This window comes from Rutidosis leptorrhynchoides, chromosome 2 (genome assembly GCF_046630445.1).
Source record: "Rutidosis leptorrhynchoides isolate AG116_Rl617_1_P2 chromosome 2, CSIRO_AGI_Rlap_v1, whole genome shotgun sequence".
Lineage (NCBI taxonomy): Eukaryota > Viridiplantae > Streptophyta > Magnoliopsida > Asterales > Asteraceae > Rutidosis > Rutidosis leptorrhynchoides.
The window spans coordinates 668,667,958-668,740,046 of NC_092334.1; the positions used below are offsets into that span (position 1 = coordinate 668,667,958).

General features: G+C 34.3%; 1 non-coding gene across 1 annotated transcript; it reads left to right on the top strand.

Moving 5' to 3' along the window:
• The first annotated feature begins 46,950 nt into the window (after positions 1 to 46,950).
• LOC139894893 (small nucleolar RNA R71) lies at positions 46,951 to 47,057 on the top strand. Its single transcript, XR_011775371.1, has one exon. It is a non-coding gene; the product is annotated as a small nucleolar RNA R71 (small nucleolar RNA).
• Positions 47,058 to 72,089: the final 25,032 nt, after the last annotated feature.

Sequence of the window (72,089 nt, forward strand, 5' to 3'; positions counted from 1 at the left end):
AAGAATCGGAACCGAAAGAAGAATCGGAACCGGAAGAAGAATCGGAACCGGTGGGGGAAATAATAAAACGGTTAAGTAAAAGAGATTCCTCAACCAACCGACCAAGGTTAATTATGGTCAATGGTGTTTCCGCCAAGGAAGCAAAATATTGGGAGGATTACCAATTCTCCGATGAATCGGATTCCGACGAGAATTCCAATGATGTTATAGAAATTACCCCAACTGAATTTAAAAAGGCAAAAGAAAATAATAAGGGAAAGGGCATAAAAATAGAGAAATCTAATTCCAACCCCGATGAACTTTATATGTATCATCAACCCCCGAAGTCCTTAAGTTGTAACAATGACCCGGGAACCTCTAAACCACCAGGTTTTTCTAAACCAATGTGGACAACGACGGCTCGTATTAGGGGAACATCATATATCCCTAGAAACTTGGCAAAACGAACCAAAACCGAAGAAGAAGAAACGAGCGAGTCGGAATAAGATAGTTGTATTCGTGTGGTGTAATATATGTAATATAGTGTTCTTATGCTTTATGATATATGTAAAAATTGCTTGTATTAATAAGTATTTTTTTTATGAATCTAACTCTTGTCTATTTTACAGTTTAAAAACACAAAATGGATAGACAACCCAATATTTTAAGAGACCTACCCGGAGACATGATTGATGAAATCTTGTCTAGAGTCGGCCAGAATTCCTCGGCACAACTATTTAAGGCGAGATCAGTTTGTAAGACATTCGAAGAACGTTCCAAGAATGTCTTGGTTTATAAGAGACTTTAATTTGAAAGATGGGGGATATCACATTGGGAAACCCATAAGTTACGATGTGTTTACTTTGACGCATATATTGCGGGGAACCCAAATGCTATTTTATGCAACGGGTTAAGAAATTATTTTGACTCAATATATCCAAATATTAGACTTCGTGATTTAGAAAAAGCGGCTAACATGCAACATAAAGAAGCATGTTATGCTTACGGATTAGTAATGTTCGCTTCTCACCAAAGTGAGAACAAGAACATCGGGCTACAACTATTAAACAAAACGTTTCCACAAGTGACGGAGTCGGTAATTGGGGTAAGAAATGAGGTTTTTAGATTATTACGGGACTGTTGGACATTACGTAACCCTCGTCCCTTTGACGACGTTACAACACGCTGTCTTATCAACGGCCATAACGGTTATGTTCCACAAGACCAAGGATGGGAAGTAGTCCTAGTAAAACCAGAATGCATGACTTGTTTCTGGACGTATGAATTACGTGTCTTTATTACCTTTGCTGAACGACTTGTGTACTAGCTAGAATTATCTTCACAACTATCTTGTATCAAAGTTATTGTGTGCTATATTTCATGCTTTATGTAAAATAAGCGGTATTGTAAGTTTGTAAAATATTGTATAAAAGTTTGAACGAGAAATATTATTATAATCAGTTTTTCATACAGAATTGTAGTAGTTGAATTGTATATTAGCTACTAAGTATGAACTTAACGGGTAGGTACTACCCGAATTTAAACTTATAAAATGCTAATATGAAGAAAAAGCTTTTATAAATGAGTTCATATTATGCTACGAAATACTATTAACTACTCTTAATATTCTGTATGATTAACTTGTTCCATTTGATTATTTTGAAGGAAATGGCACCGACTACTCGACACACCGTGAATATGAATGAAGAGGAATTCCGTACTTTTCTAGCTTCAAACATAGCCGCAGTACAGGCTGCACTACATACCAACAATAACCTTGGATCTAGCAGTACAGGAAATCGTGTAGGATGCACCTACAAAGAATTCACTGCCTGCAAACCTTTAGAATTTGATGGAACCGAAGGACCGATCGGATTGAAACGGTGGACCGAGAAGGTCGAATCGGTGTTTGCCATAAGTAAGTGTACTGAAGAGGACAAAGTGAAGTACGCTACGCATACCTTCACAGGTTCTGCGTTAACATGGTGGAATACCTATCTAGAGCAAGTGGGACAAGACGATGCGTACGCACTACCGTGGTCAGTATTCAAGCACTTGATGAACGAGAAGTACCGTCCCAGAACCGAGGTCAATAAGCTCAAGACAGAACTTAGAGGGTTACGAACCCAAGGATTTGATATTACCACGTACGAAAGACGATTCACAGAATTGTGCCTATTGTGTCCGGGAGCATTCGAAGATGAGGAAGAGAAGATCGACGCGTTTGTGAAAGGATTACCGGAAAGAATCCAAGAAGATATAAGTTCACACGAGCCCGCCTCCATGCAACAGGCATGTAGAATGGCTCACAAACTAGTGAACCAAATTGAAGAAAGAATTAAAGAACAGACTGCTGAAGAGGCCAATGTGAAGCAAGTCAAAAGAAAGTGGGAGGAAAATGGTGATAAGAATCACCAATACAACAACAACAGCAATTACAACAATAATCGCAACAATTATCCCAACAATCGCAACATCAATCGCAACTACAACAAACGGCCCAACAACAACAACAACAACAACAACAACAGCAACTACAACAATCATCCCAACAACAATAATAACCGCAACAACAACAACAATCAGAAGCAGCTATGCCAAAGGTGTGAAAAGTATCACTCGGGGTTCTGCACCAAATTTTGCAACAAGTGTAAAAGAAATGGTCATAGCGCGGCGAAGTGTGAGGTCTACGGACCAGGGGTTAATAGAACGAAAGGAACAAATAGTGTCGGAACGAGTAATGGCGGAGCAAGTAGTGTCGGAGCAAGTTATGCCAATGTAGTTTGTTATAAATGTGGAAAACCGGGCCACATTATTAGAAATTGCTCGAACCAGGAGAACACGAATGGACAAGGCCGCGGAAGAGTTTTCAATATTAATGCGGCAGAGGCACAGGAAGACCCGGAGCTTGTTACGGGTACGTTTCTTATTGACAATAAATCTGCTTACGTTTTATTTGATTCGGGTGCGGATAGAAGCTATATGAGTAGAGATTTTTGTGCTAAATTAAGTTGTCCATTGACGCCTTTGGATAGTAAATTTTTACTCGAATTAGCAAATGGTAAATTAATTTCAGCAGATAATATATGTCGGAATCGAGAAATTAAACTGGTTAGCGAAACATTTAAGATTGATTTGATACAAGTAGAGTTAGGGAGTTTTGATGTGATAATCGGTACGGACTGGTTGAAAGAAGTGAAAGCAGAGATCGTTTGTTACAAAAATGCAATTCGCATTATACGAGAAAAAGGAAAACCCTTAATGGTGTACGGAGAAAAGGGCAACACGAAGCTACATCTTATTAGTAATTTGAAGGCACAAAAACTAATAAGAAAAGGTTGCTATGCTGTTCTAGCACACGTCGAGAAAGTACAAACTGAAGAAAAGAGCATCAATGATGTTCCCATTGCAAAAGAATTTCCCGATGTATTTCCCAAAGAATTACCGGGATTACCCCCACATCGATCTGTTGAATTTCAAATAGATCTTGTACCAGGAGCTGCACCAATAGCTCGTGCTCCTTACAGACTCGCACCCAGCGAGATGAAAGAACTGCAAAGCCAATTACAAGAACTTTTAGAGCGTGGTTTCATTCGACCAAGCACATCACCGTGGGGAGCTCCTGTTTTGTTTGTCAAGAAGAAAGATGGTACATTCAGGTTGTGTATCGACTACCGAGAGTTGAACAAACTTACCATCAAGAACCGCTACCCACTACCGAGAATCGATGACTTATTTGATCAACTACAAGGCTCGTCTGTTTATTCAAAGATTGACTTACGTTCCGGGTATCATCAAATGCGGGTGAAAGAAGATGATATTCCAAAGACTGCTTTCAGAACACGTTACGGTCATTACGAGTTTATGGTCATGCCGTTTGGTTTAACTAATGCACTAGCTGTGTTCATGGACCTTATGAACCGAGTGTGTGGACCATACCTTGACAAGTTTGTCATTGTTTTCATTGATGACATACTTATTTACTCAAAGAATGACCAAGAACACGGTGAACATTTGAGAAAGGTGTTAGAAGTATTGAGGAAGGAAGAATTGTACGCTAAGTTTTCAAAGTGTGCATTTTGGTTGGAAGAAGTTTAATTCCTCGGTCACATAGTGAACAAAGAAGGTATTAAGGTGGATCCGGCAAAGATAGAAACTGTTGAAAAGTGGGAAACCCCAAAAACTCCGAAACACATACGCCAGTTTTTAGGACTAGCTGGTTACTACAGAAGGTTCATCCAAGACTTTTACAAAATAGCAAAACCCTTGACTGTATTAACGCATAAAGGGAAGAAATTTGAATGGAATGATGAACAAGAGAAAGCGTTTCAGTTATTGAAGAAAAAGCTAACCACGGCACTTATATTGTCATTGCCTGAAGGGAATGATGATTTTGTGATTTATTGTGACGCATCAAAGCAAGGTCTCGGTTGTGTATTAATGCAACGAACGAAGGTGATTGCTTATGCGTCTAGACAATTGAAGATTCACGAACAAAATTATACGACGCATGATTTGGAATTAGTCGCGGTTGTTTTTGCATTAAAGACTTGGAGGCACTACTTATATGGGGTCAAAAGTATTATATATACCGACCACAAAAGTCTTCAACACATATTTAATCAGAAACAACTGAATATGAGGCAGCGTAGGTGGATTGAATTATTGAATGATTACGACTTTGAGATTCGTTACCACCCGGGGAAGGCAAATGTGGTAGCCGATGCCTTGAGCAGGAAGGACAGAGAACCCATTCGAGTAAAATCTATGAATATAATGATTCATAATAACCTTACTACTCAAATAAAGGAGGCGCAACAAGGAGTTTTAAAAGAGGGAAATTTAAAGGATGAAATACCCAAAGGATCGGAGAAGTATCTTAATATTCGGGAAGACGGAACCCGGTATAGGGCTGAAAGGATTTGGGTACCAAAATTTGGAGATATGAGAGAAATGGTACTTAGAGAAGCTCATAAAACCAGATACTCAATACATCCTGGAACGGGGAAGATGTACAAGGATCTCAAGAAACATTTTTGGTGGCCGGGTATGAAAGCTGATGTTGCTAAATACGTAGGAGAATGTTTGACGTGTTCTAAGGTCAAAGCTGAGCATCAGAAACCATCAGGTCTACTTCAACAACCCGAAATCCCGGAATGGAAATGGGAAAACATTACCATGGATTTCATCACTAAATTGCCAAGGACTGCAAGTGGTTTTGATACTATTTGGGTAATAGTTGATCGTCTCACCAAATCAGCACACTTCCTGCCAATAAGAGAGGATGACAAGATGGAGAAGTTAGCACGACTGTATTTGAAGGAAGTCGTCTCTAGACATGGAATACCAATCTCTATTATCTCTGATAGGGATGGTAGATTTATTTCAAGGTTCTGGCAGACATTACAGCAAGCATTAGGAACTCGTCTAGACATGAGTACTGCCTATCATCCACAAACTGATGGGCAGAGCGAAAGGACGATACAAACGCTTGAAGACATGCTACGAGCATGTGTTATTGATTTCGGAAATAGTTGGGATTGACATCTACCGTTAGCAGAATTTTCCTACAACAACAGTTACCATTCAAGCATTGAGATGGCGCCGTTTGAAGCACTTTATGGTAGAAAGTGCAGGTCTCCGATTTGTTGGAGTAAAGTGGGGGATAGACAGATTACGGGTCCGGAGATTATACAAGAAACTACCGAGAAGATCATCCAAATTCAACAACGGTTGAAAACCGCCCAAAGTCGACAAAAGAGCTACGCTGACATTAAAAGAAAAGATATAGAATTTGAAATTGGAGAGATGGTCATGCTTAAAGTTGCACCTTGGAAAGGCGTTGTTCGATTTGGTAAACGAGGGAAATTAAATCCAAGGTATATTGGACCATTCAAGATTATTGATCGTGTCGGACCAGTAGCTTACCGACTTGAGTTACCTCAACAACTCGCAGCTGTACATAACACTTTCCACGTCTCGAATTTGAAGAAATGTTTTGCTAAAGAAGATCTCACTATTCCGTTAGATGAAATCCAAATCAACGAAAAACTTCAATTCATCGAAGAACCCGTCGAAATAATGGATCGTGAGGTTAAAAGACTTAAGGAAAATAAGATACCAATTGTTAAGGTTTGATGGAATGCTCGTAGAGGACCCGAGTTCACCTGGGAGCGTGAAGATCAGATGAAGAAGAAATACCCGCATCTATTTCCAGAAGATTCGTCAACACCTTCAACAGCTTAAAATTTCGGGACGAAATTTATTTAACGGGTAGGTACTTTAGTGACCCGAACTTTTCCATGTTTATATATATTAATTGAGATTGATATTTACATGATTAAATGTTTCCAACATGTTAAGCAATCAAACTTGTTAAGACTTGATTAATTGAAATATGTTTCATATAGACAATTGACCACCCAAGTTGACCGGTGATTCACGAACGTTAAAACTTGTAAAAACTATACGATGACATATATATGGTTATATATATAGTTAACATGTTTTTATTATAAGTATGTATCTCATTAGGTATTTTAACAATGAGTTATATACATAAAAATGAGACTATTAATTTAAGAAACTCGAAAACGATATATATAACGATTATCGTTATAACAACGTCTTACTAGGTACATATGAATCATATTAAGATATTGATACACTTGGTTAATTATGTTAAATTATAAGTAAATATATTATTAAGTGTATTAACAATGAAATACATATGTAAAAATAAGACTACTAACTTAATGATTTCGAAACGAGACATATATGTAACTATTATCGTTGTAATGACATTTAACTGTATATACATCATACTGAGATATATTATAATATCATGATAATATAATAATTTAACATCTCATTTGTTATAATAAACAATGGGTTAACAACATTCAACAAGATCGTTAACCTAAAGGTTTCAAAACAACATTTACATGTAACGACTAACGATGACTTAACGACTCAGTTAAAATGTATATACATGTAGTGTTTTAATATGTATTCATACACTTTTGAAAGACTTCAAGACACTTATCAAAATACTTCTACTTAACAAAAATGCTTACAATTACATCCTCGTTCAGTTTCATCAATAATTCTACTCGTATGCACCCGTATTCGTACTCGTACAATACACAGCTTTTAGATGTATGTACTATTGGTATATACACTCCAATGATCAGCTATTAGCAGCCCATGTGAGTCACCTAATACATGTGGGAACCATCATTTGGCAACTAGCATGAAATATCTCATAAAATTACAAAAATATGAGTAATCATTCATGACTTATTTACATGAAAACAAAATTACATATCCTTTATATCTAATCCATACACCAACGACCAAAAACACCTACAAACACTTTCATTCTTCAATTTTCTTCATCTAATTGATCTCTCTCAAGTTCTATCTTCAAGTTCTAAGTATTCTTCATATATTTTACAATTTCTAGTTTACATAAAATCAAGAATACTTTCAAGTTTGCTAGCTCACTTCCAATCTTGTAAGGTGATCATCCAACCTCAAGAAATCTTTGTTTCTTACAGTAGGTTATCATTCTAATACAAGGTAATAATCATATTCAAACTTTGGTCCAATTTCTATAACTATAACAATCTTATTTCAAGTGATGAGCTTACTTGAACTTGTTTTCGTGTCATGATTCTGCTTCAAGAACTTCGAGCCATCCAAGGATCCGTTGAAGCTAGATCCATTTTTCTCTTTTCCAGTAGGTTTATCCAAGGAACTTAAGGTAGTAATGATGTTCATAACATCATTCGATTCATACATATAAAGCTATCTTATTCGAAGGTTTAAACTTGTAATCACTAGAACATAGTTTAGTTAATTCTAAACTTGTTCGCAAACAAAAGTTAATCCTTCTAACTTGAATTTTAAAATCAACTTAACACATGTTCTATATCTATATGATATGCTAACTTAATGATTTAAAACCTGGAAACACGAAAAACACCGTAAAACCGGATTTACGCCGTCGTAGTAACACCGCGGGCTGTTTTGGGTTAGTTAATTAAAAACTATGATAAACTTTGATTTAAAAGTTGTTATTCTGAGAAAATGATTTTTATTATGAACATGAAACTATATCCAAAAATTATGGTTAAACTCAAAGTGGAAGTATGTTTTCTAAAATGGTCATCTAGACGTCGTTCTTTCGACAGAAATGACTACCTTTACAAAAACGACTTGTAACTTATTTTTCCGACTATAAACCTATACTTTTTCTGTTTAGATTCATAAAATAGAGTTCAATATGAAACCATAGCAATTTGATTCACTCAAAACGGATTTAAAATGAAGAAGTTATGGGTAAAACAAGATTGGATAATTTTTCTCATTTTAGCTACGTGAAAATTGGTAACAAATCTATTCCAACCATAACTTAATCAACTTGTATTTTATATTATGTAATCCTGAGATACCATAGACACGTATACAATGTTTCGACCTATCATGTCGACACATCTATATATATTTCGGAACAACCATAGACACTCTATATGTGAATGTTGGAGTTAGCTATACAGGGTTGAGGTTGATTCCAAAATATATATAGTTTGAGTTGTGATCAATACTGAGATACGTATACACTGGGTCGTGGATTGATTCAAGATAATATTTATCGATTTATTTCTGTACATCTAACTGTGGACAACTAGTTGTAGGTTACTAACGAGGACAGCAGACTTAATAAACTTAAAACATCAAAATATATTTAAAGTGTTGTAAATATATTTTGAACATACTTTGATATATATGTATATATTGTTATAGGTTCGTGAATCAACCAGTGGCCAAGTCTTACTTCCCGACGAAGTAAAAATCTGTGAAAGTGAGTTATAGTCCCACTTTTAAAATCTAATATTTTTGGGATGAGAATACATGCAGGTTTTATAAATGATTTATAAAATAGACACAAGTACGTGAAACTACATTCTATGGTTGAATTATCGAAATCGAATATGCCCCTTTTTATTAAGTCTGGTAATCTAAGAATTAGGGAACAGACACCCTAATTGACGCGAATCCTAAAGATAGATCTATTGGGCCTAACAAACCCCATCCAAAGTACCGGATGCTTTAGTACTTCGAAATTTATATTGTAACATCCCGCGTTTTTCCGTTGAAATTTATTTTTAACACTATCTTTTTTTTTTAATAATATCTTTCGTTATTTAAATTCGTAGTTTTCGTTAACTAACGTTCTTAATATTTCTGTATTTAATTTTAACATCTCTCGGTTACTTTAGCGTTTTTAAAATATTCGTTCGGTTAATTCACGCACCAGCTTTGAAACTTGAGGGACCAAAGTTGTCAAGTGGGCAAACTAGTTGACTAGGTCAACTAGTCAACCCACCATTCTCATCCATTCATTTCCATCCACCTTCCACCTCCTTTCTCCTCCTTTTCTCTCTAGTTGCAAGAACAACCATAACACCCAATTCATTCAATCATCATCTAAATTCGATCTAGGAGGCCAACATCAAAACAAATTACATATTCGTGATCCTCTCTTCATCCTCTACATTTTGGTACCAATTTCATCTCGTTTGGGTAACATTTCTAAAACTCCAGATTTCTCTAAATTCGTGTTTTTGATTTGAAATGATGTTAGTTAGTGTCTATGGCTCATTGTGATGTCGTGTATGTAATTTGTATGCTCGATCTTGTTATTTGGTGTAACTAGCATGAACACTTGAAATGGGTTAGTTTAATCTTTGATTTTGATTGATTAAATGTTGTTAGATGTTAAACCCATTGTGTTAAAAGTGTTACTAGCATCGTTAGTTTCGTTTTGGTATGTTGGATGATATGAAAACCTTGCGTTAACATGATTATTGATTTTGTGATTCTTGATTAGGGTTTGATGAACTTGAAATGAACTTTTGATACTTTGGATGCCATGAAATGTTGTTAGTAAGTGTTTAGTTGTAATGCACGTTTCATTACCTTCAAAACGGCATATCATATGTGTGAATTGGATTCCCGAAACTTAAAATGCATTTGATGAACTTGCACTTTGAAAATAAACCTTTATTGATCAATTGATGAGTTTTCGGTTATTGTAATTGATGTTTTTGCTTGGTGAAAAGTAGTTAGTTGTATTCCTTGTCAAAATACCTTTCCAACGATATAAGATACTTGTTTTGGATGTTTACGGTTTAGGATTTATGGGTATTTGAAGTTGGATTCGTGCTTGAGTGTGAAAACTGCCAGAATTCTGTGCACAGGTAATGGCGCGGCGCGCCATATACCCGCGCGGCGCGCCAAAGTGGTCTGTCCAACTTTGTTGATTTTTGAATAATGTTTGCTATGCTACGCACCTCCGATTCACATGTAACTTGTTCTAACATGCTCATATATGATTTCTAAGCTTAGGAAAATAGTTCGGGACCCGACCCGACCCCATTGACTTTTTCGTTGACTTTGACCAAGTTTGACTTTTAGTCAAACTTAACAAAACACTTATGCAATCGTTCTAATCTTATTTTATACTTGATTCTTGCATGAAACTTGATAACGTGATTCACATGCTATTTATTCGAGTCGTAACGAGCCATAGGACTAATTGAGCACATTTCACCCGACCTTGTGTCGTAACCGGTAAATTGATAAAACTTACTTGTTTAGGTCAAGGCTAAGCAACTTTCATGCACACGTTTACTTTGTGAAGTACTTTTATACTCGTGCACTCGAGGTGAGATCATAGTCCTACTTTTTCAACAACTTTTATATTTTTAAATCGTGGGCTGAGAAACATATACGTTACATACTTATATACATTTCATATGTATATATACCTTTCATACTTTTATACATCGAACACGAATACGAATACAAGGATACGGACGAGTTTGAACGAAAATCCTCAATTCAATTATCATTAATTACATCAGATGGTGTAAGCGAGACTATGTTGTGTGGATCCATACGGGTTTGACTAACCCTCATTCGGATGGTTCGCTACCATTAAGCGAATGAAATATATTCTGGTACGGTGTATGTTCTAACACTTTTATGCTGAGGTAAATGATACGGTTAAGCTTTGATAATTGGGTGCTCGGTAAACAACAATACTTATGGAATTTCAAACGATTCGGAAAATCGACTTATACTATAACTTGTGGTTCAACTTATTTTACTTACATACTCATTTAGTAAACCTATGATTTCACCAACATTTTCGTTGACAGATTCTCTATGTTTTCTCAGGTCCCTGAATGCTATATGATACATGCTTCCGCACTCTTTTTGATACTTGCTTGGATGTCGAGTATACATGCATATTTGGAGCCCTTGACTTGCTTTTAAATTGTGTCGCATAGGTTTCAATTGTACGTTAAACATTGTAATGTAACTAGTCGTTGAACTACTTTTGTAAACTTGAAACGTCCTTTACATTTGAAATGAATGCGACATATTTTTGGTCAAACGTCATCTTAAGGACTTATGACCACGTAACGGGACCTAAGTAGACGGCGCCGTCAATGGCGATTTTGTCGGGTCGCTACAGATGGTATCAGAGCGTTGGTTGTAGGGATTTAGAGTTCATTGGTGTCGACCCCGAGTCATAGGGTACATTAGTGAATCTAGACTACAACCGGCATATAGACTGAAGTAGGAACTACTTGACTATTTGTGCATTATACTCGAACTCTCCTATCATATCTAACTCTTATTCGATCTTGATATCACGTTGTTAAATTTGATTGACACGCCACCTTGACTTTATGAAGTAATGTTAAATGCACATGTGAATCAGGGTAATATAATTTCCGGGATTATATTACGGTGGTTCACATGGACGTTCCGACATTATGACATAAAGAATTTAAGGCGGGTTAAGGAAATTTTCTCTTTATCCTTATTCCATATCATGGTTGGTATTATTGAGAATACTAACCAACGATATTCTTGTGTCTTGAAGGAACAATGGCTCGTCGACGCGCTCCTCCCGAAACTCCCGAACAAGCTCTACAACGAATGATAGCCACCGCCGTGGATGCGGCCATGGCCGGTCACTCTTCCAACAACAATAACAATAACAACAATCACAACAACAACAACAATGGAGCCGGTAATTCAAACGAAGGGTGCACCTATAAGAACTTCATGGGGTGCAAACCTCACACTTTTGATGGAACCGGGGGACCGGTCGTGCTCACCCGATGGTTTGAGCAAACAGAAGCCGTCTTTAGCATAAGCGGTTGTCGGGACCAAGAGAAGGTCAGATTTTCCACTCACACCTTCGCCGGTATCGCTCTCACATGGTGGAATACGTATGTACCATCGGTGGGTATCCACGAAGCCCACGCTCTCTCTTGGGTCGACTTAAGAGGAAAGGTGATCAACGAATACTGAAATGTCCCGTTCTTATTGATTAAAAACGTTCCATATTAATTGATTTCGTTGCGAGGTTTTGACCTCTATATGAGACGTTTTTCAAAGACTGCATTCATTTTTAAACAAACCATAACCTTTATTTCATCAATAAAGGTTTAAAAAGCTTTACGTAGATTATCAAATAATGATAATCTAAAATATCCTGTTTACACACGACCATTACATAATGGTTTACAATACAAATATGTTACAACAAAATAAGTTTCTTGAATGCAGTTTTTACACAATATCATACAAGCATGGACTCCAAATCTTGTCCTTATTTAAGTATGCGACAGCGGAAGCTCTTAATAATCACCTGAGAATAAACATGCTTAAAACGTCAACAAAAATGTTGGTGAGTTATAGGTTTAACCTATATATATCAAATCGTAACAATAGACCACAAGATTTCATATTTCAATACACATCCCATACATAGAGATAAAAATCATTCATATGGTGAACACCTGGTAACCGACAATAACAAGATGCATATATAAGAATATCCCCATCATTCCGGGACACCCTTCGGATATGATATAAATTTCGAAGTACTAAAGCATCCGGTACTTTGGATGGGGTTTGTTAGGCCCAATAGATCTATCTTTAGGATTCGCGTCAATTAGGGTGTCTGTTCCCTAATTCTTAGATTACCAGACTTAATAAAAAGGGGCATATTCGATTTCGATAATTCAACCATAGAATGTAGTTTCACGTACTTGTGTCTACTTTGTAAATCATTTATAAAACCTGCATGTATTCTCATCCCAAAAATATTAGATTTTAAAAGTGGGACTATAACTCACTTTCACAGATTTTTACTTCGTCGGAAAGTAAGACTTGGCCACTGTTGATTCACGAACCTATAACAATATATACATATATATTAAAGTATGTTCAAAATATATTTACAACACTTTTAATATATTTTGATGTTTTAAGTTTATTAAGTCAGCTGTCCTCGTTAGTAACCTATAAATAGTTGTCCACAGTTAGATGTACAGAAATAAATCGATAAATATTATCTTGAATCAATCCACGACCCAGTGTATACGTATCTCAGTATTGATCACAACTCAAACTATATATATTTTGGAATCAACCTCAACCCTGTATAGCTAACTCCAACATTCACATATAGAGTGTCTATGGTTGTTCCGAAATATATATAGATGTGTCGACATGATAGGTCGAAACATTGTATACGTGTCTATGGTATCTCAAGATTACATAATATACAATACAAGTTGATTAAGTTATGGTTGGAATAGATTTGTTACCAATTTTCACGTAGCTAAAATGAGAAAAATTATCTAATATTGTTTTACCCATAACTTCTTCATTTTAAATCCGTTTTGAGTGAATCAAATTGCTATGATTTCATATTGAACTCTATTTTATGAATCTAAACAGAAAAAGTATAGGTTTATAGTCGGAAAAAATAAGTTACAAGTCGTTTTTGTAAAGGTAGTCATTTCAGTCGAAAGAACGACGTCTAGATGACCATTTTAGAAAACATACTTCCACTTTGAGTTTAACCATAATTTTTGGATATAGTTTCATGTTCATAATAAAAATCATTTTCTCAGAATAACAACTTTTAAATCAAAGTTTATCATAGTTTTTAATTAACTAACCCAAAACAGCCCGCGGTGTTACTACGACGGCGTAAATCCGGTTTTACGGTGTTTTTCGTGTTTCCAGGTTTTAAATCATTAAGTTAGCATATCATATAGATATAGAACATGTGTTTAGTTGATTTTAAAAGTCAAGTTAGAAGGATTAACTTTTGTTTGCGAACAAGTTTAGAATTAACTAAACTATGTTCTAGTGATTACAAGTTTAAACCTTCGAATAAGATAGCTTTATATGTATGAATCGAATGATGTTATGAACATCATTACTACCTTAATTTCCTTGGATAAACCTACTGGAAAAGAAAAAAATGGATCTAGCTTCAATGGATCCTTGGATGGCTCGAAGTTCTTGAAGCAGAATCATGACACGAAAACAAGTTCAAGTAAGATCATCACTTGAAATAAGATTGTTATAGTTATAGAAATTGAACCAAAGTTTGAATATGATTATTACCTTGTATTAGAATGATAACCTACTGTAAGAAACAAAGATTTCTTGAGGTTGGATGATCACCTTACAAGATTGGAAGTGAGCTAGCAAACTTGAAAGTATTCTTGATTTTATGAAACTAGAACTTTTGGAATTTATGAAGAACACTTAGAACTTGAAGATAGAACTTGAGAGAGATCAATTAGATGAAGAAAATTGAAGAATGAAAGTGTTTGTAGGTGTTTTTGGTCGTTGGTGTATGGATTAGATATAAAGGATATGTAATTTTGTTTTCATGTAAATAAGTCATGAATGATTACTCATATTTTTGTAATTTTATGAGATATTTCATGCTAGTTGCCAAATGATGGTTCCCACATGTGTTAGGTGACTCACATGGGCTGCTAAGAGCTGATCATTGGAGTGTATATACCAATAGTACATACATCTAAAAGCTGTGTATTGTACGAGTACGAATACGGGTGCATACGAGTAGAATTGTTGATGAAACTGAACGAGGATGTAATTGTAAGCATTTTTGTTAAGTAGAAGTATTTTGATAAGTGTATTGAAGTCTTTCAAAAGTGTATAAATACATATTAAAACACTACATGTATATACATTTTAACTGAGTCGTTAAGTCATCGTTAGTCGTTACATGTAAGTGTTGTTTTGAAACCTTTAGGTTAACGATCTTGTTAAATGTTGTTAACCCAATGTTTATAATATCAAATGAGATTTTAAATTATTATATTATCATGATATTATCATGTATGAATATCTCTTAATATGATATATATACATTAAATGTCTTTAAAACGATAATCGTTACATATATGTCTCGTTTAAAAATCATTAAGTTAGTAGTCTTGTTTTTACATATGTAGTTCATTGTTAATATACTTTATGATATGTTTTCTTATCATAGTATCATGTTAACTATATATATATCCATATATATGTCATCATATAGTTTTTTACAAGTTTTAACGTTCGTGAATCACCGATCAACTTGGGTGGTCAATTGTCTATATGAAACATATTTCAATTAATCAAGTCTTAACAAGTTTGATTGCTTAACATGTTGGAAACATTTAATCATGTAAATATCAATCTCAATTAATATATATAAACATGGAAAAGTTCAGGTCACTACAGTACCTACCCGTTAAATAAATTTCGTCCCGAAATTTTAAGTTGTTGAAGGTGTTGACGAATCTTCTGGAAATAGATGCAGGTATTTCTTCTTCATCTGATCTTCACGCTCCCAGGTGAACTCGGGTCCTATACGAGCATTCCATCGAACCTTAACAATTGGTATCTTGTTTTGCTTAAGTCTTTTAACCTCACGATCCATTATTTCGACGGGTTCTTCGATGAATTGAAGTTTTTCGTTGATTTGGATTTCATCTAACGGAATAGTGAGATCTTCTTTAGCAAAACATTTCTTTAAATTCGAGACGTGGAAAGTGTTATGTACAGCCGCGAGTTGTTGAGGTAACTCTAGTCGGTAAGCTACTGGTCCGACACGATCAATAATCTTGAATGGTCCAATATACCTTGGATTTAATTTTCCTCATTTACCAAATCGAACAACGCCTTTCCAAGGTGCAACTTTAAGCATGACCATCTCTCCAATTTCAAATTCTATATCTTTTCTTTTAATGTCAACGTAGCTCTTTTGTCGACTTTGGGCGGTTTTCAACCGTTGTTGAATTTGGATGATCTTCTCGGTAGTTTCTTGTATAATCTCCGGACCCGTAATCTGTCTATCCCCCACTTCACTCCAACAAATCGGAGACCTGCACTTTCTACCATAAAGTGCTTCAAACGGCGCCATCTCAATGCTTGAATGGTAGCTGTTGTTGTAGGAAAATTCTGCTAACGGTAGATGTCGATCCCAACTGTTTCCGAAATCAATAACACATGCTCGTAGCATGTCTTCAAGCGTTTGTATCGTCCTTTCGCTCTGCCCATCAGTTTGTGGATGATAGGCAGTACTCATGTCTAGACGAGTTCCTAATGCTTGCTGTAATGTCTGCCAGAATCTTGAAATAAATCTGCCATCCCTATCAGAGATAATAGAGATTGGTATTTCATGTCTGGAGACGACTTCCTTCAAATACAGTCGTGCTAACTTCTCCATCTTGTCATCTTCTCTTATTGGTAGGAAGTGTGCTGATTTGGTGAGACGATCAACTATTACCCAAATAGTATCAAAACCACTTGCAGTCCTTGGCAATTTAGTGATGAAATCCATGGTAATGTTTTCCCATTTCCATTCCGGGATTTCAGGTTGTTGAAGTAGACCTGATGGTTTCTGATGCTCAGCTTTGACCTTAGAACACGTCAAACATTCTCCTACGTATTTAGCAACATCGGCTTTCATACCCGGCCACCAAAAATGTTTCTTGAGATCCTTGTACATCTTCCCCGTTCCAGGATGTATTGAGTATCTGGTTTTATGAGCTTCTCTAAGTACCATTTCTCTCATATCTCTAAATTTTGGTACCCAAATCCTTTCAGCCCTATACCGGGTTCCGTCTTCCCGAATATTAAGATGCTTCTCCGATCCTTTGGGTATTTCATCCTTTAAATTTCCCTCTTTTAAAACTCCTTGTTGCGCCTCCTTTATTTGAGTAGTAATGTTATTATGAATCATTATATTCATAGATTTTACTCGAATGGGTTCTCTGTCCTTCCTGCTCAAGGCATCGGCTACCACATTTGCCTTCCCCGGGTGGTAACGAATCTCAAAGTCGTAATCATTCAATAATTCAATCCACCTACGCTGCCTCATATTCAGTTGTTTCTGATTAAATATGTGTTGAAGACTTTTGTGGTCGGTATATATAATACTTTTGACCCCATATAAGTAGTGCCTCCAAGTCTTTAATGCAAAAACAACCGCGCCTAATTCCAAATCATGCGTCGTATAATTTTGTTCGTGAATCTTCAATTGTCTAGACGCATAAGCAATCACCTTCGTTCGTTGCATTAATACACAACCGAGACCTTGCTTTGATGCATCACAATAAATCACAAAATCATCATTCCCTTCAGGCAATGACAATATAGGTGCCGTAGTTAGCTTTTTCTTCAATAACTGAAACGCTTTCTCTTGTTCATCATTCCATTCAAATTTCTTCCCTTTATGCGTTAATGCAGTCAAGGGTTTTGCTATTCTGGAAAAGTCTTGGATGAACCTTCTGTAGTAACCAGCTAGTCCTAAAAACTGGCGTATGTGTTTCAGAGTTTTCGGGGTTTCCCACTTTTCAACAGTTTCTATCTTTGCCGGATCCACCTTAATACCTTCTTTGTTCACTATGTGACCGAGAAATTGAACTTCTTCCAACCAAAATGCACACTTTGAAAACTTAGCGTACAATTCTTCCTTCCTCAATACTTCTAACACCTTTCTCAAATGTTCACCGTGTTCTTGGTCATTCTTTGAGTAAATAAGTATGTCATCAATGAAAACAATGACAAACTTGTCAAGGTATGGTCCACACACTCGGTTCATAAGGTCCATGAACACAGCTGGTGCATTAGTTAAACCAAACGGCATGACCATAAACTCGTAATGACCGTAACGTGTTCTGAAAGCAGTCTTTGGAATATCATCTTCTTTCACCCGCATTTGATGATACCCGGAACGTAAGTCAATCTTTGAATAAACAGACGAGCCTTGTAGTTGATCAAATAAGTCGTCAATTCTCGGTAGTGGGTAGCGGTTCTTGATGGTAAGTTTGTTCAACTCTCGGTAGTCGATACACAACCTGAATGTACCATCTTTCTTCTTGACAAACAAAACAGGAGCTCCCCACGGTGATGTGCTTGGTCGAATGAAACCACGCTCTAAAAGTTCTTGTAATTGGCTTTGCAGTTCTTTCATCTCGCTGGGTGCGAGTCTGTAAGGAGCACGAGCTATTGGTGCAGCTCCTGGTACAAGATCTATTTGAAATTCAACGGATCGATGTGGGGGTAATCCCGGTAATTCTTTCGGAAATACATCGGGAAATTCTTTTGCAATGGGAACATCATTGATGCTCTTTTCTTCAGTTTGTACTTTCTCGACGTGTGCTAGAACAGCATAGCAACCTTTTCTTATTAGTTTTTGTGCCTTCAAATTACTAATAAGATGTAGCTTCGTGTTGCCCTTTTCTCCGTACACCATTAAGGGTTTTCCTTTTTCTCGTATAATGCGAATTGCATTTTTGTAACAAACGATCTCCGCTTTCACTTCTTTCAACCAGTCCATACCGATTATCACATCAAAACTCCCTAACTCTACTGGTATCAAATCAATCTTAAATGTTTCGCTAACCAGTTTAATTTCTCGATTTTGACATATATTATCTGCTGAAATTAATTTACCATTTGCTAATTCGAGTAAAAATTTACTATCCAAAGGCGTCAATGGACAACTTAATTTAGCACAAAAATCCCTACTCATATAGCTTCTATCCGCACCCGAATCAAATAAAACGTAAGCAGATTTATTGTCAATAAGAAACGTACCTGTAACAAGCTCCGGGTCTTCCTGTGCCTCTGCCGCATTAATATTGAAAACTCTTCCGCGGCCTTGTCCATTCGTGTTCTCCTGGTTCGGGCAATTTCTAATAATGTGGCCCGGTTTTCCACATTTATAACAAACTACATTTGCATAACTTGCTCCGACACTACTTGCTCCACCATTACTCGTTCCGACACCATTTGTTCCTTTCGTTCTATTAACCCCTGGTCCGTAGACCTCACACTTCGCCGCACTATGACCATTTCTTTTACACTTGTTGCAAAATTTGGTGCAGAACCCCTAGTGATTCTTTTCACACCTTTGGCATAGCTGCTTCTGATTGTTGTTGTTGTTGCGGTTATTATTGTTGTTGGGATGATTGTTGTAGTTGTTGTTGTTGTTGTTGTTGTTGTTGTTGTTGTTGTTGTTGTTGTTGTTGTTGTTGGGCCGTTTGTTGTAGTTGCGATTTATGTTGCGATTGTTGGGATAATTGTTGCGATTATTGTTGTAATTGCTGTTATTGTTGTATTGGAGATTCTTATCACCGTTTTCCTCCCACTTTCTTTTGACTTGCTTCACATTGGCCTCTTCAGCAGTCTGTTCTTTAATTCTTTCTTCAATTTGGTTCACGAGTTTGTGAGCCATTCTACATGCCTGTTGTATGGAGGCGGGCTCGTGTGAACTTATATCTTCTTGGATTCTTTCCGGTAATCCTTTCACAAACGCGTCGATCTTCTCTTCCTCATCTTCGAATGCTCCCGGACACAATAGGCACAATTCTGTGAATCGTCTTTCGTACGTGGTAATATCAAATCCTTGGGTTCGTAACCCTCTAAGTTCTGTCTTAAGCTTATTGACCTCGGTTCTGGGACGGTACTTCTCGTTCATCAAGTGCTTGAATGCTGACCACGGTAGTGCGTACGCATCGTCTTGTCCCACTTGCTCTAGATAGGTATTCCACCATGTTAACGCAGAACCTGTGAAGGTATGCGTAGCGTACTTTACTTTGTCCTCTTCAGTACACTTATTTATGGCAAACACCGATTCGACCTTCTCGGTCCACCGTTTCAATCCGATCGGTCCTTCAGTTCCATCAAATTCCAAAGGTTTGCATGCAGTGAATTCTTTGTAGGTGCATCCTACACGATTTCCTGTACTGCTAGATCCAAGGTTATTGTTGGTATGTAGCGCAGCCTGTACTGCGGCTATGTTTGAAGCTAGAAAAGTACGGAATTCCTCTTCATTCATATTCACGGTGTGTCGAGTAGTCGGTGCCATTTCCTTCAAAATAGTTAAATGGAACAAGTTAATCATACAGAATATTAAGAGTTGTTAATAGTATTTCGTAGCATAATATGAACTCATTTATAAAAGCTTTTTCTTCATATTAGCGTTTTATAAGTTTAAATTCGGGTAGTACCTACCCGTTAAGTTCATACTTAGTAGCTAATATACAATTCAACTACTACAATTCTATATGAAAAACTGATTATAATAATATTTCGCGTTCAAACTTTTATACAATATTTTACAAACTTACAATACCGCTTATTTTACATAAAGCATGAAATATAGCATACAATAACTTTGATACAAGATAGTTGTGAAGACAATTCTAGCTAGTACACAAGTCGTTCAGCAAAGGAAATAAAGACACGTAATTCATACGTCCAGAAACAAGTCATGCATTCTGGTTTTACTAGGACTACTTCCCATCCTTGGTCTTGTGGAACATAACCGTTATGGCCGTTGATAAGACAGCGTGTTGTAACATCGTCAAAAGGACGAGGGTTACGTAATGTCCAACAGTCCCGTAACAATCTAAAAACCTCATTTCTTACCCCAATTACCGACTCCGTCACTTGTGGAAACGTTTTGTTTAATAGTTGTAGCCCGATGTTCTTGTTCTCACTTTGGTGAGAAGCGAACATTACTAATCCGTAAGCATAACATGCTTCTTTATGTTGCATGTTAGCCGCTTTTTCTAAATCACGAAGTCCAATATTCGGATATATTGAGTCAAAATAATTTTTTAACCCGTTGCGTAAAATAGCATTTGGGTTCCCCGCAATATATGCGTCAAAGTAAACACATCGTAACTTATGGGTTTCCCAATGTGCTATCCCCCATCTTTCAAACGAAAGTCTCTTATAAACCAAGACATTCTTGGAACGTTCTTCGAATGTCTTACAAACTGATCTCGCCTTAAATAGTTGTGCCGAGGAATTCTGGCCGACTCTAGACAAGATTTCATCAATCATGTCTCCGGGTAGGTCTCTTAAAATATTTGGTTGTCTATCCATTTTGTGTTTTTAAACTGTAAAATAGACAAGAGTTAGATTCATAAAAAAAATACTTATTAATACAAGCAATTTTTACATATATCATAAAGCATAAGAACACTATATTACATATATTACACCACACGAATACAACTATCTTATTCCGACTCGCTCGTTTCTTCTTCTTCTTCGGTTTTGGTTCGTTTTGCCAAGTTTCTAGGGATATATGATGTTCCCCTAATACGAGCCGTCGTTGTCCACATTGGTTTAGAAAAACCTGGTGGTTTAGAGGTTCCCGGGTCATTGTTACAACTTAAGGACTTCGGGGGTTGACGATACATATAAAGTTCATCGGGGTTGGAATTAGATTTCTCTATTTTTATGCCCTTTCCCTTATTATTTTCTTTTGCCTTTTTAAATTCAGTTGGGGTAATTTCTATAACATCATTGGAATTCTCGTCGGAATCCGATTCATCGGAGAATTGGTAATCCTCCCAATATTTTGCTTCCTTGGCGGAAACACCATTGACCATAATTAACCTTGGTCGGTTGGTTGAGGATTCTCTTTTACTTAACCGTTTTATTATTTCCCCCACCGGTTCCGATTCTTCTTCCGGTTCCGATTCTTCTTCCGGTTCCGATTCTTCTTCCGGTTCCGACTCTTCTTCCGATTCCTCTTCGGGAACTTGTGAATCAGTCCACGAATCATTCCAATTTACATTTGACTCTTCATTATTATTAGGTGAGTCAATGGGACTTGTTCTAGAGGTAGACATCTATCACATAATATCAAACACGTTAAGAGATTAATATATCACATAATATTCATATGTTAAAAATATATAGTTTCCAACAAAAATGTTAAGCAATCATTTTTAAAGAAAACACGGTCGAAGTCCAGAATCACTAATGCATCCTAACAAACTCGATAAGACACACTAATGCAAATTTTCTGGTTCTCTAAGACCAACGCTCTGATACCAACTGAAATGTCCCGTTCTTATTGATTAAAAACGTTCCATATTAATTGATTTCGTTGCGAGGTTTTGACCTCTATATGAGACGTTTTTCAAAGACTGCATTCATTTTTAAACAAACCATAACCTTTATTTCATCAATAAAGGTTTAAAAAGCTTTACGTAGATTATCAAATAATGATAATCTAAAATATCCTGTTTACACACGACCATTACATAATGGTTTACAATACAAATATGTTACAACAAAATAAGTTTCTTGAATGCAGTTTTTACACAATATCATACAAGCATGGACTCCAAATCTTGTCCTTATTTAAGTATGCGACAGCGGAAGCTCTTAATAATCACCTGAGAATAAACATGCTTAAAACGTCAACAAAAATGTTGGTGAGTTATAGGTTTAACCTATATATATCAAATCGTAACAATAGACCACAAGATTTCATATTTCAATACACATCCCATACATAGAGATAAAAATCATTCATATGGTGAACACCTGGTAACCGACAATAACAAGATGCATATATAAGAATATCCCCATCATTCCGGGACACCCTTCGGATATGATATAAATTTCGAAGTACTAAAGCATCCGGTACTTTGGATGGGGTTTGTTAGGCCCAATAGATCTATCTTTAGGATTCGCGTCAATTAGGGTGTCTGTTCCCTAATTCTTAGATTACCAGACTTAATAAAAAGGGGCATATTCGATTTCGATAATTCATCCATAGAATGTAGTTTCACGTACTTGTGTCTACTTTGTAAATCATTTATAAAACCTGCATGTATTCTCATCCCAAAAATATTAGATTTTAAAAGTGGGACTATAACTCACTTTCACAGATTTTTATTTCGTCGGGAAGTAAGACTTGGCCACTGTTGATTCACGAACCTATAACAATATATACATATATATTAAAGTATGTTCAAAATATATTTACAACACTTTTAATATATTTTGATGTTTTAAGTTTATTAAGTCAGCTGTCCTCGTTAGTAACCTATAACTAGTTGTCCACAGTTAGATGTACAGAAATAAATAGATAAATATTATCTTGAATCAATCCACGACCCAGTGTATACGTATCTCAGTATTGATCACAACTCAAACTATATATATTTTGGAATCAACCTCAACCCTGTATAGCTAACTCCAACATTCACATATAGAGTGTCTATGGTTGTTCCGAAATATATATAGATGTGTCGACATGATAGGTCGAAACATTGTATACGTGTCTATGGTATCTCAAGATTACATAATATACAATACAAGTTGATTAAGTTATGGTTGGAATAGATTTGTTACCAATTTTCACGTAGCTAAAATGAGAAAAATTATCCAATCTTGTTTTACCCATAACTTCTTCATTTTAAATCCATTTTGAGTGAATCAAATTGCTATGATTTCATATTGAACTCTATTTTATGAATCTAAACAGAAAAAGTATAGGTTTATAGTCAGAAAAAATAAGTTACAAGTCGTTTTTGTAAAGGTAGTCATTTCAGTCGAAAGAACGACGTCTAGATGACCATTTTAGAAAACATACTTCCACTTTGAGTTTAACCATAATTTTTGGATATAGTTTCATGTTCATAATAAAAATCATTTTCTCAGAATAACAACTTTTAAATCAAAGTTTATCATAGTTTTTAATTAACTAACCCAAAACAGCCCGCGGTGTTACTACGACAGCGTAAATCCGGTTTTACGGTGTTTTTCGTGTTTCCAGGTTTTAAATCATTAAGTTAGCATATCATATAGATATAGAACATGTGTTTAGTTGATTTTAAAAGTCAAGTTAGAAGGATTAACTTTTGTTTGCGAACAAGTTTAGAATTAACTAAACTATGTTCTAGTGATTACAAGTTTAAACCTTCGAATAAGATAGCTTTATATGTATGAATCGAATGATGTTATGAACATCATTACTACCTTAATTTCCTTGGATAAACCTACTGGAAAAGAGAAAAATGGATCTAGCTTCAATGGATCCTTGGATGGCTCGAAGTTCTTGAAGCAGAATCATGACACGAAAACAAGTTCAAGTAAGATCATCACTTGAAATAAGATTGTTATAGTTATAGAAATTGAACCAAAGTTTGAATATGATTATTACCTTGTATTAGAATGATAACCTACTGTAAGAAACAAAGATTTCTTGAGGTTGGATGATCACCTTACAAGATTGGAAGTGAGCTAGCAAACTTGAAAGTATTCTTGATTTTATGAAACTAGAACTTTTGGAATTTATGAAGAACACTTAGAACTTGAAGATAGAACTTGAGAGAGATCAATTAGATGAAGAAAATTGAAGAATGAAAGTGTTTGTAGGTGTTTTTGGTCGTTGGTGTATGGATTAGATATAAAGGATATGTAATTTTGTTTTCATGTAAATAAGTCATGAATGATTACTCATATTTTTGTAATTTTATGAGATATTTCATGCTAGTTGCCAAATGATGGTTCCCACATGTGTTAGGTGACTCACATGGGCTGCTAAGAGCTGATCATTGGAGTGTATATACCAATAGTACATACATCTAAAAGCTGTGTATTGTACGAGTACGAATACGGGTGCATACGAGTAGAATTGTTGATGAAACTGAACGAGGATGTAATTGTAAGCATTTTTGTTAAGTAGAAGTATTTTGATAAGTGTATTGAAGTCTTTCAAAAGTGTATAAATACATATTAAAACACTACATGTATATACATTTTAACTGAGTCGTTAAGTCATCGTTAGTCGTTACATGTAAGTGTTGTTTTGAAACCTTTAGGTTAACGATCTTGTTAAATGTTGTTAACCCAATGTTTATAATATCAAATGAGATTTTAAATTATTATATTATCATGATATTATCATGTATGAATATCTCTTAATATGATATATATACATTAAATGTCTTTAAAACGATAATCGTTACATATATGTCTCGTTTAAAAATCATTAAGTTAGTAGTCTTGTTTTTACATATGTAGTTCATTGTTAATATACTTTATGATATGTTTTCTTATCATAGTATCATGTTAACTATATATATATATCCATATATATGTCATCATATAGTTTTTTACAAGTTTTAACGTTCGTGAATCACCGATCAACTTGGGTGGTCAATTGTCTATATGAAACATATTTCAATTAATCAAGTCTTAACAAGTTTGATTGCTTAACATGTTGGAAACATTTAATCATGTAAATATCAATCTCAATTAATATATATAAACATGGAAAAGTTCGGGTCACTACAAATACTTCCCGCGCGAAGAGACCCGCAAGCTTGAACACGAGCTAAGAACTTCAAAAGCGGTCGGGAATGACCTAAAGGCCTATAATCAACGATTTTCTGAGCTAGCCTTGATGTGCCCAAATCTCGTGAGTACCGAGTCTCTAAGGGTTGAGCTTTACATGGATGGTCTTCCTAAGAGCATCAAACAAGGAGTAATGTCATCCAAACCCGCTAATCACCAAGAGGCTTTGAATATGGCCCGCCAATTGATCGAAACGGTGGACGAAATTGAGGTGTCGGCATATAAAGCCGAGGATAAGTCGGGTGACAACAAAAGAAAATGGGAAGCCCCCGAATTGAGCAACTATAACAACAACCCCGCCAAGAAGCCTTTCACCTCCAACGACAAGAAAGGCTATGCCGGAAGTCTACCATCTTGCAACAAGTGCCACAAACATCATTATGGCGAATGTAGCAAACCATTTTGCAACAAATGCCGCAACCGTCATTATGGTGAATGTGGTAAGTTAACTTGCCACCGGTGCCAAGGAAGTGGTCATACGGCCAACGATTGTAGGAGTGTCGCCCCCGTCGCCCAAAAGGCGCCCAATGCACACCGGACGGGCGTTTGTTTCGAATGTGGCCAACCGGGTCATTTTAAGAATGCGTGCCCGGAGAAGAAGACAAACCCCAATACACACGGCCGAGCTTTCAACATTAACACCGAGGAAGCCCGAGATGACAACTAGTCACGGGTACGTTTCTTCTCAACAACCCTCATATTTCATGTTTATTCAATTCGGGTACCGTTAGACGTTTTATAACCAAGGCCTTGACTCGTACTTTTTGCACACCACCATATCCCCTAGACACTACCTATGCCATTCAAGTGACCGACGGAAAACTATTACGTTAAACTTTTTGGGTGGAGAATTTGAATTTTGACTTGACACCTATAGAACTAGGGAACTCAAAACCTATTCGTTAAGAAGAAAATGATCCCTTACATGTGTATAGATTATCGTGAACTAAATAATTTCCTGTTAAGAACCGATATTCCTTTCCCGTACAGATGACCTCTTGATCAATCACAATAATTCCGTGTGTATTCCAAAATCGACCCCCATTCCGGTTGTCTCCAAAACGGTTTTCAAAATTCGTTACGATAGTTATGAATTTCTTATAGTGTCGTTCAGTTTAACAAAGGCTTCCTCCGTATTCATGGGCCTGATGGGTCGCATATGTAAACTTATCTAGACAGATCTGTCATCATATTCATAGGTGATGTTTTAACCTATTCAATTCAAGCAAAGAAGAAAACGAATAACATCTTTGTCTTACGCTTGAACTCTTGAGGAAAGAGCAACTCCATACCAAAATCTCCAAGTGTGAACTTTGGTTAAACAAAGTCCAATTTCTAGACCAAGTTGTTAATGGTCAGGGTATTACAATAAATCTCGCAATCGAAGCCACACGTAATCGGGAAACCCTCACGACTCTGACTTGTACTCGTAAAATCTTAGATCTCGCCGATTATTACCGCAGATTTATTTTCGACTTTTTCTCGTGTTACTCGTCCTTTAACCCCGTTAACTCCCCTTGGAAAGGACTAAACTTCTCCGTGTCCGAACTTTTAACGCGATTATTCACCCCAACCTTACTAACTAAATTCATTTAACACAATGAAATTCAAATATGGAAATATTTCTACTCGAACGCCCGAAAGGCATACTCTCTCGACTCGAAATCAAGGAAACTGAAATTCGTTATTTTTGCACGAACGATTGGAATACTTAATTATGGATCCGATCAATCTTCTCATCACCACGTACCACGTTACATAACACTGTTATTTCACTATGACCGTCTGATATTACTGGGACCCAAGATAACACACAATCCAAGGACACTTCCTTTCTCTTTGACTTATCGTCTTCATGCTCCTGATACGGACAACTACTACTCAACCCCGAACTATACAACTACGTGTTCTATCTCGTTTTCCCACCAGGTCTCAACAATTGACCACTAGATGCACGATATGGCTACCTCAGGATGTGAGCTCATCCTATTCTAAGTTCTCATTCCACTCCTGTCCTTTCGCTTGTACTTTTGTATAAGGAAACCTTTTATATACTTTCTCAATGGAGAGAGAGACTCATCATGTATTACTAGTATTCACCACGAGGGTGAATAGCCCTGGAAAATGTTCTCTGTAGCCGGTAAGGAACTTGTTCCAACGAATGTTTTCAAACCCTAACTAGCTTGTTCAAACATATCTTAATTCTATTCCAACACGGTGTACCATTGTCGATTATCTCGGATCACAATACTCGTTTCACTTCTAGTGTTACAAGAAGCCTTAGAGACACGTTTAAACATGAGTACCATGTATCATCCACAACCAACGGACCAAACAAACGTACGTTTCACATCCTGGAAAGACATGTTACAAACATGTATTGTTGCCTTTAGTTGTCTCCTCTCACACAGCAGTTACCATTCGTGTATTAACGCCGCACTTCCGAAACCCTATATGACCGCAAATGTCATACCCCTATTAGTTGGACCAAAGCATGTGGCAAGCAAATCACCGGATCCAAACTCATTCAAGAAATAACAGTTGAGATCGTACAAGTCCGAGAAGGACTTAAGACGACTCGTAGTCGCCAAAAGGGCTATACCGATATTCGACGTAAACCTCTCGAATCCTAAGCCAGTAACCGTGTAATATTGAGAACTCGCACCTTGGGAAGGTGTAATCCGTTTCGGGAATCATGGAAAGTTAAAATCGCGATATATTAATCCTTTTGAAACCTCGGGGCGTATTGGAACCGCTCCTACCGTTTAGAACTTTCGACTCAATTAAGTTTCCGTTTACCCTACGTTCCATGCAACAAACTTAGAGACGTGTCCTGCGTAACAGGAACGTGCTATCCTTCTAGATAAACTTACTATTGGTGACAAACTCCCCTTCGTGGGAAAACCAGTTGAAATTGTGGATCGTAAAATCAAGCCTTAATACAACGTGAAATCCCGAATGTCAAAGTTCATGAGAATGCCCAAGGACGTATCTTCACTTATTCATAGCATTGACAACGTAAGGTCTCGAGTAAGAGACATCAACTATTACTTCCAACTAAATTTCGGGACGAAATTTCTTTTAAGGTGTAGGTAATGTAACATCCCGCGTTTTTCCGTTGAAATTTATTTTTAACACTATCTTTTTTTTAATAATATCTTTCGTTATTTAAATTCGTAGTTTTCGTTAACTAACGTTCTTAATATTTCTGCTATTTAATTTTAACATCTCTCGGTTACTTTAGCGTTTTTAAAATATTCGTTCGGTTAATTCACGCACCCGCTTTGAAACTTGAGGGACCAAAGTTGTCAAGTGGGCAAACTAGTTGACTAGGTCAACTAGTCAACCCACCATTCTCATCCATTCATTTCCATCCACCTTCCACCTCCTTTCTCCTCCTTTTCTCTCTAGTTGCAAGAACAACCATAACACCCAATTCATTCAATCATCATCTAAATTCGATCTAGGAGGCCAACATCAAAACAAATTACATATTCGTGATCCTCTCTTCATCCTCTACATTTTGGTACCAATTTCATCTCGTTTGGGTAATATTTCTAAAACTCTAGATTTCTCTAAATTCGTGCTTTTGATTTGAAATGATGTTAGTTAGTGTCTATGGCTCATTGTGATGTCGTGTATGTAATTTGTATGCTCGATCTTGTTATTTGGTGTAACTAGCATGAACACTTGAAATGGGTTAGTTTAATCTTTGATTTTGATTGATTAAATGTTGTTAGATGTTAAACCCATTGTGTTAAAAGTGTTACTAGCATCGTTAGTTTCGTTTTGGTATGTTGGATGATATGAAAACCTTGCGTTAACATGATTATTGATTTTGTGATTCTTGATTAGGGTTTGATGAACTTGAAATGAACTTTTGATACTTTGGATGCCATGAAATGTTGTTAGTAAGTGTTTAGTTGTAATGCACGTTTCATTACCTTCAAAACGGCATATCATATGTGTGAATTGGATTCCCGAAACTTAAAATGCATTTGATGAACTTGCACTTTGAAAATAAACCTTTATTGATCAATTGACGAGTTTTCGGTTATTGTAATTGATGTTTTTGCTTGGTGAAAAGTAGTTAGTTGTATTCCTTGTCAAAATACCTTTCCAACGATATAAGATACTTGTTTTGGATGTTTACGGTTTAGGATTTATGGGTATTTGAAGTTGGATTCGTGCTTGAGTGTGAAAACTGCCAGAATTCTGTGCACAGGTAATGGCGCGGCGCGCCATATACCCGCGCGGCGCGCCAAAGTGGTCTGTCCAACTTTGTTGATTTTTGATTAATGTTTGCTATGCTACGCACCTCCGATTCACATGTAACTTGTTCTAACATGCTCATATATGATTTCTAAGCTTAGGAAAATAGTTCGGGACCCGACCCGACCCCATTGACTTTTTCGTTGACTTTGACCAAGTTTGACTTTTAGTCAAACTTAACAAAACACTTATGCAATCGTTCTAATCTTATTTTATACTTGATTCTTGCATGAAACTTGATAACGTGATTCACATGCTATTTATTCGAGTCGTAACGAGCCATAGGACTAATTGAGCACATTTCACCCGACCTTGTGTCGTAACCGGTAAATTGATACAACTTACTTGTTTAGGTCAAGGCTAAGCAACTTTCATGCACACGTTTACTTTGTGAAGTACTTTTATACTCGTGCACTCGAGGTGAGATCATAGTCCCACTTTTTCAACAACTTTTATATTTTTAAATCGTGGGCTGAGAAACATATACGTTACATACTTATATACATTTCATATGTATATATACCTTTCATACTTTTATACATCGAACACGAATACGAATACAAGGATACGGACGAGTTTGAACAAAAACCCTCAATTCAATTATCATTAATTACATCAGATGGTGTAAGCGAGACTATGTTGTGTGGATCCATACGGGTTTGACTAACCCTCATTCGGACGGTTCGCTACCGTTAAGCGAATGAAATATATTCTGGTACGGTGTATGTTCTAACACTTTTATGCTGAGGTAAATGATACGGTTAAGCTTTGATAATTGGGTGCTCGGTAAACAACAATACTTATGGAATTTCAAACGATTCGGAAAATCGACTTATACTATAACTTGTGGTTCAACTTATTTTACTTACATACTCATTTACTAAACCTATGATTTCACCAACGTTTTCGTTGACAGATTCTCTATGTTTTCTCAGGTCCCTGAATGCTATATGATACATGCTTCCGCACTCTTTTTGATACTTGCTTGGATGTCGAGTATACATGCATATTTGAAGCCCTTGACTTGCTTTTAAATTGTGTCGCATAGGTTTCAATTGTACGTTAAACATTGTAATGTAACTAGTCGTTGAACTACTTTTGTAAACTTGAAACGTCCTTTACATTTGAAATGAATGCGACATATTTTTGGTCAAACGTCATCTTAAGGACTTATGACCACGTAACGGGACCTAAGTAGACGGCGCCGTCAATGGCGATTTTGTCGGGTCGCTACATATATCATATCCGAAGGGTGTCCCGGAATGATGGGGATATTCTTATATATATGCATCTTGTTAATGTCGGTTACCAGGTGTTCACCATATGAATGATTTTTATCTCTATGTATGGGATGTGTATTGAAATATGAAATCTTGTGGTCTATTGTTACGATTTGATATATATAGGTTAAACCTATAACTCACCAACATTTTTGTTGACGTTTTAAGCATGTTTATTCTCAGGTGATTATTAAGAGCTTCCGCTGTCGCATACTTAAATAAGGACGAGATTTGGAGTCCATGCTTGTATGATATTGTGTAAAAACTGCATTCAAGAAACTTATTTTGTTGTAACATATTTGTATTGTAAACCATTATGTAATGGTCGTGTGTAAACAGGATATTTTAGATTATCATTATTTGATAATCTACGTAAAGCTTTTTAAACCTTTATTGATGAAATAAAGGTTATGGTTTGTTTTAAAATGAATGCAGTCTTTGAAAAACGTCTCATATAGAGGTCAAAACCTCGCAACGAAATCAATTAATATGAAACGTTTTTAATCAATAAGAACGGGACATTTCAAAAACCTCGCAACGAAATCAATTAATATGGAACGTTTTTAATCAATAAGAACGGGACATTTCATATATATATATATATATATATATATATATATATATATATATATATATATATATATATATATATATATATATATATATATAGCAATATAACACATAAGTTAAGATATAACGTATACAAATAAAGAATATGTTCTAAATGAAATTTGGAATAAATTTTATATAACTACAAATATATAAATATTATATGATTAATAAATGAAATTATGTGACTTCCTTTATATGTTTTAATAGATATACAATTGTTATAGGTTCGTGAATCCGAGGCCAACCTTACTTTTGTTCAATGTCGTCATATGTAATTTTACTACAAAATACAATATGGTGAGTTCATTTGATTCCCTTTTACTCTTTACATTTTTTGGACTGAGAATACATGCGCTACTTTTACAACTGCTTTATTAAATGCTTTTGAAATACATTTTGAACTGCGAATACATGAAATGCTTTTATAAATGTTTGACGAGATAGATACAAGCAAAACATTCCTCGAATGAATTATGTGGACGTGATAATTGCCACCATTGAATTATGTGGACGTGATAATTGCCACAATTGATATGAATATTTTTCCCCTGATTATTATTGCTTGGTAACCTAAGAATTAGGGAACATCACTAATTTTGAGAATTAGTGCACGCCTAATTGACGCGAATCCTAAAGGTAGCTACCGGGTTTAACACCCCCACCCAGAATGTTCACTAGACGGAAGGGCTAGTGGGCGTGGTGTTTAGTACTTCGAAGTTTATATGATTATTATATAGACGAGATGTTCTGTTTTGGGGATATTATTATGCGCATTATATGTTAAGGTCGGTTACCAAGCCAAGCTATGAAAGCAATGAAAAGTGAATGTTATGTATCGAGAGAATGATTTTATACACAGATTATGTGTTTGTTAGTTTTGTGCACAAGATATGTGTACGGTTACTAAGATTTATGAAAGATGATTTCGTACACGAGAAAGGTGTACTGTATTTAAAAGATATCGCATGTACATTACAGGTGGGTATAGGATTCGGGCCCATTTGTACCATGCAGGATTTAAATCTTGTGATTTATCAAAATGATGAATTTTATTGTTTTATGATAAACTTATGAACTCATCAACCTTTTGGCTGACACTTGAAAGCATGTTTATTCTCAGGTATGAAAGAAACCTTCCGCTGTGCATTTGCTCATTTTAAAGAATTATTTGGAGTCGATCATCGCAATGGGACCAGATGTTGGTGACTTTGTCCAGATGGATTAGGACGGGGTATGACATGTGGTATCAGATCAGTGGTCTTAGCGAACCAGGTCTTCATTAGTGTGTCTAACTGATAGTTGTTAAGATGCATTAGTGAGTCTGGACTTCGACCGTGTCTGTATGTCAAAAGTTTTGCTTATCATTTCATGTTAAAAGTTGTCTGCTTATCATTCTTAGGGAGTCACTTGCTTATCACTCTTAAAGTCTAGACACATCTTACTGCCTCCATTGCATAGATAGTGTATAGACAAATTCATATCTTAGCGTATCTGCTAATTCATATCTTAGCATATCTGTTACTGTAAACTTTACCTAACATGTTCCGTAGATTCCTCCGTAACTTATGGGATTTTAGTATTATATATGCATATGTAAATTATGTATTGCAGGGTACTAATCTACATCCTATAATCTATTTCTTATCGAAAATCCTTCATCTGATCGTACGAGATGAATCCCTCAATCAGTTCGAATTCCTCGGATTCCGACAGCTATTCCGATATTGAGTTTCACCTAAGCTCCGAAAGCAGTGTCACCAGAATGAATCAACCAATCGTCCATCCCCAAATCATCTGATGAGTCCGTAGTCGATTTATTCAACGAAAATGAGAAGAAGGCAATTCCTTTCCACCAACCAAATTTCCCTCTAGGCGAAGAACCTGAAACACTTACCGGCGAATCAGTCCGAAACACCATTTTCACCCTCATTTCCAGGATATCTCGTAACTATTATATATTATCCACAATTCTAAACCTTATTCATCTGCTCTTTCCGACCGAAAATCATCCTGGAGTAATGGAAGAAGTCAACGAGCTTCGCGCTCGAGTAATAAATTCGGAGAATATGGTGCAAAATTTACCAGCTTCAGCAACATCACCGGCACTAACAGTACCATCAGTAACAGCACCAGTACCATCAACAATCCATGCCTCAACATCTCATTCTATACCTCGAGTATAATCATCATTCTACGTATCGTTCTACATCAATTATCTTCGTTCTTCATGGCGATTATGTAATCTCTAATGTCATAGAGATTATGTATTCTAGTTTTGACGGTAAACTAAATGAGATTAATATTATATTAACTCATTAAATCTATATTACATATGAAGAAAGTATATATGTAAGTATATTTTCATAAAGATTGTAATTAAAAATTCTTTCGTACAAACTGTTAATGGTGAAAATATTTTAACGGGTAGGTAATACCCGAGGAATATTTAGATTTCACATTAATAAGTTACACTGTACAATTTTCGAATTTGATTCAACAGTCATTTACTATCTTACTTACATTCACCGATATACATATCCGTCAACACAGAATAACCATTTTCATTCAAATTTCATATTTAGATTTTAACCTATCAGAATCCAACAAGTGGCATAATGAAGAAAACACTGGATAAAATAAAATTTGTTAGAAACAAACAAATTAACTATGAGAAATTTTGTTAAGAATCCACGCTAACAAAAATTCTAGGTAACTGTTCCTAGCTAACTGTTCCTAGCTAACTGTTAATTCCTTATTACATTTTATTTATCGCAATTTATTTATCGCAATTTATATTCTCGCAATTTTATTTATCGTCACTCAATTTCTGTTATTTATTTTACGCACTTTAAATATCGGGACACGTATACAAGGTTTTGACATATCATATCGACGCATCTATATATATTATTTGGAATAATCATAGACACTCTATATGCAGTAATGCTGGAGTTAGCTATACAGGGTTGAGGTTGATTCTACAATAATATATATACTTTGAGTTGTGATCGAGTCTGAGACATGTACACGGGTCACGATACGTATTAATTAATTCGAATATTATAAACTATATATGAATTATTGAATTAGTAACTGTGGACTACTAACTGTGGACTATCAACATTGGACAATTAAAATGAATTAAAATATTGATTATAACATATGAAACTAAACAATTCTTCAAGTTTGCCACTTGATTTCATCTTAAATCTCATTTGTATCTTGACGATTACAATCTGCGTTCAAACCTTTCGTGATTCTTGAAAACACCTCAATTGAGAGGATGAACCAACCGCACTTCATCTACGGAAGGAAAGATTTATGCGTATAGTTATGCACCTGAAAAACTCTCGGAAACTGAGTAAACGTTTAACGCGTAACTGTGCTAATTCCTTTAGTGTTATTATTACCCAAAATAATTTGGTAATCCCTTTCAAAATAGCAAATTTTGTCACAGCTCCAGCAAGACAACTTCGACTTTTCGTTCGAAACAACCTTATTATAACCTTGATATATACGCGTGCTCAATCATTGTTACTAGAGAACCTTTTATATTCCACCATACTACCATCAGCATTTAATCATCTAAAAAACATAATTCTCCTGAAAACAACTCGAATTGATAACCGGCGATTCAGATATGGCTGCATTAAATGCAGACGAAACAGTAAAATTGTAGATGGCCTAAATGGCCAAGGGTTTGATGATAAAGAATGGAGTGTTGGGAACGCTCGATAGAAAGTTTTGTACTGAAAAATGGATTGAGCTAACCATGAAGGAAACCAAGGACAAATACAAGGATCAAACCCTATATTCAAAGAATTCAGGTAATTCTGGATCCGATGAAATCTTTAGAGAATATCTTGCTCCGAAGTCATGTTAAAATCTTGCGGAAAATCTTTCTTCATCAACTTTCGAACTTAGAAATTCCAAAATATCATCATAAATATCTTCGATATTTCTGAAGATATTTTCATAAATATTCTCGTCCAAAATTATATACCTCTTCGTGCTATCTATATTCCATTATATTGGAAACTTCTGTAAAATCTAAGCATAAATTGTGAATGAATTCTGGAGAAGTGTTAAGAATTAGAGCATGAGTTAGTATAATATAATGACGCTTGGCCAACGTAATTATATTACAGTAAGTCATGCTGGAAGTTCTATTGGAGCATGGCGATTCACAGATCATAACATCATCATGTGCCATGTTACATAACTCTTTTATTTTACTTAACTCCTGAACATATCAAGAAAATGTATTCTTGATGGTACTATCTTCCGTGATATTGATAAATTTGAAAATCAAATCGTGCTATCACGTTCCTCCCTGCCTAGAACATTATAATCATTCGAAACTCTATACCTACAAATTTAGGACCATTACTTGCGAAAAGAAAACAAAAGCATGAAGCTCTGAAATAGAAAGGGGGTATAAATCACAGCAAATAGGAGAGAGCATTAACTGTGGACGACAATGATTATAGGAGACAGAAGCAGGGACATCGAAATATAAGGGAAGATATAAAAACTTAACAACAACCCAGAAATTTCAAACTGTGGATATTAATACGAATAGCAACATAAATACACGGTAGAATTAAGAATAGTATCATCCCAAGGTAATAGTGGAAGTAAACAGATTTTTCTGGTGAAGGATTGAAAAGAAGGATGATAGAAGTGATAATTAGAAAAATATCAAGAATCAGAACTGGATTAAGCATTTTCACAATCTTTTAAATTTAGGAATTGAGTATAGAAGTGGTGAAAAATAATGGAACGAAAGAGCTTAATTTACAGTGAAAATACCAGACAGAGCAATCGAGACATGTGATCGCATTTAATTATAGAGATCTTATTTCCCATAAATCCCGAAGAATCAGATCTTATAGATTTCCAAGATTTTCTTTAAATCCCTTGAATTCCGGAATGCAACCAAGACAACGTCAAAAGTTAAGACGCACCTTATTTTCTAAATTCATCCCTGACTACGTCAAAAGTTAAATCTCTATCTCAGTCTTTTATGACAGCTTCACTAGTACGCTTCATATAAACAAATCGTTTTGTCTGTATTAATCAATAATGATAAAACTCTATTTATCAACTCATATTCGTCATGAAAACATTTTTTAGTGTTAACCATGACGACCACACTCAAATTTCGGGACGAAATTTCTTTAACGGGTAGGTACTGTGATGACCCTGAAATTTCCGACCAAATTTAAACTTAATCTTTATATTATTCCGACACGATAAGCAAAATCTGTAATGTTGAAATCTTAAAAACTTTTAACTGTGTTTATGTAATCAATTACCCTTTGACTATTCCCGACGATTCACGAATCATAGTTTATAAATTAATAAGTATGTATATATATATATATATTTATATATATATATATATATATATATATATATATATATATATATTTATATATATTGTATAAATATTTAATTATATAATTAGTAAACATTACATAAATAATAGGTAACATTAAAATATTATAAGTAATTACAAGTTAAAATATAATATTATTATTATTATTACTTTCATTAGGATTTAAAAAAATATCAATATTAATATTAGTATTATCATTTGTAATATTAATATTATTATATACTATATAAATATAAAAAAAATGAAACATGTAACTTGTGATTATTAGTATTATTATTAAGTACTATTATTAAAAATCATAATTTTTATTATTATCATTAGTAATACGATCATTACCATTTTTATAGTTATTATTGTAATTATCATTATTTATTATCATTAATATTAGTAATATTGATATTATTATCATTATCATTACTTCTATTATTATTATTAACATTATTTTGATTAGTAATATTATTATTATTTCCTATTATCTGTATATTTTTATTATAAAAACTAATAATATTATTATTATTAATATATTTAGTATTATTTATAAATTCTTAATATTAATATTAAATATAAATAATATGTCATAGGATCACTTTTCTGATTTGAGGTCCCAATCGAGCTGTGTTAAATTGATTCTACAAATCCTAACCTTAGTACGAACCAGAAATCAGACCATCATATAATCCAAATTCTGTTTAAGGTCTTTATCACTTTACATTTTTTTTTTTGAGTTCTTTTTCTCTGCTCCTGTTTAATCTGTCGAACAGCTTACACTATGAAGCAACACTGATTAGATTATAACAGCTACGTAAATCATTCAATTAATCACACCCTTTCTTTATTTCTTGCAATTCGAAAAAAAAAAGAACTTTAAAAGAAAACCCAAGCCCGTTTCTATATTCTTATACTTTTTAACCAACACCTTCTCGGTTCCTGATTCACAGCTCAATCACCATCGTCAAACCTGCAACACCCACATATGTTTTTCGAAAACTACTCAACAAACCATCATTGTTTATTGCTGTTCGAAGACTATGGTTACTCCAAGATGATAATTAGTTTGTTGTTACAACTATTCTATCGGATACGATCTCCTTTTCATAGGACGACAACCCAACATAACTATCTTATCAAACGAACCACCCTTCATCTTCATCGAGCCATCTTCACCATCGAGAACCATCATCAAACCCCGCCATCATTAAACACCACTTGCAAGCATCACCTTGAAACCCACTTCACAACTGTTGAACCACCACTTCCTTCACCACCTTATAGCCACCTTTCATCATATATATCACCCTTGTCGTTCACCATGGTTGGTTAGTTCAAAACTCGCATAAATTCTTCTTTTATTTCTTTACTTATATTATGTACTCCGTATAATATATTACTAGTAATCATGGTTTCCATTTTGGTAGTTGCAAAAACCATAAACCATAACCCATCACCACCCGACTACCTATTATTGTTTGTTTGCAATTGATCACCACCAATCTCCATCGAAATCACCACCATATGTTTTCTTACTCTTCAACTCACCTCCTTGACAACCATCCAACACCATCATCATCAAAAGCTATAGTATATGATTCTGTTTTCTATCATGAAAAACGTCACCAAGAACCCATTTAAAAACAACCATATCTTTTATATATAAAGGAACGTACAACTTGATCATAAATGAAAAGAGTATGTTAAGATCATAGTTTATAGTATATTAATTGACAACTTGGGTACATATATTATAAACTTGCAGCGAATTAAATATTGCAAGTGGAACATGATAGCATATTATGGCTGACAATGACAAACATATAATTCCACTTGAGTTAGTAAAAGTAATAAATGATGTTAAAGTTTAAAAACCGTAAACCCTGAGTGCCACTTGGATTGATACATATATTTCTCTTTGGGCCGTTTTGATTAATTGATAGGTGGACCGTAATGCATTTTACTGTGGGCTGTGATTCCGGTTTGATATCGAGCTTAGATTGTAAGATGTGGTAATAAGAAAAAGGAAAACGGAAAACGGGTATAAATAAATATAAGTTTGATATTAATTATAGAAGCAGAAATGGTGAAATAGTTTAAGGGTGTTGTGTGTAACCAAGAGGTCTCGGGTTCGAGCCCGACTCATGGCAATATTTTTTTGGAAAAGCTTGTTGAAGGTAGTTTTCACTTCTAATATTAATATTATTATTATTATTATTATTATTATTATTATTATTATTATTATTATTATTATTATTATTATTATTATTATTATTATTATTTTTATTAATATTATTATTATTAATATTATTATTATTATTATTTCTATTAAAAGTATCATTATAATTACAATTATTAAAGTTATCATTTTTATTAAAACTACAATTTTTATTAAAACTTAACATTTTTAGTAAAGTTATTATCTTTATTAAAATTATCATTTTTAAAATTAACATTTATATTATTATCATTATTATTACTATTATATATATATATATATATATATATATATATATATATATATATATATATATATATATATATATATATATATATATATATATATATATATATATATATATATATATATATATATATATTTATAGCAATATAACACATAAGTTAAGATACAACGTATACAAATAAAGAATATGTTCTAAATGAAATTTGGAATTAATTTTATATAACTACAAAATATATATATATATATATATATATATATATATATATTATATGATTAATAAATGAAATGATGTGACTTTCTTTATATGTTATAATAGATATACAATTGTTATAGGTTTGTGAATCCGAGGCCAACCTTACTTTTGTTCAATGTCATCATATGTATTTTTACTACAAAATACAATATGGTAAGTTCATTTGATTCCCTTTTACTCTTTATATTTTTAGGACTGAGAATACATGCGCTACTTTTACAACTGCTTTATTAAATGCTTTTGAAATACATTTTGAACTACGAATACATGAAATACTTTTATAAATGTTTGACGAGATAGACACAAGCAAAACATTCCTCGAATGAATTATGTGGACGTGATAATTTCCACCATTGAATTATGTGGAAGTGATAATTTCCACAATTGATATGAATATTTTTCCCCTGATTATTATTGCTTGGTAACCTAAGAATTAGGGAACATCACTAATTTTGAGAATTAGTGCACGCCTAATTGACACGAATCCTAAAGGTAGCTACCGGGTTTAACACCCCCACCCAGAATGTTCACTAGACGGAAGGGCTAGTGGGCGTGGTGTTTAGTACTTCGAAGTTTATATGATTATTATACAGACGAGATGTTCTGTTTTGGGGATATTATTATGCGAATTATATGTTAAGGTCGGTTACCAAGCCAAGCTATGAAAGCAATGAAAAGTGAATGTTATGTATCGAGAGAATGATTTTATACACAGGTTATGTGTATGTTATTTTTGTGCACAAGATATGTGTACGGTTACTAAGATTTATGAAAGATGATTTCGTACACGAGAAAGGTGTACTGTATTTAAAAGATATCGCATGTACATTACAGGTGGGTATAGGATTCGGGCCCATTTGTACCATGCAGGATTTAAATCTTGTGGTCTATCAAAATGATGAATTTTATTGTTTTATGATAAACTTATGAACTCACCAACCTTTTGGCTGGCACTTGAAAGCATGTTTATTCTTAGGTATGAAAGAAACCTTCTGCTGTGCATTTGCTCATTTTAAAGAAATTATTTGGAGTCGATCATCGCAATGGAACCGGATGTTGGTGACTTCGTCCAAATGGATTAGGACGGGGTATGACAAGTTCACTCGGGAAGATGTTATTATTACGTTTAGTAATCAAAGCGTGTAGCATTAGACCATGGTTCAGATCAAAGGAATTATTCATCTCGTAAAACCTAAAAAAAATAAAAATTCAGAATGGAGGGAGAAGACTAGTTCTTTAGGGTCTGCTAGGAAAAGACCATTCGGATTCCATTCTCGAGAACTACACAAAAACAGAAAATCTAACTCTAACAGAAATATATATTATCCTTAAAAAGACTTGATTCTCCCTACACTTAGTTAGCTGTGGTGTCGAAATTGTGATTAACTTCATTTTCAATCGGACTATCAACAACTTATATATCTCTGAATTTTGCTTCAAGCCAATTGTTGATTTCCTCTGTAACTTTCACAAATTCAACTAACATTGCCTTTTCTTTAGGCGACAAATTGGATACTAATCGATTGCATAACTTAAAGTTCCCCTTAATCCTAGCATCTTGAATCCGTTTATAAAGTTTCTTCATTGAATAGTTGAAAACGGGTTCATCTAATTTCGTATCAATAACGAGGTTCTTTTTTATCGGGTTATCATTAGGTGTTTCTTCATCTTCCCCACACATAGGCATTTTTATGAGTTCAACAGTTTTGGTTGGTGGAGATCTAAACTTTCGGTTCACAAAGGTGACCGATTTGTCACCATCCCTAAGTGTCATTCTACCTTCTCTTACATCAATGAACGCTTCGGTGGTTGCTAAAAATGGGCGACCTAAAATTAAAGGAATATCAAGGTCTTCCTCCATATTAATAACTATGAAGTTTGCAACAAAGATCAAACTTCCCACTTTAACAAGTTAATTATTGGCTATTCCAATCGGGTGTTTAATGGTTTGATCAAATAATTAAACACCTATTCTGGTTGGTTTTAATTTACCCACACCTAATATTTTGTATAAGGAAAGAGGCATAACATTTGCACTTGCTCCTAAATCTGCGAGCCCATTATACATAGCACCATCATTAAGCAAGCAATAAATGATAAATTCACCTGGGTCTCCTACTTTAGTAAGTAGAGTTGGTTTCCTAACCTTTTCCAAGTGGTCTTTTCTTGGTTCTTTCACTTCTACTTGAACTTCTTGTTCATAATTTTCTTCGTTTCTTGGAATGGGAGGTTTGTATAGAAATTCTTCTTCATCACTCCAATTTGATGCTTCCCCATCTTCCAATTTTTGTTTTTCATATGTTGTTGATAACATATTTATGTTTTCATGCTGAGGGTTTTCTTGGGTGGTGAAATTATGATTGACTTCATTGTCAACTTCCATCGGATCATATATGTAATGTTTAACTCTGTGACCATTAACTTTAAATTCAATCCCATTTGAATTTATTAATTCTACTGTTCCGTATGGGAAAACTCTTTTGACTATAAATGGTCCAGACCATCTTGATTTCAATTTTTCAGTAAATAGCTTGAATCGTGAATTGAAAAGAAGAACTCGGTCTCCTTCCTTGAATTCTTTTGAACTTCGAATTCTTTTATCATGCCATTTCTTCGTTCTTTCCTTATAGATTAACGAATTTTCGTATGCTTCATGTCTTAATTCTTCTAATTCGTTTAGTTGACTTAACCATAGACGTCCGGCTTCATGTAAATCAAGATTACATGTCTTTAAAGCCCAAAATGTTTTGTGCTTAATTTCTACTGGAAGGTGACATGCTTTTCCGTAAACGAGTTTAAAAGGTGTTGTTCCAATTGGAGTTTTGTAGGCTGTTCTAAAAGCCCAGAGTGCATCCTCCAATTTCATGGACCATTCCTTTGGATTTAATCCTACGATTTTCTCTAGAATACGTTTTAATGCTCAGTTGGTATTTTCAACTTGTCCACTTGTTTGTGGAGGATAAGCAGTTGAGATTTTATGAGTCACTCCATATCTTTTGAGAACTTTCTCAAGTTGATTATTACAAAAATGAGTACCCCGATCACTTATTAAAGCTTTCGGTATTCCAAACCTTGCAAAAAGACGTTTAAAAAAATTGACTACAACTCGTGCATTGTTAATTGGGAGAGCTTGTGCTTCCGCCCATTTAGATACATAATAAATGGCGACGAGAATGTAGAGATTATTATGAGATTTTGGAAATGGACCCATAAAGTCAATACCCCAAACGTCAAATACTTCACATACTTGAATGATATTTTGTGGCATTTCATCATGTTGACTTATTTTTACGGCCCTTTAACAAGCATCACAGGATTTACAAAGAAGGTGCGCGTCTTTGAAAATTGTAGGCCAATAGAATCCAGAGTCGTAGACTTTTCTTGCTGTTAGTTGAGGCCCATAATGCCTCCTGTTGGTCCTGTGTGACAATGATTTAAGATTTGACTAGCTTCATCTCCGAATACACATCGGCGTATTATTCCATCGGGACAACTTTTAAACAAATGTGGATCTTCCCAAAAATAGTGTTTTATATCACTAAAGAATTTCTTTCGTTTTTGGTATGACAACCCTTTTTCAAGGAATCCACATACTAAGTAGTTTGCATAGTCTGCAAACCATGGAATTTCATTATAATCGATCTCCAATAGATATTCATCAGGAAAGTTATCTTGTATGGCCGATTCATTTAGAACTTCTAATTCGAGATTTTCAAGACGAGAAAGATGATCAGCGGCGAGATTTTCTGCTCCCTTTTTGTCTCGGATTTCAATATCGAACTCTTATAAGAGTAAGATCCAATGGATTAATCGTGGTTTGGCATCTTGTTTTGAAAATAGGTATTTAAGAGCAGAATGGTCGGTATAGACCACAGTTTTTGCTAGAACGGGATATGAACGAAATTTGTCAAAAGCAAAGACAATAGCAAGGAGTTCTTTTTCAGTAGTTGTGTAATTTGTTTGTGCTCCTTGTAATGTCTTACTAGCGTAATAAATAGGTTGAAATCATTTTTCAATCCTTTGTCCTAAAACGGCTCCCATTGCAAAATCACTTGCATCGCACATAAGTTCAAATGGTAGATTCCAATTTGGAGTTATCATGATTGGCGCATTAGTGAGTTTTTCTTTAAGAATATTAAAAGATTTGATGCATTCATCCGAAAAGATGAATAGAGCATCCTTTTCTAGGAGTTTGTTCATAGGTGTGGCAATTTTAGAAAAGTCTTTTATGAAACGTCGGTAAAAACCGGCATGCCCTAGAAAACTCCTAACTCCTCTAACATTGGTGGGATGTGGAAGTTTAGCAATTACATCTACTTTAGCTCTATCCACTTCAATTCCTTCCTTTGAAATTTTATGACCAAGAATGATGCCTTCTTTAACCATGAAATGGCATTTCTCCCAATTAAGTACTAGATTTGATTGTTCGCATCTAATAAGCATTCGTTCAAGATTAACTAGACATGATTCAAATGTATCACCGAAGACTGAAAAGTCATCCATGAAAACTTCCATGCATTCTTCTATCATGTCATGAAAAATCGCCATCATGCACCTTTGAAAGGTTGCAGGGGCGTTGCAAAGTCCAAATGGCATGCGTTTGTAAGCAAAAGTACCATAAGGGCACGTGAAAGTGGTTTTCTCTTGGTCCTCGGGTGCTATTGGAATTTGAAAGTATCCGGAAAAACCGTCAAGAAAACAATAGTAAATGTTCCCGGTTAACCTTTCCAACATTTGATCAATGAAAGGTAAGGGAAAGTGATCTTTTCTGGTGGCGTCATTTAATTTTCTATAATCAATACAAACACGTCATCCTGTTACAGTCCTAGTAGGAATAAGTTCATTTTTTTCATTTGTGATGATAGTCATGCCACCCTTCTTAGGTACACATTGAACTGGGCTTACCCATGGACTATCAGAGATTGGATAAATTAAACCTGCATCGAGCAGTTTAATAATTTCTTTCTTAACAACATCTTGCATATTAGGATTTAGTCTTCGTTGGCGTTGCACATATGTTTTATGACCTTCTTCCATAAAGATTTTATGTGAGCAATACGAAGGACTTATGCCTTTAATGTCATGAATCTTCCATGCAATAGCTGGTTTATGAGCTTTTAGCACAGAAATGAGTTAAGATTTTTCATTTTCCGTAAGAGAAGACGATATTATTACAGGTAATTCAGATTCACCATGTAAATAAGCGTATTCCAAATGGTTTGGAAGTGGCTTTAACTCTAATATCGGTGGTTCTTCTATCGATGATTTGTATCGATACCAGTCTTCCTCTTTTAGCATTTGAACTTCTTCTGTTGTTGGTTCGTATTCATTAGCCATGAGTGCGGCTAACATTTAAGCTTCATCAATTGGTTCAGTTCCTTCTCCTAAAGAACATTCTCCTGTTCCTTGTAATTCTGGAAATTCTTTTAACAATTCTGCATGTGAATCTATAGTTTAAATGTAATAACATGTATCATCTGCAGATTGCGGTTGTTGTATGGCTCTATCAACAGAAAAGGTAACACTCTCGTCCTCTATACTTAGGGTCAGTTTCTTGCCGAACAAGTCTATTATTGATTTAGCCGTGTTTAAGAATGGTCTTCCTAATATAAGAGGAACTCGAGAATCTTCTTCCATGTCTAGAATAACAAAATCTACTGGAAATACTAAAGTACCAACTTTAACCAGCATGTTCTCCATTATCCCTCTAGGATATTTTACTAATCAATTGGCTAGTTGTATGCTTATTCGTGTTGGTTTTAATTCTCCAAGGTCTAGTTTAGCGTATAGTGAATACGGCATTAAATTTATACTAGCACCTAAGTCTGCCAATGCTTCTATTGAACTAAGACTACCCAGAAAACATGGAATTGTGAAACTTCCTGGATCTGATAATTTTTCTGGTAGTTTATTCAATAGCACTGCAGAACAATTAGCATTCATTGTAACAGCCGAGAGTTCTTCCATTTTCTTTTTATTTGTGATTAGATCTTTCAGGAATTTAGCATACCTTGGCATTCCTGAAATCACATCAATGAAAGGAAGATTTACATTTATTTGTTTAAACATATCCAAGAATTTGGATTTCTCGGCTTCAAGTCTTTCTTTTCTCATTTTACTCGCGTAAGGAAGTGGTGGTTGGTATGGTTTAACATAAGGTTTAGCCTTAACTGTGTTATCTTCATTAACTTATTCAACTACCGGTTCTTTTTCCTTTTCTTGCTCAGGCTGTGGTGCCTGTGTAGTAGGAGTAGAGTCATCATAAATTACAGGTATTTCAGGTGGTTTAAGTATAATACCACTTCTCGTGGTAATGGCTTTGGCTTTTTCATTCCAGGGGTTAGCATTTGTATCGCTAGGTAAACTTCCCGGTTTTCTTTCACCTATCAACCTTGCTAGGTTGCTTACTTCTTGTTCCAAATTTTGGATTGAAGCTTGTTGATTTCTAAATGCTTGAGCATTTTGTTCATTAGTTTGTTTCTGAGATGTGAAAAATTGCATTTGAGATTCAACTAGCTTCGACATCATATCTTCTAAATTTGGCTTTTTATCATCGGTTTGTGGTGGTTTATTTTGAAAAATAGGTCTTTGCAGATTTTAAGTATTGTTAGATACTTGTTGATTGCTAGGACCTTGTTAGTTGTTGTATGGAACATTTCGGTTATAATTCTGATTGTAGTTTGGTCTTGGCGGTTGATAATTATTCTGATAATTATTTCCAGGTCTTTGGTTCATGTATGAAACATTCTCTATTTGTTCCATTGTTTGTTCAATACTGAGACAATCTTTTGTCCAATGTGGTCCTCCACACTGCTCACAACTAATTCGTATTGCGTGAATATCCTTAGTCATCTTTTCCATTCGTCTCTCGAAAGCATCTATCTTTGCGGAAATGGAATCGAAGTCATGGCTAGAATCGGCTCTAGCCGCTTTAGATGATCTAATGATATCTTTTTCTTGATGCCACTCATGTGAGTGGGAAGCAGTGTTATCAATAATTTTGTAAGCTTCAGTTGCGGTTTTCTTCATAATGGAACCACCAGCTGCTATATCGATGTCTTTTCGTGTACTAATGTCGCATCCTTGATAGAATATTTGTACTATTTGATAAGTGTCTAAACCATGTTGAGGACATCCTCTCAACAACTTTTCAAATCTTGTCCACGCCTCATATAGAGTTTCATTTGGCTTCTGTGTGAACGTAACAATTTCTCCTTGAAGTCTCATGGCTTTAGATGCCGAAAAGAATTGTTTAAGAAAATTTTCAACTAAGACATCCCATGTGTCAATCGCCCCTTCAGGTAACGATTCTAACCAATCTTTGGCTTCTCCCTTTAAAGTCCAGGGAAATAAATGAGATAGATCTGTTCATCCTCAACTTCTCTGATTTTGAATAGTGTACAGATCCTATTAAAGGTTCGAAGATGTTCGTTTGGATCTTCCTTCGGCGCGCCAGTAAATTGGCATTGATTAGTTACCATGTGTAGGATTTGTCCTTTGATTTCATAATCTGGTGCATTAATGTCTGGTTGAGTAATTGCATGACCTTGGCCAGTGCGTTTAGCTCTCATTCGGTCTTCCATACTTAGAGGTTCCAAATTTTCCATGATTGAATTTGTTGAATCTGAATCACTAGAGGATTCTGACTTAATGGTTTCTTCCTCGAAAATCTCTGGATGAGTAATTTGTGGTTCAGGAGGAATGATTAGTGGTTCAGGATCTCTGAATTGTCCCTGAATATCCTCCGGATTCTTAATTGTGAGGTCGGGTTCAAAAAATGGATTATTGGAAATTTGAATTGGAGTACTTGGTCGACTAGATGACGATTCTAAAGAAAAATCAACAGTGACAATATTGGCTAGATGTCTTGATCGAGTTACAGGTGGTGAACGTATGAAAGGTGGTGAACATTTTGCTCGGTGCATTCACTGAATATCCTATTAGTTATAAAAGATAAAAATTATATAAGTTATCAAATTAATAGACTTTTCTGATTTTGCCCACGTTTCGAATAGCCAAAAGTGCAGTAGGTAGCCAGGACCCTTTAAATCGGAAGCCCACAACTCGCCACTAACAAATCCAACTATTACTACGAATTAGAAAATTTTGGATGTCTATCAATTTAACCACTTAAAATAATTTTTCGTCGAAATTTTGAAGAAAAAAAAATCTATGTCCTAAAAACTAGAGCGTCGAGAAATAAGAAAGAAAAAGAGTGCGGCGAAAAATGTTGAAAAATAAAAGTCGAATAATAATAATAAAATGCAGCGTCGAAACTTAAAAGCCTAAAAACTAAGAATTAAAACTTACTTCTAAATGTATTAAAGCTTAAAAGGAATTCTATATCAAAAACGGCAATAACTTAAAAGGTATTAAAATCTATTAAATATGGCGTCACAAAATTCTAAAGCACCTAAATCTTAGTCTAAAGAAATGCACTTAAGGGATTTTACGGCAAAGCCTAAAAATCTAGAAATAAAAATAACTACGGTAAAAATTAGCTTATAACTAATTACGAACGATAAAATATACAATATACGAATAAAAAGATACAAAATATAAAAATAAAACTTAAAGTTATAAAAAATAAAATTTTTATAAATATATTATTTTTATATTACTTATAAAAGTACCAAGTTATAATAAAAACTTAATTAATACTAATTTATTAAAAATAAGAATTAAAATATTAAATAATTAAAACCCTAATTAATAATTAATTAATTAATTATAATTATTATTAATACTCTAACCCTAATCGTACGTCCAAGATTTCAGTTCTGTCAAATCAGCTCATGCGATCGCATGAGCTGAGTGTTTTAATACCATACGGTCGCATGGATTCGGGTACCAGGCCAATTGTTTGGGCTGCTATAGTTGGGCCCGATTACTTTTACTTAATATTTTTCTGTTTTTAACTTATATAAAATATTTATATAAATAAAAACTTATATTTTAAAAACTAAAATAGAAATAGGAATACTTTATAATTTTATATATTTTAAACAAACTCTTAAAATATATATATATATATATATATATATATATATATATATATATATATATAATATATATATTTAGTTTTTTATATTTTTGTGTTTTTAAAATTTAAAACGTATTTTTACAAAAATAAATTAAATTTTTTTTATATAGCGTTTCGCTTCGGCGTTAAGTGATTCCCCGGCAGCGGCGCCAAAAAATACTTGATGTTATGCGAGGTGTATACGAAATAGTTATATTTTTATTGCGAAATACTACTAAATACGATACAATTTTACACAAGTTATTTATTCATTTATAGAGTGGATATACCTAAACCTGAAATGTCCCGTTCTTATTGATTAAAAACGTTCCATATTAATTGATTTCGTTGCGAGGTTTTGACCTCTATATGAGACGTTTTTCAAAGACTGCATTCATTTTAAAACAAACCATAACCTTTATTTCATCAATAAAGGTTTAAAAAGCTTTACGTAGATTATCAAATAATGATAATCTAAAATATCCTGTTTACACACGACCATTACATAATGGTTTACAATACAAATATGTTACAACAAAATAAGTTTCTTGAATGCAGTTTTTACACAATATCATACAAGCATGGACTCCAAATCTCGTCCTTATTTAAGTATGCGACAGCGGAAGCTCTTAATAATCACCTGAGAATAAACATGCTTAAAACGTCAACAAAAATGTTGGTGAGTTATAGGTTTAACCTATATATATCAAATCATAATAATAGACCACAAGATTTCATATTTCAATACACATCCCATACATAGAGATAAAAATCATTCATATGGTGAACACCTGGTAACCGACAATAACAAGATGCATATATAAGAATATCCCCATCATTCCGGGACACCCTTCGGATATGATATAAATTTCGAAGTACTAAAGCATCCGGTACTTTGGATGGGGTTTGTTAGGCCCAATAGATCTATCTTTAGGATTCGCGTCAATTAGGGTGTCTGTTCCCTAATTCTTAGATTACCAGACTTAATAAAAAGGGGCATATTCGATTTCGATAATTCAACCATAGAATGTAGTTTCACGTACTTGTGTCTATTTTGTAAATCATTTATAAAACCTGCATGTATTCTCATCCCAAAAATATTAGATTTTAAAAGTGGGACTATAACTCACTTTCACAGATTTTTACTTCGTCGGGAAGTAAGACTTGGCCACTGGTTGATTCACGAACCTATAACAATATATACATATATATCAAAGTATGTTCAAAATATATTTACAACACTTTTAATATATTTTGATGTTTTAAGTTTATTAAGTCAGCTGTCCTCGTTAGTAACCTACAACTAGTTGTCCACAGTTAGATGTACAGAAATAAATCGATAAATATTATCTTGAATCAATCCACGACCCAGTGTATACGTATCTCAGTATTGATCACAACTCAAACTATATATATTTTGGAATCAACCTCAACCCTGTATAGCTAACTCCAACATTCACATATAGAGTGTCTATGGTTGTTCCGAAATATATATAGATGTGTCGACATGATAGGTCGAAACATTGTATACGTGTCTATGGTATCTCAAGATTACATAATATATAATACAAGTTGATTAAGTTATGGTTGGAATAGATTTGTTACCAATTTTCACGTAGCTAAAATGAGAAAAATTATCCAATCTTGTTTTACCCATAACTTCTTCATTTTAAATCCGTTTTGAGTGAATCAAATTGCTATGGTTTCATATTGAACTCTATTTTATGAATCTAAACAAAAAAAGTATAGGTTTCTAGTCGGAAAAATAAGTTACAAGTCGTTTTTGTAAAGGTAGTCATTTCAGTCGAAAGAACGACGTCTAGATGACCATTTTAGAAAACATACTTCCACTTTGAGTTTAACCATAATTTTTGGATATAGTTTCATGTTCATAATAAAAATCATTTTCTCAGAATAACAACTTTTAAATCAAAGTTTATCATAGTTTTTAATTAACTAACCCAAAACAGCCCGCGGTGTTACTACGACGGCGTAAATCCGGTTTTACGGTGTTTTTCGTGTTTCCAGGTTTTAAATCATTAAGTTAGTATATCATATAGATATAGAACATGTGTTTAGTTGATTTTAAAAGTCAAGTTAGAAGGATTAACTTTTGTTTGCGAACAAGTTTAGAATTAACTAAACTATGTTCTAGTGATTACAAGTTTAAACCTTCGAATAAGATAACTTTATATGTATGAATCGAATGATGTTATGAACATCATTACTACCTTAAGTTCCTTGGATGAACCTACTGGAAAAGAGAAAAATGGATCTAGCTTCAATGGATCCTTGGATGGCTCAAAGTTCTTGAAGCAAAATCATGACACGAAAACAAGTTCAAGTAAGATCATCACTTGAAATAAGATTGTTATAGTTATAGAAATTGAACCAAAGTTTGAATATGATTATTACCTTGTATTAGAATGATAACCTACTGTAAGAAACAAAGATTTCTTGAGGTTGGATGATCACCTTACAAGATTGGAAGTGAGCTAGCAAACTTGAAAGTATTCTTGATTTTATGAAACTAGAACTTTTGGAATTTATGAAGAACACTTAGAACTTGAAGATAGAACTTGAGAGAGTTCAATTAGATGAAGAAAATTGAAGAATGAAAGTGTTTGTAGGTGTTTTTGGTCGTTGGTGTATGGATTAGATATAAAGGATATGTAATTTTGTTTTCATGTAAATAAGTCATGAATGATTACTCATATTTTTGTAATCTTATGAGATATTTCATGCTAGTTGCCAAATGATGGTTCCCACATGTGTTAGGTGACTCACATGGGCTGCTAAGAGCTGATCATTGGAGTGTATATACCAATAGTACATACATCTAAAAGCTGTGTATTGTACGAGTACGAATACGGGTGCATACGAGTAGAATTGTTGATGAAACTGAACGAGAATGTAATTGTAAGCATTTTTGTTAAGTAGAAGTATTTTGATAAGTGTATTGAAGTCTTTCAAAAGTGTATAAATACATATTAAAACACTACATGTATATACATTTTAACTGAGTCGTTAAGTCATCGTTAGTCGTTACATGTAAGTATTGTTTTGAAACCTTTAGGTTAACGATCTTGTTAAATGTTGTTAACCCAATGTTTATAATATCAAAAGAGATTTTAAATTATTATATTATCATGATATTATGATGTACGAATATCTCTTAATATGTTATATATACATTAAATGTCGTTACAACGATAAACGTTACATATATGTCTCGTTTCAAAATCATTAAGTTAGTAGTCTTGTTTTTACATATGTAGTTCATTGTTAATATAATTAATGATATGTTTACTTATCATAATATCATGTTAACTATATATATAACCATATATATGTCATCATATAGTTTTTTTTACAAGTTTTAACGTTCGTGAATCACCGGTCAACTTGGGTGGTCAATTGTCTATATGAAACCTATTTCAATTAATCAAGTCTTAAAAAGTTTGATTGCTTAACATGTTGGAAACATTTAATCATGTAAATATCAATCTCAATTAATATATATAAACATGGAAAAGTTCGGGTCACTACAGTACCTACCCGTTAAATAAATTTCGTCCCGAAATTTTAAGCTGTTGAAGGTGTTGATGAATCTTCTGGAAATAGATGCGGGTATTTCTTCTTCATCTGATCTTCACGCTCCCAGGTGAACTCGGGTCCTCTACGAGCATTCCATCGAACCTTAACAATTGGTATCTTGTTTTGCTTAAGTCTTTTAACCTCACGATCCATTATTTCGACGGGTTCTTCGATGAATTGGAGTTTTTCGTTGATTTGGATTTCATCTAACGGAATAGTGAGATATTCTTTAGCAAAACATTTCTTCAAATTCGAGACGTGGAAAGTGTTATGTACAGCCGCGAGTTGTTGAGGTAACTCAAGTCGGTAAGCTACTGGTCCGACACGATCAATAATCTTGAATGGTCCAATATACCTTGGATTTAATTTCCCTCGTTTACCAAATCGAACAACGCCTTTCCAAGGTGAAACTTTAAGCATGACCATCTCTCCAATTTCAAATTCTATATCTTTTCTTTTAATGTCAGCGTAGCTCTTTTGTCGACTTTGGGCGGTTTTCAACCGTTGTTGAATTTGGATGATCTTCTCGGTAGTTTCTTGTATAATCTCCGGACCCGTAATCTGTCTATCCCCCACCTCACTCCAACAAATCGGAGACCTGCACTTTCTACCATAAAGTGCTTCAAACGGCGCCATCTCAATGCTTGAATGGTAGCTGTTGTTGTAGGAAAATTCTGCTAACGGTAGATGTCGATCCCAACTGTTTCCGAAATCAATAACACATGCTCGTAGCATGTCTTCAAGCGTTTGTATCGTCCTTTCGCTCTGCCCATCAGTTTGTGGATGATAGGCAGTACTCATGTCTAGACGAGTTCCTAATGCTTGCTGTAATGTCTGCCAGAATCTTGAAATAAATCTGCCATCCCTATCAGAGATAATAGAGATTGGTATTCCATGTCTGGAGATGACTTCCTTCAAATACAGTCGTGCTAACTTCTCCATCTTGTCATCTTCTCTTATTGGTAGGAAGTGTGCTGATTTGGTGAGACGATCAACTATTACCCAAATAGTATCAAAACCACTTGCAGTCCTTGGCAATTTAGTGATGAAATCCATGGTAATGTTTTCCCATTTCCATTCCGGGATTTCGGGTTGTTGAAGTAGACCTGATGGTTTCTGATGCTCAGCTTTGACCTTAGAACACGTCAAACATTCTCCTACGTATTTAGCAACATCGGCTTTCATACCCGGCCACCAAAAATGTTTCTTGAGATCCTTGTACATCTTCCCCGTTCCAGGATGTATTGAGTATCTGGTTTTATGAGCTTCTCTAAGTACCATTTCTCTCATATCTCCAAATTTTGGTACCCAAATCCTTTCAGCCCTATACCGGGTTCCGTCTTCCCGAATATTAAGATGCTTCTCCGATCCTTTGGGTATTTCATCCTTTAAATTTCCCTCTTTTAAAACTCCTTGTTGCGCCTCCTTTATTTGAGTAGTAATGTTATTATGAATCATTATATTCATAGATTTTACTCGAATGGGTTCTCTATCCTTCCTGCTCAAGGCATCGGCTACCACATTTGCCTTCCCCGGGTGGTAACGAATCTCAAAATCGTAATCATTCAATAATTCAATCCACCTACGCTGCCTCATATTCAGTTGTTTCTGATTAAATATGTGTTGAAGACTTTTGTGGTCGGTATATATAATACTTTTGACCCCATATAAGTAGTGCCTCCAAGTCTTTAATGCAAAAACAACCGCGCCTAATTCCAAATCATGCGTCGTATAATTTTGTTCGTGAATCTTCAATTGTCTAGACGCATAAGCAATCACCTTCGTTCGTTGCATTAATACACAACCGAGACCTTGCTTTGATGCGTCACAATAAATCACAAAATCATCATTCCCTTCAGGCAATGACAATATAGGTGCCGTAGTTAGCTTTTTCTTCAATAACTGAAACGCTTTCTCTTGTTCATCATTCCATTCAAATTTCTTCCCTTTATGCGTTAATGCAGTCAAGGGTTTTGCTATTCTGGAAAAGTCTTGGATGAACCTTCTGTAGTAACCAGCTAGTCCTAAAAACTGGCGTATGTGTTTCGGAGTTTTCGGGGTTTCCCACTTTTCAACAGTTTCTATCTTTGCCGGATCCACCTTAATACCTTCTTTGTTCACTATGTGACCGAGGAATTGAACTTCTTCCAACCAAAATGCACACTTTGAAAACTTAGCGTACAATTCTTCCTTCCTCAATACTTCTAACACCTTTCTCAAATGTTCACCGTGTTCTTGGTCATTCTTTGAGTAAATAAGTATGTCATCAATGAAAACAATGACAAACTTGTCAAGGTATGGTCCACACACTCGGTTCATAAGGTCCATGAACACAGCTGGTGCATTAGTTAAACCAAACGGCATGACCATAAACTCGTAATGACCGTAACGTGTTCTGAAAGCAGTCTTTGGAATATCATCTTCTTTCACCCGCATTTGATGATACCCGGAACGTAAGTCAATCTTTGAATAAACAGACGAGCCTTGTAGTTGATCAAATAAGTCGTCGATTCTCGGTAGTGGGTAGCGGTTCTTGATGGTAAGTTTGTTCAACTCTCGGTAGTCGATACACAACCTGAATGTACCATCTTTCTTCTTGACAAACAAAACAGGAGCTCCCCACGGTGATGTACTTGGTCGAATGAAACCACGCTCTAAAAGTTCTTGTAATTGGCTTTGCAGTTCTTTCATCTCGCTGGGTGCGAGTCTGTAAGGAGCACGAGCTATTGGTGCAGCTCCTGGTACAAGATCTATTTGAAATTCAACGGATCGATGTGGGGGTAATCCCGGTAATTCTTTCGGAAATACATCGGGAAATTCTTTTGCAATGGGAACATCATTGATGCTCTTTTCTTCAGTTTGTACTTTCTCGACGTGTGCTAGAACAGCATAGCAACCTTTTCTTATTAGTTTTTGTGCCTTCAAATTACTAATAAGATGTAGCTTCGTGTTGCCCTTTTCTCCGTACACCATTAAGGGTTTTCCTTTTTCTCGTATAATGCGAATTGCATTTTTGTAACAAACGATCTCCGCTTTCACTTCTTTCAACCAGTCCATACCGATTATCACATCAAAACTCCCTAACTCTACTGGTATCAAATCAATCTTAAATGTTTCGCTAACCAGTTTAATTTCTCGATTCCGACATATATTATCTGCTGAAATTAATTTACCATTTGCTAATTCGAGTAAAAATTTACTATCCAAAGGCGTCAATGGACAACTTAATTTAGCACAAAAATCTCTACTCATATAGCTTCTATCCGCACCCGAATCAAATAAAACGTAAGCAGATTTATTTTCAATAAGAAACGTACCCGTAACAAGCTCCGGGTCTTCCTGTGCCTCTACCGCATTAATATTGAAAACTCTTCCACGGCCTTGTCCATTCGTGTTCTCCTGGTTCGGGCAATTTCTAATAATGTGGCCTGGTTTTCCACATTTATAACAAACTACATTGGCATAACTTGCTCCGACACTACTTGCTCCGCCATTACTCGTTCCGACACCATTTGTTCCTTTCGTTCTATTAACCCCTGGTCCGTAGACCTCACACTTCGCCGCGCTATGACCATTTCTTTTACACTTGTTGCAAAATTTGGTGCAGAACCCCGAGTGATTCTTTTCACACCTTTGGCATAGTTGCTTCTGATTGTTGTTGTTGTTGCGGTTATTATTGTTGTTGGGATTATTGTTGTAGTTGCTGTTGTTGTTGTTGTTGTTGTTGTTGTTGGGCCGTTTGTTGTAGTTGCGATTGATGTTGCGATTGTTGGGATAATTGTTGCGATTATTGTTGTAATTGCTGTTGTTGTTGTATTGGTGATTCTTATCACCGTTTTCCTCCCACTTTCTTTTGACTTGCTTCACATTGGCCTCTTCAGCAGTCTGTTCTTTAATTCTTTCTTCAATCTGGTTCACTAGTTTGTGAGCCATTCTACATGCCTGTTGTATGGAGGCGGGCTCGTGTGAACTTATATCTTCTTGGATTCTTTCCGGTAATCCTTTCACAAACGCGTCGATCTTCTCTTCCTCATCTTCGAATGCTCCCGGACACAATAGGCACAATTCTGTGAATCGTCTTTCGTACGTGGTAATATCAAATCCTTGGGTTCGTAACCCTCTAAGTTCTGTCTTGAGCTTATTGACCTCGGTTCTGGGACGGTACTTCTCGTTCATCAAGTGCTTGAATGCTGACCACGGTAGTGCGTACGCATCATCTTGTCCCACTTGCTCTAGATAGGTATTCCACCATGTTAACGCAGAACCTGTGAAGGTATGCGTAGCGTACTTCACTTTGTCCTCTTCAGTACACTTACTTATGGCAAACACCGATTCAACCTTCTCGGTCCACCGTTTCAATCCGATCGGTCCTTCGGTTCCATCAAATTCCAAAGGTTTGCATGCAGTGAATTCTTTGTAGGTGCATCCTACACGATTTCCTGTACTGCTAGATCCAAGGTTATTGTTGGTATGTAGCGCAGCCTGTACTGCGGCTATGTTTGAAGCTAGAAAAGTACGGAATTCCTCTTCATTCATATTCACGGTGTGTCGAGTAGTCGGTGCCATTTCCTTCAAAATAGTTAAATGGAACAAGTTAATCATACAGAATATTAAGAGTAGTTAATAGTATTTCGTAGCATAATATGAACTCATTTATAAAAGCTTTTTCTTCATATTAGCGTTTTATAAGTTTAAATTCGGGTAGTACCTACCCGTTAAGTTCATACTTAGTAGCTAATATACAATTCAACTACTACAATTCTATATGAAAAACTGATTATAATAATATTTCGCGTTCAAACTTTTATACAATATTTTACAAACTTACAATACCGCTTATTTTACATAAAGCATGAAATATAGCACACAATAACTTTGATACAAGATAGTTGTGAAGACAATTCTAGCTAGTACACAAGTCGTTCAGCAAAGGCAATAAAGACACGTAATTCATACGTCCAGAAACAAGTCATGCATTCTGGTTTTACTAGGACTACTTCCCATCCTTGGTCTTGTGCAACATAACCATTATGGCCGTTGATAAGACAGCGTGTTGTAACGTCATCAAAGGGACGAGGGTTACGTAATGTCCAACAGTCCCGTAATAATCTAAAAACCTCATTTCTTACCCCAATTACCGACTCCGTCACTTGTGGAAACGTTTTGTTTAATAGTTGTAGCCCGATGTTCTTGTTCTCACTTTGGTGAGAAGCGAACATTACTAATCCGTAAGCATAACATGCTTCTTTATGTTGCATGTTAGCCGCTTTTTCTAAATCACGAAGTCCAATATTCGGATATATTGAGTCAAAATAATTTCTTAACCCGTTGCGTAAAATAGCATTTGGGTTCCCCGCAATATATGCGTCAAAGTAAACACATCGTAACTTATGGGTTTCCCAATGTGATATCCCCCATCTTTCAAACGAAAGTCTCTTATAAACCAAGACATTCTTGGAACGTTCTTCGAATGTCTTACAAACTGATCTCGCCTTAAATAGTTGTGCCGAAGAATTCTGGCCGACTCTAGACAAGATTTCATCAATCATGTCTCCGGGTAGGTCTCTTAAAATATTGGGTTGTCTATCCATTTTGTGTTTTTAAACTGTAAAATAGACAAGAGTTAGATTCATAAAAAAAAATACTTATTAATACAAGCAATTTTTACATATATCATAAAGCATAAGAACACTATATTCCATATATTACACCACACGAATACAACTATCTTATTCCGACTCGCTCGTTTCTTCTTCTTCGGTTTTGGTTCGTTTTGCCAAGTTTCTAGGGATATATGATGTTCCCCTAATACGAGCCGTCATTGTCCACATTGGTTTAGAAAAACCTGGTGGTTTAGAGGTTCCCGGGTCATTGTTACAACTTAAGGACTTCGGGGGTTGACGATACATATAAAGTTCATCGGGGTTGGAATTAGATTTCTCTATTTTTATGCCCTTTCCCTTATTATTTTCTTTTGCCTTTTTAAATTCAGTTGGGGTAATTTCTATAACATCATCGGAATTCTCGTCGGAATCCGATTCATCGGAGAATTGGTAATCCTCCCAATATTTTGCTTCCTTGGCGGAAACACCATTGACCATAATTAACTTTGGTCGGTTGGTTGAGGATTTTCTTTTACTTAACCGTTTTATTATTTCCCCCACCGGTTCTATTTCTTCATCCGGTTCTGATTCTTCTTCCGGTTCCGATTCTTCTTCCGGTTCCGACTCTTCTTCCGGTTCCTCTTCGGGAACTTGTGAATCAGTCCACAAATCATTCCAATTTACATTTGACTCTTCATTATTATTAGGTGAGTCAATGGGACTTGTTCTAGAGGTAGACATCTATCACATAATATCAAACACGTTAAGAGATTAATATATCACATAATATTCATATGTTAAAAATATATAGTTTTCAACAAAAATGTTAAGCAATCATTTTTAAAGAAAACACGGTCGAAGTCCAGACTCACTAATGCATCCTAACAAACTCGATAAGACACACTAATGCAAATTTTCTGGTTCTCTAAGACCAACGCTCGGATACCAACTGAAATGTCCCGTTCTTATTGATTAAAAACGTTCCATATTAATTGATTTCGTTGCGAGGTTTTGACCTCTATATGAGACGTTTTTCAAAGACTGCATTCATTTTAAAACAAACCATAACCTTTATTTCATCAATAAAGGTTTAAAAAGCTTTACGTAGATTATCAAATAATGATAATCTAAAATATCCTGTTTACACACGACCATTACATAATGGTTTACAATACAAATATGTTACAACAAAATAAGTTTCTTGAATGCAGTTTTTACACAATATCATACAAGCATGGACTCCAAATCTCGTCCTTATTTAAGTATGCGACAGCGGAAGCTCTTAATAATCACCTGAGAATAAACATGCTTAAAACGTCAACAAAAATGTTGGTGAGTTATAGGTTTAACCTATATATATCAAATCATAATAATAGACCACAAGATTTCATATTTCAATACACATCCCATACATAGAGATAAAAATCATTCATATGGTGAACACCTGGTAACCGACAATAACAAGATGCATATATAAGAATATCCCCATCATTCCGGGACACCCTTCGGATATGATATAAATTTCGAAGTACTAAAGCATCCGGTACTTTGGATGGGGTTTGTTAGGCCCAATAGATCTATCTTTAGGATTCGCGTCAATTAGGGTGTCTGTTCCCTAATTCTTAGATTACCAGACTTAATAAAAAGGGGCATATTCGATTTCGATAATTCAACCATAGAATGTAGTTTCACGTACTTGTGTCTATTTTGTAAATCATTTATAAAACCTGCATGTATTCTCATCCCAAAAATATTAGATTTTAAAAGTGGGACTATAACTCACTTTCACAGATTTTTACTTCGTCGGGAAGTAAGACTTGGCCACTGGTTGATTCACGAACCTATAACAATATATACATATATATCAAAGTATGTTCAAAATATATTTACAACACTTTTAATATATTTTGATGTTTTAAGTTTATTAAGTCAGCTGTCCTCGTTAGTAACCTACAACTAGTTGTCCACAGTTAGATGTACAGAAATAAATCGATAAATATTATCTTGAATCAATCCACGACCCAGTGTATACGTATCTCAGTATTGATCACAACTCAAACTATATATATTTTGGAATCAACCTCAACCCTGTATAGCTAACTCCAACATTCACATATAGAGTGTCTATGGTTGTTCCGAAATATATATAGATGTGTCGACATGATAGGTCGAAACATTGTATACGTGTCTATGGTATCTCAAGATTACATAATATATAATACAAGTTGATTAAGTTATGGTTGGAATAGATTTGTTACCAATTTTCACGTAGCTAAAATGAGAAAAATTATCCAATCTTGTTTTACCCATAACTTCTTCATTTTAAATCCGTTTTGAGTGAATCAAATTGCTATGGTTTCATATTGAACTCTATTTTATGAATCTAAACAAAAAAAGTATAGGTTTCTAGTCGGAAAAATAAGTTACAAGTCGTTTTTGTAAAGGTAGTCATTTCAGTCGAAAGAACGACGTCTAGATGACCATTTTAGAAAACATACTTCCACTTTGAGTTTAACCATAATTTTTGGATATAGTTTCATGTTCATAATAAAAATCATTTTCTCAGAATAACAACTTTTAAATCAAAGTTTATCATAGTTTTTAATTAACTAACCCAAAACAGCCCGCGGTGTTACTACGACGGCGTAAATCCGGTTTTACGGTGTTTTTCGTGTTTCCAGGTTTTAAATCATTAAGTTAGTATATCATATAGATATAGAACATGTGTTTAGTTGATTTTAAAAGTCAAGTTAGAAGGATTAACTTTTGTTTGCGAACAAGTTTAGAATTAACTAAACTATGTTCTAGTGATTACAAGTTTAAACCTTCGAATAAGATAACTTTATATGTATGAATCGAATGATGTTATGAACATCATTACTACCTTAAGTTCCTTGGATGAACCTACTGGAAAAGAGAAAAATGGATCTAGCTTCAATGGATCCTTGGATGGCTCAAAGTTCTTGAAGCAAAATCATGACACGAAAACAAGTTCAAGTAAGATCATCACTTGAAATAAGATTGTTATAGTTATAGAAATTGAACCAAAGTTTGAATATGATTATTACCTTGTATTAGAATGATAACCTACTGTAAGAAACAAAGATTTCTTGAGGTTGGATGATCACCTTACAAGATTGGAAGTGAGCTAGCAAACTTGAAAGTATTCTTGATTTTATGAAACTAGAACTTTTGGAATTTATGAAGAACACTTAGAACTTGAAGATAGAACTTGAGAGAGTTCAATTAGATGAAGAAAATTGAAGAATGAAAGTGTTTGTAGGTGTTTTTGGTCGTTGGTGTATGGATTAGATATAAAGGATATGTAATTTTGTTTTCATGTAAATAAGTCATGAATGATTACTCATATTTTTGTAATCTTATGAGATATTTCATGCTAGTTGCCAAATGATGGTTCCCACATGTGTTAGGTGACTCACATGGGCTGCTAAGAGCTGATCATTGGAGTGTATATACCAATAGTACATACATCTAAAAGCTGTGTATTGTACGAGTACGAATACGGGTGCATACGAGTAGAATTGTTGATGAAACTGAACGAGAATGTAATTGTAAGCATTTTTGTTAAGTAGAAGTATTTTGATAAGTGTATTGAAGTCTTTCAAAAGTGTATAAATACATATTAAAACACTACATGTATATACATTTTAACTGAGTCGTTAAGTCATCGTTAGTCGTTACATGTAAGTATTGTTTTGAAACCTTTAGGTTAACGATCTTGTTAAATGTTGTTAACCCAATGTTTATAATATCAAAAGAGATTTTAAATTATTATATTATCATGATATTATGATGTACGAATATCTCTTAATATGTTATATATACATTAAATGTCGTTACAACGATAAACGTTACATATATGTCTCGTTTCAAAATCATTAAGTTAGTAGTCTTGTTTTTACATATGTAGTTCATTGTTAATATAATTAATGATATGTTTACTTATCATAATATCATGTTAACTATATATATAACCATATATATGTCATCATATAGTTTTTTTTACAAGTTTTAACGTTCGTGAATCACCGGTCAACTTGGGTGGTCAATTGTCTATATGAAACCTATTTCAATTAATCAAGTCTTAAAAAGTTTGATTGCTTAACATGTTGGAAACATTTAATCATGTAAATATCAATCTCAATTAATATATATAAACATGGAAAAGTTCGGGTCACTACAAAACCTTGCTACAACACTTATAGGCAGTGTACCTAATCGTACAGTAGTGTAGTTTTTAGTAAGTTCGGTTCGTCCATAGGGAACTAGCCAAGTTTAACGCTATATTTTTAAACTATATTTGTATATATATATATATATATATATATATATATATATATATATATATATATATATATATATATATATATATATATATATATATATATATATATATATATATATATATATATATATATACATATATACATATATACATATATATAAGTAGTATTATTATTATTATTATAAAAAGAGGGGTTTTTACCGTTTAATGACCAGTTTGTCGATTTTATGTCTTAAGTCACAATTAAAACCTAATGTAAAATATTAAATATAAATACAACTTAATTTAAAGCGTAAAGTAAATAACGATAATAAAAGTGCGATAATTTAAAGTGCGATAAATAAAATGACGATAAATAAAATTGCGATAATTAAAAAGTACGATAATTAAAAGTGTGATAAGATATAAAATAAAGGAATTATGCTTATTTAAACTTCCGTAATCATGATGTTCGACGTGTTGATTTTAATTTATTACCATGGGTTAATTGTCCTTTGTCCTGGATTATTCGATATGTCCATACGATTTTGTCCATAATAGTCCATCAGTCATAAATATAAAGTGCGAGGATCTTCGTCAAATTATCCTTATACCCGAAGTCAAATATTCCAACTAATTGGGGATTCGAACTGTAACAAGGTCTTAATACTTTGTTTAATGAATACACCAGGTTATCGACTGCGTGTAATTCAAGGTTTTACTACTTTGTTAACAATTACACCAATTACCCTTGAATGTAATCCACCCCTGTTTTAATGAGTCCATTAACTATTAATCCATTCCCGTGTCCAGAAAAATGAACAATTATTCGTATTTATAGATATTCCGCCCACCGTACCCGATTAAGTGTGTGTGGTTATATATAGATACGTCAAATTATAACCTTTATATTAAATTAACGAGGTATCGTTTAGTTAATATAAAGCCCATTAATATCCCATAGTCTAATTTCCACAAGTGTCGTTCTCTTGTCCAAACCCCAATTATGGTACAAAGCCCAATTACCCCGTCTCAATATTTAGCCCAACATCAAGATTACTTCGGCTTAAATAAGCATAATAATAACTTAGCTACGAGACATTAATTTAAAAAGGTTGAACATAACTTACAATGAGTATTAATAGCGTAGCGTTACACGGACAGAGTTTCGACTTACAAACTTAAAGCATTTGCTAACATAACCTTATTATTAAAATTAACTTAAAATTAAAATTATAATATAAATATAAATATATATAGAGACATAGTGAGATTGAATTAAAAAGGGTGTACTCCAACTCGTCCGAAATCGTAGTATTTATAGAACCTGGCCACACTGTTCTTCCCATGCGATCACATGGAATCATAGCTTCCAGGCCATGCGATCGCATGCCTTATGCTGGTCACAAAGCATAAAAAACGTGGGCTGCTCGTATTTAAATATTATATAATATAATATATATAATTTTATATAATTATATATATATATTATATTATATTCTTGTGCTCTGTTGACTTGTAATTTTAGCTCCGTTGCGTCGCGCGTTGATAGTTGGTTCATGTCCCGGTTCTGGATTTTCGAATGTCCTTGCGTACGATTTAATATCTTGTACTTTGCGTTTTGCGGTTTGTACTCTTGTAATTTTGAGACGTTTCTCATCAATAAATTGAACCACTTGGATTGTACTTTGTACTTTTTAGCTTTTTGGTCGTTTGCATCTTCAAATCGTCGAATCTGTCTTTTGTCTTCACTTTTTATCATTTAAACGAATATTACTTGTAAATAGAACAACAGCAACTAAAAGCTTGTCTTTCTTGAAGGATAATGCTATGAAATATATGTTCATTTTTAGCATTATCATTTTTCAATCACATGCTTCTTGTCAGTGATACTTAAATATTTATCATTTTCTGTAGTCACTGACTGATAATCATATCCATTTTGGTATATGTCAGAGAAGCTTAACAAATTTCTCTTTGATGTGGGAGAAAATAAGGCATTTTTTATCAGAAAATTTGTACCATTTGGTAACATGAATTTTGCCTTTCCCATTCCTTTTATTAAATTCGCAGGACCTGATATAGTATGTACCGTTCCTTCTGTTGCTTTAAAATCAGTGAAATATTTTTTAGATTTGAGTATAGTGTGTGTGGTACCACTGTCTGCAATACAAAGATCCCCACCATTTGACTGATTTTGCACTCCAGTAGTGTACATCATGAACTTCAAAATATGAGAAACAAATAATGAGTACATAATTCATCAATATATTACATTCAAAATATGTTATAAACGAAAGTACATAATAAGGAAACATATAGTAAAGTAGATATGGTATAGATTGTAAATCTACATCCATTTATTTGATATGGACATATAATAGAAAATTTATTCATTAAAGTAGTCGCTTGTTGGCTCAGTGATTTTTGTATCAAGGTCATCCACAAGGTTTGCCTCTTTTCCTTTTTCCTTTAGGGATTCTTGATATTGATTAACAGAATATTGATTTGTTCAATAGTTTTTAGACCAATGTCCAATTTTACCACATCGATAACAAGAATCTTCAATATTCTTTGAAGAGCTTCCTTCAACATTATGATTTGTGGGATTGTATGGTGGTTGAAATTTATAATTTTGTGGATTATTATTTCTTTGTCCACGACCACGACCACCGTAACCATTACGACCACGACCACCACCACGGCCATTACTATAAGGGTGATTTTGAACATAGTTATGATTTTTATTATTGTTATGGTAATTTCCATGATGATGGTTTTGGCCAATATGACCACGACCTCGCCCACGTCCTCGTCCAGGTGCATTTCTTTTTTTATTATTATTATTGTTAATAGCATTAGCTTCAGAAAATGCGAGCGCACCCGTAGGACGAGATTCTTAATTCTTCATCAGTAATTCTTTATTCACTTCTGCAACTAAGAGATAAGTTTGAAGTTTTGAAAAAGTTTTGTAATTCTGCAATCTCAAATTTTCTTGTATACTTATGTTTGCATAATGCATTGTGGAGAAAGTTTTCTCCATCATATCAGCATCACTTATTTCTTGACCACAAAATTGAAGCTTTGAACGGATCTTGAACATGGCCGAGATGTATTCACTTACCTTTTTAAAGTCTTGGAACCTTAGATTTCTCCATTCTTCCCTCGCAGCTGGGAGTAATATTTCCTTTTGATTATCGAATCTACTCTTGATACTTTCCCATAAAACATGTGGATCTTTGATAGTGAGATACATATGTTTTAAGGTGATATCAATATGTTTACGAATAAAAGCAATTAATTTTAATTTATCTTGATCAGAACAAGTATTGTTTTCTTTTAAAGTTTCTAGAATACCCAATGATCCAAGATTTATTTCTACATCCATGACCCATGATGTGTAGTTTGTTCCCGATACGTCCAGGGCATCAAACTCAAGCTTTGATAAGTTTGACATTTTCTATTTTCAGAAAGATGAACAACATAAATCATAATCATAATCAATTTCTAATAACATGAAATTAGAATCATTTTAAATTCATAAGTAGCAAACAACAGAATAATAATATGATTACAAATAATAAAACCACAAGGGCAGGATAGAATATAGGTTCACCCGGTGGTATATTAGCAACAATGATGATAGTTAATATGACCAATACAATAGAAAAAATCATCCTTGTGTGAATCATCTTTACAAAAATTTTTGAGAGTGGTAATCTGAGAAAATGAGGATTGATTTTTGAAATTGTGAAAATGGAGATGTTTATTTTATATTTAAAAAATATAGTCGTTGTAACGTCGTCAGTTGACGTTAACAACCATTATGTATATATGACCGTTGTAACGTCGTTAGTTGACGTTAACGACTGTTATGTACTCGTTGTATTAATAATAATTTTTAATAAAAGAATTTTATTAGTACAAATACGATTACTATAAATATATTTAGTATAAATACGTTTATTATAAATATGAAGATTAAGAGAATAAACATATTATGCATAAATAATAAATTTTAAGAATAAACATTAGTATGCATGAAATAAATAATGATTAATTGCATAAGTAATCATAAATGTTAGATAACATAAATATAAATGTTAGTGAAGTTAATAAGAGTTAGATTACAGAAATATAATTCAGGCGGTATAACCGACCATATATATAACTTAAATAATATAAATATAAATGTTAGTGAGGTTAATAAAAGTTAGATTACATAAATATAATTCAGGCCGTATAACCGACCATATATAACTTAAATAACATAAATATAAATGTTAGTGAAGTTAATAAAAGTTAGATTACATAAATATAATTCAGGCTGTATAACCGACCATATATAACTTAAATAACATAAATATAAATGTTAGTGAGGTTAATAAAAGTTAAACAATTTCTTACATTGGTTAGTGACGTGTGCTTGCTTAGATAAACCTTGATTATACGGAGCACTTCGTGCTGATAACGTGTTATAATTCAGTAGGCTTATAACTACCTTTAGTGGTTTGGTTCTTGACAATAGTACTACAAATATTAAAGAAGATTGAAGTAGAGAGCAAAACTATTTTTATTCAATAGATGGTGTGCTCAATATGGTAGCTTACACCCCTTATTTATAGTATATAATGTACTGTACATGTAGGTGATATAGTAATAATATATATAATATTGTTAGCCACAATTGACTTTACAACACTTTTGATGTTATAATTAATAATGCTCCCCTTTTTGGTAGTTAAGAAGTTTCTTTATGCAAATTATACAACAATGTAGTTGCATTTTCTCATAAAAAGTGATTACACTATAAGTTGCATTTATAATTTATATTCTAAACGGTTCTCTTTGATGGTCAAAATTACTTCTCAATGTGTGATTTTGGATAAGATCTTGAATTATAATATTATATTTTGATGATACTTATTTCCGATTTTTTTTAAATAGTAGATTTTCATGAATAACTTACAAAAATAGAAATTCAACAAAAATTTTTACACAAATGATATATCCGAAGTTTTTAACTTCGAATTTGGATAAACCAAAGTTTGGAACTTCGGTAATCTTCCTTTTTGAAGATCCGGTGCTGATATGGTGTTCAAAATTGCCACCCGTGCCTTAAACTAAAGTTTCAAACTTCGGTTTTGCAGGCTTTTCAGCAAACCTAAGTTTGAAACTTCAGATTTTGTTTCCTCCCACTTTTTTAACTTTTATCCCGAATCTTTGATTTTGTTGGTCATAATCGATAATTTTCTACATATATTTATACCACCATTATCTTTATTCCCAATAACAACATCACATACAACACAACTACATTTCAAACACATCGAACTGAGATTTATATATCAACAAAATCACTAGTTGAAAACAACAAAAAACACTAATTCACATTCCAAAAAAATGGCCAATTTTGAAAATGATGGATGGGAATACCTTCTTGATATCAATGATTCCGACCTCACTCAATCTTTTACAGTTACAAGTTCCACGAAAACCATTTTGGTGCTGACTCAGTCACCACCATCCCCCGGACAGTTACAGTCCCCCCAACGTAACCGTAAAAAATAAAAGCAACCTATTTCACCACCACGACCTATTTTGCGCGGTTTTGGGTCTAACAAAAAGAACCAATTATCGTACCGAATCCCCCCGCTGGTATTTTCCAAGATGTGTATGAACTTCAAAATAACGAGAATAACGTTGTGGATGACATGTGTACGCAAGATTTTATAAAGGAAATAATAAACAAACCTGAAGTTGATGATTCGTTTACACTAGATCCGTAGCTTTACGCGATGGAGTTTGCTTATCCGTACGGAGGTAAACAACAATATTGTATATTCATTTTTGTAACCATAAGGCATTTTGTATATTCATTTTTGAACTGCAGGTAGATCTGATATAGCAAGCATTCTGAGGCAGCGTAGGTTTTTTACCAGTTAGTCAAGTTGTTGGTGTTGTTAAGACTTGTGTTCAAAATAGTGTCGGTGATCTTTCTATAACGCTGAAAGTTAGTTTACATCACTAACTTATGTATTTTTTTTTTCATAATTGTATTGCTTTCACTAAAACAGGTAAATGTAAGTTTTCATTTTTGCTTAATAGGACACTACGGGTACGATTCAAGGAACAATTCATAACAAGATCAGTGATGGTGTTCAAGGTAAGTATGAAGGTGTCAAAGGCATACGCGAGGGAGGTGTTTTGGTACTACAAAATTGTTCTATCTTCTGCCCTAATGTTAAGGTTAGAATCCTTAACATTACAAGCAAAAGTTTAATAAAGGTGTTCTTTAAAAACGGTGGATCTACATAGAGAATTGTGTTGTTTAAAATAAAATTTAGTTGTTATTGTTGTTTAAAGTAAACTATTTTTATTGTTGTTTAAAAATGATAACAAAAGTAAATCACAAACGCAAGATAGATTTAAAGAAGTCCAAAGCTAAATATTACAACAAATATATAATAATACAACTAAACAATGACCACGACGTCCCTCACGTATATATTGGAGGTGATGACCGGTTCCACACCTTGTTGGTCGTATTGGCATGTGACTCCTCCGCTGTACTTGTTCCTGGTTCTCATCACCAGCTCCTGCTAAATCCTCGATATGCTCACCCTCAAGTTGGTAATCAGATATACTCACGTCAAGAGGGCTCCGAGAGGACGAGCCATGACATGTTTGTTGAGGGGTTCGAGAGGATGATCCATGATATGTTTGTTGAGTGGTCCGAGAGGATGATCCATGATATGTTTGTTGAGGGTATTGGAATGTGTTCAACAGGGTAGTGTATATATTTCGAGGGGTACTGTATGTGTTCATAGGGTTATTGTATGTGTTTTGATGGGTATTGTAGGTGTTTCGAGGGGGTCCTTTATGTGTCATGAGGGTTATGATACTTTAATAATGTTTAGAAAAATCAATAATCAATATTCGTGAGCGAAAATTGGCGTATTTTTGTAACTTATACCTTATGATGTGTGTTTGTCTATACTTAAAAACAAATCTAACTCTAATTTGTTAATACATATATAAATTTAATTTAATTTAATTTGATTACCTACTAAAACTAAACGTTATTCGGGAACAAGGAATTTTCAAATTTTCGTCTAAGAGAACTACTTAATGAAAAATTGATATCAGTGCAAGAGGGTTCCACAGCGACGATTCGTAATAATCTTATTCCACAGAAAATCGGAGTATTCGTATGGAGGGCACAACGCAATCGGCTACCGGTAAGGACAGAGCTCGACAAAAAAGGTATCGATCTTGACTCACTTAGATGTCCGGTATGTGATGACGGTTTGGAAACTTTGGACCACGTTTTATATAATTGTTGTTTCGCGAAAGAGGTTTGGAAACGTTGTTTTCAATGGTGAGGTAAGAGCCTTCATAATAATACTTATGTTTCGGATCTTATGTTTGAAAATATCTCGATGGGCAACAAGATAGACAAAATGTGGCAAGCTTGTGTTTGGGTTACTGCATATTTGATATGGCATAACAGGAACAATTTAGTATTTCGCAAGATTCGATGGACAGAACCGATGATTTTGAAAGAAATTCAAGTACGTTCCTTCGAGTGGATTTCGAATCGTACGAAAGATATTGAGATTGATAGGTTAAAATGGATGTCAAACCCAATCTTGATGTCATAGTCGGAGTAGTCTTAGCTTGTAAATAGGCGCATACATTGTTTTTAGGTATCATATGGTTTAGTTAGTCGTTTTCGAGTTATTTGTTCTAGATGTTCGTTTGGTTGTTTTAAGCCTTGTCCTCAAAGGCCACGTTTGTAACTCGTTTATTAATAAAATGGTTTGCTTTAAAAATAAAAATAAAAAAATATTGTACCCAAAAAAAAAAAAGTCAGGTTAAAAATAAGGCAAGTAGTTTATTTTTCAATTAAGTTTTAAAATAACCTAAACCCCAATTACGGAAGATTTGGGTAATCAAAATCGTGCGCTCCAGCGGTTTATTTCAAAATTCAAACCGATGAACCTCCAGTATAAATTACTCCGTAGTCCCTTCATCACATAAAGCGTGACATTCCCTGCCAATGTGTCAGAAGCCCCTCCCTTTACTCACTGATTGACAAGTGTCACACTACTCCTCCAATACGTGTCCACTATCAAAATAACCCAATAGAAACCGCAGACAAATTTCATCCACTATCTCTCTCATCTTCCATTCGTATTTCCTCTCAGATCCAAAAAAACCAATCAATCCATTCTTCAAATTCGTTCCGAACCTCCTGTGTATAAAGAATTAAACTCTGTTTCTATCAATTGAAACCTAAATCAAAAATCGATTTCTTTCTCTCATTCTATGAAACCGTTTGGACTTTTTCTTCAATTAGGGATTTCTAATTTACATCGAGCGGTTTCCACAAAATTATTAGGATTTCAAAAGAAACCAAACAATTTCGATCAGCTGTTTCATGTGTGTTTCCTGATTAGGGTTTACCAAATGGGATCTTCTGCAATTCTCATCTTATGCATCGCGTTTAAATCATCAAACTTGATCGAAGATGGTTATTGTTTTCGGACAAATCACTATCGTTTTTCTCCAATTTTTAGGTTTGTATTCTATCTGTCATCCTCCATCTATCTTAATTCTATGTGTTGCCAAATCCCCATAATATAATTCTTATGTATTATGCAACATTAATACATTAATAAAGCCAAGTATCATAAATTTAACGAGGTTTATGTTTTTCCTGAATTTTATAAAAGTCATCATATAACCTAATTATGTTTATTCATCCTAACGATTGGATTCAGATATACATTTGGATTTCTTATAATCTTTGTAAGCAGATTTATATTCTGAGATTAATAAGAATCATTGTTTTGTAACCATGCACTTTTATGATTTCTTTTATGGTCCTGTGTTTTTTTTCTTGATTGTGCTAAAATGTTTGTAATTCAAGCTTTAAATGATTGCAGCTGATATACGAATCATAGAGAATGAAGATAAAGTAACGAATCAATTTAGGTAGGAGTCAGCTTAAGATCCAATCTTTGACCTTTGCCTTTACTATTGAGGTGGCTTTACTAAATGTGTCATTTAGATATTATTTACATGAGGTAATTAAATCATTTGGTGATGTGATAAAAATGATTGCTCAGAATGTAACATATGTTTAATTGTTGGCTAATTTGACAGATAAAAAGTGAAACTACATAAAGTGGATCTACATACGAATTTAAAACTTTTAAATGAAAAGCTTTTGGCTGCACTTGATGAGATTAATACTGAAGATGAAATCCCAAAGAAGCATACTAACATTGTATGTGTATCTATTCATGGTTCATATTGTTTTGTGTCTCAGATCACACTTATCAAATGGGAAAAATTGGCGAAGTTGATTTTAATGCCTTTAACCTCCTGGTGGATCACATATATAGATTGGTACGTATAGATAGTTACTTTATTTGATATAACCCATTTGCCCTGTTACCCGATCCACGTGACCCGTCTATTTACTACTACTCACTTTAATTTCTAAATATGTTGAATATTGTTTTCATTATTTGATCTGACCGATTCATTTCCAATCATATTAAGGTAGAAGTGCATATTTTGAACAGTTTGGATAATTATGAGGATTTGTAGTTTCCAACACATTTAGAATCTGATTTTGGATGATTTTGGGTCACCCGGGTCCGCTGAATCAGAAAACGTGTTGTTAACCCATATTATATCATTTTGGGCGAAAAGTGTCAAAATGTCTCTCCGGCCTA